We start from the raw sequence: 60,948 nt of genomic DNA, 5'->3' as shown, positions 1-60,948 counted from the left end.
GCTTATAATGGAGTGCTTCATGTAACGCATTGGTGGGAGTTCAAATCCAGCTGCCGTACGTGGGAAGGTCTGACAGCAACGTGCGGATGGTCTTGGGTTTCCCAGGGCCCGGCCCGGTTTCCTCCCACCATAATGCTGGCCGCCAGCATATACTCAATATTCTTGAGTACGGCGTAGAACACCAATCAAATAAATAAATAAATCAAATCAAATCCAGCTTATATCGCGACGGGTGGTTTCTTTCGGGCTTTGTTCGTTTTCATTCACCATACACCTGACCACCGTCATTTCAGTGAAAGAAAGTCCTAAACACGTGGTAAAAAAATGAACATTGTTTTCTCATACCTCATTGCAGGTATTGGTTGCTTTGCTTGGTGTTTCAATGCCGATTTCGATATTATTTTCTTCTTTCAAAATTTCATACTGGAACGTCAATCCCAAATAAGACACCCAGTCAGATTGTAGTGACATGCACAGCGCTGACCAATCACATCAAACGACTCGCGAGGTGGGGGTTAAAACCCGACCTTGGGCAGAGAATTTGTAGATTAATCGGGCTATTGTGGGAAATTTCAAAATAGTTAATTTTCGCTCACGTGCCCGTGTGTGCTGCCTGGACTCTTAGAGTGGTCTCCTCGGGATTGTAGGTTACCATTGCAAGTTTCTCGAGTAAGCTGCTTCCGTCCGTGCCCGTGAGTCCGTGGTCGCCCCTGCATTTTTTGTTCAGGTTGACCATATGTTCGACTGTCCGATAGCTTGTGCATTAGCTGATTCCCGCCCATATGTACCCACTCTGAGTTATGGTGTTTAGCTTTATTGAACATGTCAGCCAGTGTATCATAGTTAGTATAGGCATTGTGAGCCAAGTCTTTCATGTGTATTTGTGTGTTTGAGCACTGTATGCCTGGATATATATTTATATTCGTATTATGTTTTAATGTTCTTGATTGTGATTTGTATAACTTTTGTGTAACAAATGAATGCGGCAATAACTCAACTCTGATGACTCTGACTTCGTGTTGTAACTGTGGGGCCTTGCTGGCAATGCTCGCCCGCGTGGCTGTTTGTGTAGGCGTTCCTTGAACAACACTTGTATACCACCAATATGGTTTACATATCTGTAAGTCTCTCGTCGAAAAGTTCGTCAGTAACTTGCCAAGTACCGGTGGTTTGCACAGAGCACTCCGGTTTTCTCTATCCATATTACAGACCGCCATCCTATAAGAATGGGGTTAAACAACAATCAAATACTTAAATAAATAGCATCCCATACTAAGCACGAAGCTAAAAAAAAAGTATCATAAATGATCTTAGGTATATATCGGGATTGAACCCCGGCTCTTCGGGTCACGAGACGACCGCTCTATCCCACAAGTCCGTCCCACGCTGTGCTTCATGTATATACACCAAGTTATTCTGAGCGAAAAGCATGTCTCCACAGATATGGATCTGTCACTTGCAGTCGACTCTCGATCTAATTTCTCGTCATCCTGCAAACCTCCGATTTTATCCTTTGTACATTTGATAGTTAAGTAAACTGGCATGTAATCCAGACACTACCACATGATTTGAGACATGAGTATTACCCTGTCCATTGGGGTGAACATAACGTTTAATGACGCTGGGGTGTTTCCTGGCTGTTCGTCACATCAGGCCGCTCTAATACCACATGGTACACACAATTACCGGCGGAATGGGCGAGACGAATCACCAAATGATCACCCCTTGTCATTCTTCATGTCTCTTTCATTATTTGGAATCCGCGTTAAATGACTAGTTGCGAAAATTAATTGACTATTTAGTCTATCACAGATTAAAATTAGTTTCGCTGTTTGCTGTTCAGTAACGCCATTAATGGATCCCGTGCCAGTGGATTTTCCACAAGACTATAGCCTCACTGAAATCTATTTCTCAGACAAAGGCAATTTCATATATAGCTTATTATGTACAAAACTGTAACACATGACTGAAACCTGTATGATGTCGTAATTGTACGAGCACGAGTTTTTGTCATCTTCTGCAGAAAATATAGCTGTTTGCTGCAATGATTGGCTGTCTGTAAATGAATGTTTTTCTTGTTCATAAGTCAGCATATTTCACACATATCTCACACATGAAAGGCTATATTGTAATCAGCTTTTATTTCGCCCCGAAATAGGTAATCATTTATACATGTAAATTCAAGACATTCACGTATGCATTCATTCAAAGGCTGTGTAACTTCATGGGAGAGAGAGCAGGCCTCTGATTCAACCATTAACTCTGTTTGCATCAACTGGGTTACGTGTAAATATGTACATCACACCAGTATGTGATTAATGCAAAAAGTGTCTGCAATAGTCCAATAAACCAATACTTGGCTAACAGAACGTGATTGAATAAATAGATTGATTTACATTTCTATAGGATATCCCTGATAGGCCCAGTTAACGGAACCGTTCCTATCTTGCCCATTGTCTCACTATAAAGGTCACACTTTATAGTCAAAAGGGCTTGCAGTGGCATCCAGGGAACCCTGGTGTGTGTGTGTGTGTGCTTGGGGTTTAACGTCGTACTCAACAATTTTTCAGTCATATGACGACGAAGGAATCCTTAGGGTGCATGTACGTGCAATGTGCCTCCTTGTAGCAGGACGGATTTCCACCGTATCTAGTGCTGCTTCACTGCCCCGCCCGAGCCATAATACTGATACGGGTAGTTTCCCTATCCCTTTCATGCTGAGCGCCAAGCGAGTCTTAGGTGTGACTCGATCAAGAATTGATCCTGGATCTACCGGTCCCGAAGCGGACGCTCTACCAACTGTGATATCCGGGCCGGTCTCTTCTTTGAGAGTACACTACGTAATTAGCCCACAACTGGTCATCGTAAATGCAGGAATTAACAATACACTACACAGCGTGGACCCGAATTACATTAGCTGGGAAAATGTTCTCTTTCCCAGAAAATATATCCATGCATTGTAAAATTGTTTGTACTCAGTACATTCACCTTATCAAAGGAGTACATAAACCACCTGGAAAGAATATCGGAGCAGGTCAATGCGGTGTATATACACTGAGATCGATTTCTAACCTGCCATACTATATCCCTCAGGTGAATTATCCATAGCCTGATATTACCATAAAGAAGACTGTCCCTACACAGCCTGCTTCATGAATGCAAGTAACAATGTCCAAAATAAACTGTCGAATCGATTGCTTGCATAGTTGCTTAATGTATAGCCGTGTTAAGAATTTGGCTTTCCGATTGGTTTTTGATTCATTGTTTCTCAACAGCAGCATTTATTAAAGCTATTCTCCAAGGCCCAGAGAATCGGTGATCTAATCAAACAAAATAGCTGAATTTCCATTAAGAACAGATCCTGAAAGATTGTCGAAATGTTACCTCAAAAAACAACATCACCCCCTAAATGGGCAATCATTTACGTGAAATGGCTCATTGTCAAGACCATAAAAATGTTTATGATTTAGTTCTGTGCTTGAAGTGGCCTATTAAACTGGAGGTATGAGGACGCCTTAAATGGCAACATTTACCATCTAGAGATTGTCAGGCGCGCTGTCAGTTTATTCCCGCGCTGTCACCCTTATCCAGCATCATATTAAATCTACCGTTACCTTCTTACCCAGTGGACTTTAAGACATCGTGTCTTTTAGATATCGATTACGAAAATGGGACAGGGCTACGTGTCAAAATTGGTCTGATAAAAGAAGCGCAAAATCGCAGTTGCTGCAACATTTCGACATCGTGCATAGCTAATAGAAGCCCTGTAAATCACCCGTCGAAAAGTTTGTCATTAACTTGCTAAATATCTCTTGTTTACCCCATGCTCTCCAGTTTTCTCCGCTCATAATACAAACTGCCATGGTATAAGAATGGGGTTAAACAACAAATAAGTAATAAATATCATTCCATACTGAGCACCAAGCCCAAAAAAATTTCATACAGGATCTTAGGTATGACACGGGCTTGAACCCCGGTTCTTCGGGACACGAGACGGGCATTCTATTCCGCAAGTTGGTGGCAATGTGATTCATGCATGTACACCGAGTTAAACTGAGCGAAAAGCAAGTCTCCAGAAATATGGATCTGTTACCTGCAATGGACACACGATCTAATCTCTCGTCATCCTGCAAGTCTCCGATTTTATCCTATACCGGTATACTCTTGAAGGTTAAGTAAATTTGCATGTAATCCAGTATTACTTCAAGACACAATCAAATAATGATTGAGATATTTTAACCGAGGCAGAGGACGTTTCACAACCTTATTAAAGCATTGGTTTAACACCCGAATGATACAGATCGCCTTGTGGTTTGATAGACAAGCTCAGAGCATTGAATACAACACGCAGATATAAAACCCACAGTACTGACAGCCATCTTGAACAGCATTGTCATATCGACTGTGCCAATTTTGGACACACAAAATATTCACATGATAATCATTCCAACTTGGGTGATTAACTTTAAAAGAAAAAGTGTCGACGTTTTTCCATAAATAAATTAAAGCTTCAAAGTATTGATTTTCGCTTCTGTTGCTTCTATCCAATCTATAAGACATACGTAGCTCATCTGCCGAAAGCATTTTCTGCCATAAATATTGAATGCTATACATTCTGGCGCAGTGTTTTAAGGAAACCTTTGAGGAGACGACAGATATGTATACCTGGCTACTCTTGTGTGTTATGTGACACAAACTGGCGCCAATTGAGACGGGAGCGCTTGTACAGTGGGGTCATATTTATGGCTAGGAGGATTTGGCATACGTCCAACTGGGACATTAATGTCGTATACAGAGAGGATGGAGGGTGGGGGAGAAGCTAGGAGATGCTGAAGAAACTGGCCTCGCTGAAGATGAGCTTAGTTTACAGTGTTCTGCTCCACAATACGCCTGTCATCTCCGTCTGCATGTTGACCTTACAGTGCGCCATCTTCAATAACAGAGCTGTCAGTTCAAGTGATTGTAGGCAGGCAGAGAAACATTGTATAGGACCGGGTGCTCGAGGGATTTCAAATGACCATTTGGTGTAGATCTACAGTGCTGTATTTGTACTTCCGCCTTCCACATCAGTATAGCTCTTTGTGCGAAGCCCCGGTAGACAAAAAGGACCGTGGTATGGAGCAAGTGTTTCAATCTCTGGGCTTATTTATTTATGATTTTAATATTGGCTTACTTGGAGTTCATACTTGTCGCTTTCAATATTATTTCAACCCTATGATAACAGTTTCTCCATACAGTTGAGCGGTCCTTGCAACTGACACATTTGCAATGCTGCCTCACTGCATCATCATGCATGACGAAGACACGGAACATCTAACCCAATCACAGCATTCCAACAGGCCGAATCAAAGGTTTTGCTGATCAACCAATAGGCCTCGCGTATGGCAAAAACACATGTCAATGCTGCCTCACTGTATCATCATGCATGTCGAAGACACCGAACATCTGACCCAATCACAGCATTCCAACAGGCCGAATCAAAGGTTTTGCTGATTAACCAATAGGCCTCGCGTATGGCAAAAGCACATGTCACTTCGAATAAACAGAGAAAATAGATTTTGATGTCTCCTAAAGATGGCGAATAAACCTTGTTGAAATGTTGAAACGTCATCGAAGCGACTTCTCAGTCTATTTGAAGTCTATATATGCTTTTGAATAATAGTATAGACCGAAGATAAATATGGCCCATATTTTCTTACGTCCAACGAGGCTGAATTACAGCCTTGGATATTTTGATGGGTCGCTTTCAACAATGAATTACAGAATAGGTATAATCTTACCCAAGCGACTATGAATCGTTCCAGTGAAATTTAGTACCGCGGTACAGTAGGCTACCTTTCGAACATGTAGTTGTGACAAATAAATCACAAAAGACGAAGCACATTAACTCATTATAATCAAATTATACTACATGTAGTTACATGAATCATGATAGGAATCTCCCTGTGGTCTACATCATATAGATGTAGGCCTATAACAGCAAAATTGTACGTGGGAAGGTCTGTCAGCAACCTGCAGATGGTCGTGGGTTTCCCCCTGGTTCTGCCCGGTTTCCTCTCACCATAATGCTGGCCACCGTCGTATAAGTGAAATATTCTTGAGTACGGCGTAAAACACCAATCAAATAAATAAATAAATAACAGCAAAATTTACAAGATCTGTCTAAATGGTTTCCTTCATCCACAAAATACTCCCAGAGTCCTTATATAAATGAAACTTTTCTCACTTGATAGAAAATATTGTTTCCTTGCTTCTATACAAATACAAGTCACGGAGGTCACATTTTTTCAGCAGGCGCCATAAGTCAAAATAGGCCTTTAGGGTTGCAATACAATTAATATGCGCATGGATAGTAACACAGCTACGTAAGTGGAACACAGCAACAGCAATGGAACATATTTAGCTATGTCTGTTCAACAGCTAGATAGTGGAGCCTTTTTTAGGCCTAAAAATTTTTTGTACAGGCTTTGCAAATTAACAAAGTTTTTCATATATAAGATGCAAAAAGAGATCGAAGCTTTTGGTTCCTTTTCTTTTTATATATTTTTAAAGTGTTCTCTTTTTGTTTCTTTTATAGTACAGATTTGACAATAGCTACAAATCATTATGGCTGTTGTTATAGCCATGACAGCGAAATAATGTAAACTCTTCCCACGAATGCGTACGTCTTCTGATCCAAGGGATGTAGACCACGCCTGTGCAGAAGTGGCATTGCAACTCTGGGAGTTATCTCCCTTCGAACGCCTTTCTCGTTCAACCGGATCCGTAACCCACGCTGAACAAGTTACACGTTGGTGGCGGAAAGAAGGTGTAAGAAATAGGCCTACTCTGCAGTCATGGTTAACCTTGAAGGTCTCCCCAATCCTGATAAGATCTTCGATTCATGGTATCCCATTTTGATTGGCATCGTGATTGGAGTACTCTATGGCTTTCGGTAAGAACAAAAATTCGAAATGTGAGCAGAGAGCCTTCTTCACTTCACTCTTCTTGACGCCTGCCATACATTGCGTTGTTTCAGCTAGAGCATGCTTACTTTCTTTGAATGTGACATTTGTTTTGTATTTCGGCTATGACAACAAACTGTTTGACTATTGGTGATATTTTATCTTAAATCTTTTATGATTCTGTTTGATCAGATTTGTATGATGTTCTTAGTTACCTCCCCCTGATTCAGTGCGCGTGCATTCATTTAGATTTCAGCTAAGATACTTAAATCTAGTACATATACTAAAGAATAATTTAAGGGATTTATGTTTCCTCAGTTTTAGTTATGGATAGGATGTTTTTTTTTTGTTTTTTTTTTGACAGTCTGATTATGTTACAGTCAAAATCTCGATAAAATCACGCCATAGAATGTTCACTTCTTGTGGTTCATACATGTAGTTTAATGTCAATTCTTTAGCTTGGTTCATGCATCATTATTAAAATTACTATGAATTGAGACACGTATCATGTTATTTCTTTCTTCAGAGCTTATTTCAGGGGTGCTCAGTGTTATAGTGCTACTAAGCTGACAGGAAAGACAGCTATTGTCACAGGTGCCAGCTCAGGAATTGGTGAACAGATTGCTCTGGACTTCGCTCAGAGAGGTAGGTACAGAATGTCTGATGAAAGAGGCAGCTATAAATAGAATAACTCACATAGTCGTCATCGGGCTCGGGCCATGGTTTTGTGGTTAAAGATGCTTGTGTTCCACCAAATTGGTGCACATCCATGATCTATCAGTACGCCCATGTGGGAAAGCTTGTCAGTAACTTGCCAAAGGTCGGTGGTTTTCCTTAGGCACTCAGGATGTCCTCACAATACAGCCTTCATATAAGTGAATAATTTTTTAGTATGGCAACATGATTAAACAACATTCAAATAAATATATAAACATTGTCCCTGTTTGGTGGGTGAAAACAGGGACAATGTGTAAATAAATAACCAGTCTTGATGGCCAACAGGAGAAATCGAAAATCACAGATTAAACTCTCCATCTCACACAGTCTTCAGTGTACCAATCTGAAACTGTGTATGATGAGACCATCAAATATTAAGAATGCCATATGCAAACGACATACATGTATATCCTGCATTTTTTCTACCTCTGGTATTTATGAATGACATTTTTATCCAATAGCCATGTTGTAGCATTTTCTAAAGTATACATACATTTGCTTGTTAAATGACTTCAGCGTGAATGTGACATGTTTGACCATATTGTATCTGTAAATCACGTGTGGAAAATTTTGTCTGTAACCTGCCAAAGGCCAGTTACTGCCAAAGGTCATAGATTTGCACCAGGCACTCTAGTTTCATCCACTCATATTCATGACTGCCATCATATAAGTGAAAAAGTCTTGAGTATGGCATTAAGCAACATTGAAACAGATAAATTAATAACTGGTGAAATAAATACAGGGAAATACAATCTCGCTGTATGTACTTGTTATACCTGTTATTTTTCTACTGTATCACAGGAGCCAGGGTTATCCTTGCGTGTAAAAATGAAGAAGCTGCAAAAGAAACTGTGGAATATATCAAACGCAAGTCAAAAAAGAAGCATGATGTCGTTGTACTGCCCCTTGATCTGTCATCATTTAAGAGTATTAGAAAGTTTGTGGAAACTTTCAAAACAAGTAAGAAATACCTAGTTGCTGACTAGCTGACAGTATGTAAGAGTGACTGTTGATTTACTTGGACATACATGTAGAATTGAGTAAATGGATTTATAGTATTTTATCATGACAGAAGAACTTTATACGTGATTACATTTCATTGCATTTGACACACCATAGCTGTAACACTGCCTAATAATAAAATTATTAATGTTGGATGTAATGTCTTTATCTTCATAAATACATATGTCTATTATAATAATGTGTAACTGCAATGTATTTGAAAAAACACTGACAAATGTTAAATCAATGAAATCCTATATTTTGCAGTGTATTTTGTTGTCTTACTTTCAGTGGAAAACAAGCTGCATATTCTAGTAAACAATGCTGGTACAATGATGGGACCCCAGAAAGAAACGGAGGATAAATTTGAAGAGCAATTTCAAGTGAACTATTTGGGTATGTAGCTTCATGGACAAGTATGCCAGTTTCTCTGCAAAAAGTAAAGCTGACCAAAAATAAATATGCCACAAAGGATTGCAAAATAGCTTGACTTTAATTTTAAGAAATGGCCTCAGATCTTATTGTAACCCAATGTAATTTAAAGCATATATGATGCAAGAGTAGTTAATTGAAGGTTGCCATGAGCAGTAGTACGTACATGAAAGCACTAATAGCTGTATTCAGAAATGCCTCTGTTCAAAAGAAGCCAAATATCATATGTTGTTATTTATACTAAATATGTTAATTGCTTGTACTCCCAAATTTAAGCATCAGTGTCTTTCAGTAACACAAGTTCAAACAGTGTAATACATCATGAAAAATGTCTTGTCTACAGGCCATTTTTTGCTGACCAACCTGCTATTGGATGTGATGAAATCCTCAGGCTCGGGCAGAATCATCAATGTGACTGCATCAGCGTACAAGCTGGGAGAAATTAACTTTGACGATATTAATGGAGAGAAAGAAGCAGAATTCAACTCCGGGAAGCAGTTCTCTCAGTGTAAACTAGCCGTCATCTTGTTCAGCCAGGAATTGGCTCGTAGATTAGAAGGTGACTTTTTTATGTAAATGTCATCAAGAGAATATGATATGCACACATGGCCAAATCTTTGCCGCTGCATTCATACGAAATAGATTAAATGCTCTTGGTTTCTATCACTTCTGTAGGTTTCCTTGAAGCTTTTTTTTTTTTTGGTTGACTTTAGTTATGTCTGCAGACTCTCAGGCCTTAAATTCTTTGATTCATCACCCTTTTTTTTTTTTTTGTTCTTTTGGTTTTTCACTTTGGTGTTGAACATTGCTTGTAATACATGATTTTGGTCATTTCATGACACTGTCTCCTTATAGCAAGCTATATTCACTGTTTACAGTGTTATAGTGCTGTATCACTGAAAAGCCACACAGAAGATATTAGAGTTCTAGTTGTTAATTGGATGTTATGTGTATATTGTAGAATTAAACATTTTCTATAATCTGGAATATGTTTTGTTTTTGTTCAGGTGCAACTCCCAAAGTCTACAGCCTTACATCAAAAGTTTATATATATATTACATGCATAAACCTCATGAAAGTGAAATATTCTTGGACACATAATAAAAACAATAGATAAAGCTAATTTCTATATGATCTTTTACAGGTACAGGCATCAATGTCTACTGTGCAAACCCAGGTATCACCAATACCAATATCCACAGACACTTCGTCTTCAAGACAAACGCCTTCGTCAGTCTTAGCTTCTCTCCGTTTACCTGGTTCCTGATGAAGTCCGCCTATGATGGAGCACAGACTGCGATACACTGTGCTGTGGCCGATGAAGTCAAAGACAGCACTGGCAAATACTACAGGTATTTTATTCGTGTCCTCACTGCTGCTGTGCTACAATTACTGAAATATTTGTCTAATCTGTGTCAAAAATAACGGGTTAAAAAACTTATGTCTGTTACCATTTCTCTGTTGTCAACATAGGTATGTCTGCTGTTTAGCATTAGGATGCCTGTATACATATAGCAGAATTACTTGAGTCATGCTGCAATGTGTTGGATAGCTGAATTAATGGAATCAGGACGTAATTGTAGTGCCAAACATGTAAATAGCACAATAATTTGAGTCAGAATGTAACTGTAGTTCCTTGCATGTTTAGTAGTGGATTTATACTAGAGTCAGAATGTAATTGTAGTGCCAGACATGTAAAGTAGCAGAATTACTGGAGTCAGGATGTAACTGTAGTGTCAAGCATGTACATGTAAAGTAGCAGAACTACTGGAGTCTGGATGTAATTGTAGTGCCAAGCATGTACATGTAAAGTAGCAGAACTACTGGAGTCTGGATGTAATTGTAGTGCCAAGCATGTATATGTAAAGTAGCAGAACTACTGGAGTCTGGATGTAACTGTAGTGCCAAGCATGTAAAGTAGCAGAACTACATGGAGCCTGGATGTAATTGTAGTGCCAAACATGTAAATAGCAGAACTACTTGAGTCAGGATGTAATGGTAGTGCCAGCATGTAAAGTTACAGGACTGCTGGAGTCAGGATGTAACTGTGGTGCAATCAGGCTGTATACATACACAATCATGCATGGTCGGCAGAAGCACGGCAAAAAGACTGCGCATGTAACTGTACAGTCAAGCTGGAGTCAAGCTCTAGCTGTAAAGGTAGCAGAACTACTGGAGTGATTGAATTTACAGTTTTGCATGTTTAATAGGTAGCAGTACCTCTGGAGTCCCAGTTCAGTTACATGTGATAACTGTCAGTAGCCTATATGTTTGGGGACAAACCATCTGAATACTTGTTGGAATGATTTCATTGATGATTTGCTGGGATTGTGCTCTTGTTGTTTGCAGTGAATGCAACGAGGCTGTCCTAGAATCTCAGGCTATAGATGATGATCTGGCAAAAAAGCTGTGGCAAGAAAGTGTAAAATGGACACGCCTGGAGAGGGACGCAACTGCGGTGAAAAGCTTAAACAGCGGGGATAGCTGAGAAGTTATCATTCAGACATGACTGTGGTGACAGGATGTGGCACATGCAGTGTGAAACAAAGGAGTGTGTCAGTATGTTGAAGGCAGAATCAGACAAGAGAGACATCAGTGAAGTGCGAGAAGACAAACTGTGGTGATGCAAGAAGAACTTGAGTTCCAGCTGATTTATTGCGTGTTCTGAAAACAAGGATGTCACCCAAAAACAGCAGAAAGGCAAATTTTTTGCTTGAACTCAAACTTTAACCACTTCATAGGCTTCTGGAAATATTGTTCCATTTCTAATAATCCATTTCAATACACTACATCTACATGATGTGGGGCACTCTCGACTGAATTTGGTTACTCATTTGATATATTTCTGGAACCACAGTTTATAATGTGGATCTTGCTAGATTTCCCTGATGAAGATTACAGATGGATTTACAGGCTAATCTCTGGCCAACCCCACCTCTGGCCAGTCCCATACTGAGGATGTGGTGATGTTTTAGCTGTTCTGTTGCAATTGGACAATTGTGCATCTTGCACAAAATCAGAGCTTAACAACTAATTTTGTACGGTATCTTTCTTTACATTTATTTATGTGCCACAGGGGTAATGTATCATACTCAGCTTTAGCTATCAGCTTGTCTGAATTATATTACATTTATCACTTGTCATTTGCAGAATTTGTGGCATTATAGACAAAACAGCCACACATCTTGATCATGTCATGAAGTCTAGCCAGACATTTTCTTTCCATAAGTTCTCACTGGCTTGAATGTTAACCAAGATAGGAATATGTTTGCTGGCCTTCTACAAAGGGAGGCAACTCCAGAGACGCGCTATCTTTCATGTTGATTTGTACGGATGGATTTGCCATCCCTTTGTTTCGGTCCATTCTAGCAGACCTGCAGAGATTCTGCCAGATACAGATAATGAATGTCATGGTTTAAATATGAGTGTCAATTTAAGGTATGTTTTCACCCAGATTTTGTCTGGTGTCATTCATCCAGATACATACATGTATGTACAGGTAATTCAACTGGCACCTGAGAGAATACACGAGTTCACCAGTTCTGTGTTTGGAACGTAAATAAAACCATTTGCTACTGTGTTTGACCATTCAGAAAGCAGAGTTTGGATGCATGGGCATTGGTTTAGCAAATATTAGCTCTTTTTGTCATAATGAGAGTTTATTCACATTCTATAGGGTGACCAACTAAACTATATATCAGAACACTGTAAACTGTGTTGTATGTAATGTATTCCATTGGCATATATACATGTGAAAGCTTGACTTGAATTCCTGGCAATTCATTATGTTTAGACTGATGGAGATGGAGGTGAATACCAGGAAATGGTAGGATGCCTGGAGGTAAAATAATGAATGTGGAGGTGAATTTAGGCTAGTAAGCCTTGGTCATGTTGAACAGTGAGATGGCCAGTTCATATCCAGTTTTGTCTGGGTTAATCTTCAGCATGACATCAAACAATTTATTGGGTAGCCATGAAGGTGTTAAGATTTTCTGGCAGTCCATATAAAACACTTATCAAAATACATTATTGTAATTTTTAATATCATATTTGAAGATTTTTAATGACTTTGATACCAGTTTTCATTGTGAATCTATGCAATACTGTTACATATTTTAGTTACATCAAATATGATACATTTTCCTCCTGTTTGTCAGAGTGTTGAATGAGTAGGAAATGTACTTATTCAGACTCTTGGGGATTCTATAGTTGCTTTTGTTTGTTTATTTTTTTTAAGGAATAATATCAGGATTTTCTTTATATTCACAAGTAGTTTTTCACATTTGTTCAACCCTTTTTTTTTTTTTTAAACTACTGAGGTGGATACTTTGATCTTTGACCCTGACCTTGTTTCATACTACTCAGATCTAAATCAATATACATAATAAGTCAAATATTGTATAGAGAATTTTGATTACCACTTGTAAATAGTGTTTTTGTGAAAATAATAACCAAATTATGTTTTGCGTATCATTGGTTGTCTTGCATTCTTTACGCTGTTCATTAAACAACATTTACTGTGTGGAACCCGGCTGCTTTGCGTTATCAATGTACATTATAAATATACTCAGCGCAAAAATTAGTAAATGTATGGCATTCCTTTATGGTTTTAGAACTGGGGAGAATGATCTTCTTCAAGGATACATGTATGGGGTATCCTGTAAATTATTGAAGGCGTACATGTAGGACTACCTGAGCACAAAATATTATGTGTGCACATATATATGATACAGTTATGTATGTAAATTCAGTGTAAGAACTCTCAAGATGAATGGTTTCTCTTTTCTCAGTTGTATCTTTCATATTAAACTGAATTTAATAAAAGCCTGCAGGGAGGTTGTCTTCCTGCAGATTAAAGATTCGCATAGGAAGTCTTTTGTATTTTTTTTTTTTTTACATATATGTTAAGCGAAAAATATAAGAATTTATGATAGTGCTTTCTTAACAAAACAACGAAATGGAATTTTTGCACATCTGTGAAGTCCCGATATGAACGCCACAGTAATGCCAAAAGAAAGTGCCGCTCGGTTAAGAAATTTATGACTGGACAACAGTTTAAATACAACCTTGTGGCAACGGTTTTTTTTTTGGTTTTTTTGATGTATGCACAAAGTTGTTCAAAGAAAGGAATTCTGGGAAATATGATGTCTTGCATTATGAGATCTATTGTGATATAGTTATCTCCTCTTCCTTTTTGGCCAGTTCTCATAATAAAACTTTATTATGATTATCCTTTTACTTGCACTTCCACTACTGCTAATTCTTGTAGAGGTGTATTGTACATTGTTTGATTGTTGTTTGATGCCATAATCATATGACAGCTGTGAGTTTTATGGATGAAGAAAACCATAGTGCACAGGATAAACAATTGACATTTGACAAGTTACTGACAAGCTATCCCATGTCTGAATTACCAGCATAACATGTTAGACTGTGCTAACTACCACACCAACACCATCCACTCCACCAGCTTCTGCAACATAAACAGTGGGCAGGTAAGAGGAGGGGCATCCTTAAATTTTCCTGTTCAACGTTGGAAATAAACCCATTCTTTCTGCGCCTAAGAAACTGAAAGATATATCTAAGCGTGCTAACTACCTGGCCATAACCCGCTCCAGTTTTTGAACTACTAAAATAAACCTGTTGTTCAAACCACATCAGACGGTGCTGACATCCTCAATCATGCCATCACCTTAACCTAAATGAATACCTCTGCTATGTCACTCTCATACCAGGTAATATTTGTACTTGTATAAAGCATCCATTTACTATTACTGGACGGAGTATCCTGTCTGTGTCTTTGTCATAACACCCAGTAAGGCAGTAAATGCTGATCTGCCAGTTGTAAGAAAAAAGCAGTCCCAGGTTCGAATCCTGCTGTGGTTTTCAGACAGAGGCTTGTCAGGTACCTCGTGAAGGGTGGTTGTTTAGGCACCACAGGTTCCTCTACCCATATAAACCTGAGAATTCCTGATTAGAGCAATACAGGGTTGAGTACATCAATCCAATACATGGCATGAAAGTTGGAATTCCCAGATGTATTGCTGTAAGCTGATGTTTGGATCACCTGCATTTCCTAAATGTGTGAGTGAAAGCAGTTCTCCAATGATGTTTTTGATAGTTTTATATGTTGTATATGTACATGATCATAGCTATTCACAATCTATATATGCACCTGGCTATGTCTGTGGGCAGAGATGTCATGAGGACGTTTAAGCATGCTGACCTTCCTGTTACGGCGGAAACTGTGTTATAACTGAATAAATACAGACAATGGCTTTTCACCAACAACGAAAACACCACTACTGTGTCACAAAGCATGGACAATGGCAATCTTTTCTTTATTATTAATGGTAAAATACAGCATAAATAATTATGTGTGAAAGTGTGGGTGTCACGTGAGTCTAGTCCATTTCTCGCTGATTGCCCAAAGTCTAGCTGCCACAGCTGGATCAGTTGCTTCAGGGGCCACTTCCTTCTCCTTACAGTCACTGTAATGCAAAACCACAACATATTTAGTTAAGAATTGCTGTAATTCTTTCTTCTCTTAACGGTCACTATAATGTAGCACCACAACATGTTTAGTCAAGCATGACTGTGATTCTTCCTTATCCTTACATTCACTATAATGCAGAACCATAACATGTTTAGTCAAGCATGACTGTAATTTTTCCTTATCCTTACGGTCACTATAATGCAGAACCATAACATGTTTAGTCAAGCATGACTGTAATTTTTCCTTATCCTTACACTCACTATAATGCAGAACCATAACATGTTTAGTCAAGCATGACTGTAATTTTTCCTTATCCTTACGGTCACTATAATGCAGAACCATAACATGTTTAGTCAAGCATGACTGTAATTTTTCCTTATCCTTACAGTCACTATAATGCAGAACCACAATACATGTATGTCTAGTTAGTTAGTTAGTTAGTTAGTTAGTTAGTATGATACAGTCGGTGTAAACAGAGCCAAAACATGTTTAGTTATGTATCAATGCAATTCTTCCTTATCCTTTCATCCACAGGTCAATTAATGAAGAAGTACAGTAGAGTAATGTACTTCACTTAAAGTTAGGTATTTTTCAGTGATCACATTTTCTTTGATTATAATTGATCCATCCATCTTACAAGCTTTTTTGTGAAGTTGGATAAATTTCTCATCAGAAAACTTTGGGTGTTGGCATAAAAGATATCATTTCAAAGTCTTTATGTGTCACTGTACATAAGAAACTTTATGTGAAGTGAGGTGAAGTTTCTTCCACTAGCACCATCAATGCCATAAAAAATACATCACATGAACAGCTAAACTGATCATAACGAACCCACCTTAAGTGCAGAGGAACAGCTAAACTCATTATAACAACCCCACCATAAGTGCAGAGGAACAGATAAACTGATTATAACAAACCCAACTGAAGTGCAGACGAACAGCTAAACTGATTATAACAAACCCACCTGAAGTGCAGACGAACAGCTAAACTGATTATAACAACCCCACCTGAAGTGCAGAGGAACAGCTAAACTGATTATAACAAACCCACCTGAAGTGCAGAGGAACAGCTAAACTCATTATAACAACCCCACCTGAAGTGCAGAGGAACAGCTAAACTGATTATTACAACCCCACCTGAAGTGCAGACGAACAGCTAAACTCATTATAACAAACCCACCTGAAGTGCAGAGGAACAGCTAAACTGATCATAACAAACCCACCTGAAGTGCAGAGGAACAGATAAACTGATTATAACAAACCCACCTGAAGTGCAGAGGAACAGCTAAACTCATTATAACAACCCCACCTAAAGTGCAGACAAACAGCTAAACTGATCATAACAACCCCACCTGAAGTGCAGACAAACAGCTAAACTGATTATAACGAACCCACCTGAAGTGCAGAGGAACAGATAAACTGATTATAACAAACCCACCTGAAGTACAGACGAACAGCTAAACTGATTAGAACAACCCCACCTAAAGTGCAGACGAACAGCTAAACTGATTATAACAACCCCACCTGAAGTGCAGAGGAACAGCTAATCTCATTATAACGAACCCACTTGAAGTGCAGACGAATAGCTAAACTGATTATTACAATATTATCGTTAATAAGGATTACACTTTCTGAATATATAGCACAGATTCTAGTGCTGAAATTTGGCTGAGACCACTGCGGGTTTCGAGCCAGCGACCTCAGAGTCAGGCACCTAACCGCCAGCAATACATGTCAACCGTCTAGACCACTCGACCAACAGGCCTTCCATAATACTGTTACTTAATCCCACTTTCTAAATGACATCTATACCTATCTGATATATTCACCTAAGGGAGTGACGTCGTTTATGATCATCAGAGGGGTAATGCATGTTCGCTGTAAAGTCTACCGGTCAACTACCTTCCATTTTTTTGTGGAAGGCCTGTTGGTCGAGTGGTCTAGACGGTTGACATGTATTGCTGGCGGTTAGGTGCCTGACTCTGAGGTCGCTGGCTCGAAACCCACAGTGGTCTCAGCCAAATTTCAGCACTAGAATCTGTGCTATATTCAGAAAGTGTAATCCTTATTAACGATAATACTGTTGATTATTACAACCCCACCTGAAGTGCGGACGAATAGCTAAACTGATTATAACGAACCCACCTGCAATGCAGACGAATAGCTAAACTGATTATAACGAACCCACCTAAAGTACAGATGAATAGCTAAACTGATTATAACGAACCCACCTGAAGTACAGATGAATAGCTAAACTGATTATAACGAACCCACCTGAAGTACAGATGAATAGATAAACTCATTATATTGAACCCACCTGAAGTACAGATGAATAGCTAAACTCATTATATTGAGCCCACCTGAAGTACAGATGAATAGCTAAACTCATTATAACGAACCCACCTGAAGTACAGATGAATAGCTAAACTCATTATAACGAACCCACCTGAAGTACAGATGAATAGCTAAACTGATTATAACGAACCCACCTGAAGTGCAGACGAACAGCTAAACTGATTATAACAACCCCACCTGAAGTGCAGAGGAACAGCTAATCTGATTATAACAATCCCACCTGAAGTGCAGACGAACAGCTAATCTGATTATAACAACCCCACCTGAAGTGCAGAGGAACAGCTAAACTGATTATTACAACCCCACCTGAAGTGCGGACGAATAGCTAAACTGATTATAACGAACCCACCTAAAGTACAGATGAATAGCTAAACTGATTATAACGAACCCACCTGAAGTACAGATGAATAGCTAAACTGATTATAACAACACCTACCTGAAGTACTTTCCAGAGACATTTTCTAGACTTGGGTCCAAGGCACAGAACAAAGTGGTCTGTGCTCCCTGTTTGGGGGTCTTCATCAGTAGCCAGCTGGGTGGGCCTAGGAAGATCCACGAAAGGTAGGACTTACTTATGCTCATATGACGGCCCAACTCTGTCTTCACTATCCCAGGGTGAACCGCATTTACTGTTACCTTAGTACCTGAAGACCACAAAAATATATTTCACACAGTTCTTAGTGAGAAGTTATTTACCTTAGTACACAGACTAAAGGTTTCTAAAAAAAACAAAGTAAAGTTTATGTCAGTAGTGATAGAGAGATCTCACAAAAAGGAGAAGATAACCAAAAGCGAACCTGTTTGTGTATTATACAAGCATAAACATTTTCCTCAATTGTCATTCAGCTGTTTTGAGTTTCCCAGTGTCCCTGCCATTTCTTTTTATTACTCTAAGCATTAGAGAGCTATCCAGCCTCAATATTGCTTATTAAAGCATAAATGCCTTTTTGCTTTTGACACTGTAAACATCATTCTTTATATTTTATACATGACAATATGTAGGCAGATCAACATTGTTCCAACTGTTAATTTTTTCCCTTTTAAGGAAGTTGTACCCAACCACAGTTTCTTATTCACACAATACATGTTTTCAACTCAACATCTGTTCAAAAGCTGGCACTAATTTAATATTTATATATATATTTTTATATACATATTTTCACATATTTTATGTACAATGAGTCCTACCTTCCAAGCGTTTGGCTAGTTCCTTGGTGAAGAGTAGGTTAGCTAGTTTACTCTGATTGTAAGCCTCAGAAGGGTTGTATGACTTGGCACTGTTGAGATCCTCAAAGTTAATCCTGCCTCGGTTATGAGCTATGCTGGATACATTAATGATCCTGCTTGGGGCTGACTTCTTCAGCTTGTCCAGCAGCAACATTGTTAACAAAAAATGTCCTTAAAAAACAGGAGAAAAAGCAGAAAAAACTGTAATTCTTTACCAATAAATACTCCCAAATCACTTAAATCCTTTTCAAAACAAGTTATAATGTGCTCATATATTTTCTCCAATTTATCAATTTATTTATTTATTTAATTTATTGGTAATTTATGCCGTACTCAAGAATATTTCACTTATACGGTGGCGGCCAGCATTATGGTGGGTGTAAACTGGACAGAGTCTGGGGAAACCCACAACCATCCGCAGGTTGCAGCAGACCTTCCCACTGCCGGAGAGGAAGCCAGCATGAGCTGGACTTGAACTCACAGCAACCGCATTGGCGAGAGATTCCTGGGTCATTACGCTGCGCTAGCCTGCTAACCAACTAAGCCACGGAGGCCCCCCAATTTATCAATGTGTCAGGCATGAATACATGAACTGTAGTGCATGCTTACAAGTCAAATATGAAGAATGACAACTTCAAAAAGAAAAGTGGAACATACTAAAAAGTGTGAGAGAGAAGGAATTGCCATAATTCTGATACACCAAATTCTAAGTGGTAACAGATTTAATGAACTTCTAACATTGTTCTAGTTGGTGGAATAATCAGAAATACAGACACTAAGATGACTTTTGTTAGTGATCTTCATGAGATCTTTCTTCTATATTCATGCCAAGCTAGATGAGTTGCATTGAAATTCACAAGTATAAGCATCCAGCATGTAAACATTTTACAAGATAAAAGATAGTAACCAGCACACAGTTCTTTTATAGGAATGTTTTCAGATGCTACCTTATTTCTTCTAATATTTTTTAATAACCTGGTCTCCTCATTTTAGCCAATATATATCTAACTGTAGCAGGATTACCAGTATTGAGTTTTTTTCTTCTTGTTAGATCATCTAATAAACAACATACTCAGACTTTTACTTTTCCAAAAGACTGGTAGATGTAATAAGAAATGTAATAAATGTAATAAAAGAAATGTAATATTCTAATTTCAACACTACTACTATCTGTCCCAAAAATAGAAGAATTGGGGGTGACAGCCCCTCATCACCACACAAGTTGTGTCAGCATCTGTATTTCAGATTACAGATGGCAGTGTTTGATTACCCAAGTGATTGACACCCAGCTGCATTTCAAATCCGTCTTCTGTCAGTAGTTTAGGGCATCTCATTACTCCAGCATTATTTACCAGTATGTCAACATGAGGCTCCTCTACAAAATTCAGATTGTAACCATGTCACACCCATACCATATCCATATCTAAGGAAAGTAAATCATGTACATTTAACAGTTGTTGAGAGATAACATTAAAGGGGAATTGATCCACCAATAAAGGGGTGATAACTCTTACAGTAAAGCAGGCATTTTCTTCTGAACACAGGGCCACTGAGGTCAAGTGAACCAATGAATTCTGCCAGATCTCAACATAAGTCAGAAATGGCTTTGAGAAATCAGACCAAGCATCTCAGGCAACTTTTATGCTTACTTTCATTCGTTATTTTGGCAAACGTTCTGATGGATGCAAGCGAGGCTAGATTCAGGTGTCTACACTGAATGTTCCTATTGGCTGTCTCCAGCACGATCTCCGCACGAGCCTTCTCACACTTCTCCAGGTCCCGACAAGCCATAATCACACGGCCACCTGGGAGTTAATACATGTACACAGAAAAACAAAGAGCCATTAACATGACATTATTACATTTTATCATATGTTTAGTTATGTTATTTACAGATGAGTAATACAGACCTGAGGCAGGGGTTTTATTTGTTTGTTTGTTTGCTGCAGATTTAATGTTGTTTTTCAACATGATTTCAGTTACTTGATGACAGTCAGTTTTTGGGACAAGTATTAAAATTAAGAGAGCCTACATTTTCTTTTTTAATTTATTTCTTTGCTTTGTCTCACTGAATGAATGCATGAATGAGTGATTATGGCTGAATATGTCTAAATTAAGATGCTGCCTCACTGAAAAATCACATCAAAGACATCAAACCCAAAACCACACCCAGCCCCTTGGCCAAGCAATACTGAACAGCCAGTGAGGTAGCCATCAGGTTGCCAGTTCAAAGTCTAACTTTTGTCAACATCAAAGAAAGGTATGCAGTTCATCAGGTGAAGCATCTTTCCCATCACACTGTGATATAGGGGAAATCTTAAGGAGATTTTATCCTTTGAATATAATCATACTGTACCAGTATATAGAATTATCACATCCACAAAAAATAATGATGACAACTGCCTAGTAGCAAAATGTATTTGGCAGAATGTTACCTCTCCTTGCTAACTCTCTGCATGTTTCTTTTCCTATTCCTGTGTTAGCACCAGTGACAATAGCTGTTTTCCCCACAATCCGCTCTGTAGATTTGTACATTTGACCACCCATGTAATCTCTACAACAATAAGCATTAGGTCAGCCACAGAAGGATGTGTGTGACTAGCATAACTAGTGATTACTCCCCCATGTAATAAATCCATGTTATCGGCTTTACCAAAACATATTCATATTGTAATATTCATATTTTCTTACTTTTTCATTTATTTATTATTCAGATGTTTTGTTTTTGCTTTAGTATGAATGCATGTAATTAAAACTGCAGGCTTTATAATGCTATAATCGCTTAAAAATTAGAAAATTGAATTCTGTTCTGATTTTATGTCAGAAAATAGGGTACAGTTTGAGAGGTGGGGTGTTTCCAAACTCGACCCATATGTCAGAAAGATTGGTACAGGGAGAGGTGTAGTCTGTCCCAGACTCTGCTCAGATATCCAGTTGCCTACATTGGTGAGGTGGGAGTTACTAAAAATATAAGTCATTTATAAGACATGTTCAAGTAAATTAAGGAAACACTTGTTGCACAGATATGACAAAAACTAAAACTGAAGATGATCACCCTTAACATATTTAACACTGGTTCATGTATTCCTTTTGAGTAGCCTTTACATAGAGATTTAAATAAACTTACTTCACGAGGACACACCCACCCACCAGGACACCAGCTATGCTGCAGGGCACAGCATATTTGGGCATCCGATAGCCCATTCTTTCTTATAGCTCACACGTCTGGCTGTCCGGCTGAATGCACCTGAAACAGACTAAGCTTGATTGCATGGTGATACTGAAATTGTGTATGGTTGGCCTATAGAAACACAATCATAAATTATATTTCATTCACAAATTTATTTTTTGCTACATGACCTGACCCATGTTATAATAATCTGCCTTGTAGGACGGAATAGTGTATGGATCGAACAACCAGTACATGTTAAGGTTTTAATTATTCATTCATATATTTATCTATTTATTTATTTATTTATTTAAACTGATCTTTGGCAATCGATCAACTTTTAAAAGTCTGACAGACTGCATTCACAAGCAGACTGGTTGCATGACCTACGATACTTTTAACAGTCATATTGTTCCACAAGGATGCATGACGATGTCTTCTGCAAACCCCCTCCCCACATACCTCCACCCACCTTCAACACCCAGAAAACATGTAGTTCCGGACATTTCCCCAGGTTTTTAAATTGTTTGTGTAAACAGCATGACAAAGCATTTGGCTTACAGTTCATGTAATGCAAAATCCCACTTCTCAGACTAAAAGTGAATCTTTTCAGAATGACAAGACTCACTCGTCAGAGTTCCAAGCGTGATTTCGCCTTACATGAATTTCATGCCTACTTTTGGCAGCCATGCTGGAGTACTATGGATATACGCATACCAGCCTATGTTCTGTTAGCGTGACGATGTCACGAACAACAATCCACGTATATACCGGTATCTGTTAAATTTTAGGCAACTTTAATTGCTTTACCCTGTTTCCTGGAAGGTGATACTTTAAAGTTTTCCACAGGTCAGAATTTTGATTTCATGATATATTTACTATAATTAAAAGAGTAACAAATGGACCTAATCAGCGAATGCACAATATTTTGTTGCACTGGTATTTGGATAAATATGATTGCTAGAGATCCTCATTGTCGGGCAGCAGGATAGAGTCCTCCAAGTCGCCAAGCAAAGCTTTGCATGAAAACGACAACTCTGATTCACTACGGAAAACAGCGCTAGTTGCGTTAAAATACAATATATGTATGCACGTTGTACAGTTTATCTGTGTTAATTAATATTATTTTCAAGAATATTTTACATAGATCTGGTGCGGTTTTGGGGTGTTTATTTGGACAACCCCAGAGCAATTTACTTGGAAATTTGTTTCCGAACATATGGAGGGCTGCAATTTGTAGTGATCGCAAGGTGCGTGTTGTCGCGAGTAAACGAAGTCACCGTGTTCTTTTCAGTAAAATTTAGGAATTCTTGTTTTCGCAGGAAAGTGGTGAATTTGTTGGGAGATTCAACAATCTCAGTGTATTCTACGATGGTAACATAAGCATATCTGACCATGAGATAACTTAATTTTGATGACAAGGCTAGAATGTATTGGGATAAATTTTAACGTTGCAACAACAACAACGAGAACTTCACAACAGCGAATGTGACGTACATTACATCAGCATGGCATCGGGCGATGCGCCGAACCTACCTCGTGGGTTGATTGGCAGGCGCGGCACTCCAACAGGAAAAAGCGCTAGGTTTGTATATGCCAACCTTGCGACTTGCCATTCAAAGTATTGGTATTTTGTTGTTACTACTTAGAACAGACAGTTGTAAAGTAAAGACTAGGTTTGTCCTTTTGTTAGAGCCCCTGTTAGAGCATATACATGAGTTCGACCCCGACTTACTACGAGATTTACTGATATGTAAACGGCAAATTTTTTCCACTTAGAAATAAAAACAGATATATGACAAAAAGATACAATTTTTTTTTTTTGGTGATAATGTAAATCAGTATCATAACAGTAAAGGTGTAATACCGATATGATAAAACAATGGAAGTTTGAAAATTGATGTTTATCAGATGTATTGTAACAAGATAAGTACTCACTACTGTCACATTTACGTTTAACAGATTACCCTCGTTAAGAGGTCCCAGGGATCTAACTCTTGGTGGTGTTCCAAAGAAATCTTTCACTCCAAGCATTCCTGTCCGAAAAGATAGAAGCAAGGCTCAGTAAGTTTCCCAGCTGATGTTTGTTATTTTTGTTGGATGCCTATGTATTACTGATCCTAGGTTCGATTTATGAATTACAAAAACTTACGAACATTGACCTAGATTAGTATTAAAGGCAAATGCCTGGTATTCTGTTATAAAGTAGATATGTACAGGAAATAACGCACAGTGTTCAAATTGATTTCTATTGTAAATGGCAAAGCCTTAAGACCAGTTTGCGGGTTACAATAAATTACCAAACAAGCATCAACCAAAACCAGTGCACATCTTTCATGTGTCCATTTAGAGGTAAATTTATCGAATTACCCTGCATGGTAGCACACACATGCCTTCTATGGCATGAATGTTGGTGTACATGTATGTTAAAATATTGAATTTTAAACAAAATGACTATATGTTTACTTAATGGTATAGAACTGAAGAAGCGTCCTCAAGTGGCACACCAGGAAGCAGTAGTAGACGGGGTCGCAATGGACGCCCAGAGAGGGGCAGAGGTGGGCGTGGTAGGGGAAGAGGACGGGGCAGAGATGAGAACATTCTACAATCACATTCCATTTTTGAACAAGGGCCGACAGAGAGGCGTATTCGTCACAGTAAGAACTGTTTCCTGTAATTTTCATCATGCTGTAGATTTACTAGGTATTGGACCACAATATTTGTCAAAATTGGAGATACTTTTAGATTCTGTTACAGATTTTTAGAGTCATTGCAGAATGCTTGCAGATTAATTTGTATTCAGGAAATATGAAGGAGATAAATGTTTTCAATCCACGTTAACAGACTATGGTTCTGGATTTTTACCCAAAAAAAAAAAACAATACAAAGCTTATCATCATCAGCGTCAGAAAGTTTGCAACCTCATTGCTTGTTTCCAGCTTCATCATTCTCGGAAGATTATGGAGATCGAAGGTCACGAGGAGCAGGTACTTCTCGCAGCACCATCAAGAAGGAGAAATCTGAGGACACAAAGAGAGTTCTTGATAACCTCCTCAGAGATGATGTAAGTAGTTTATGTTCTATTTCTCATCCAGTATTAAAATTTACCACTGAAACTCTCATCTTAATTGCAGAATAATAATTTTAAAAAGATATTGGCTTCTTTTGTAATGTACACAAGTCATTGTTGTGTTCGTAGTAAACATTGTTCATGGTTTCTTTAGTTTATAGATGATTCTGTGGGTGGAGAAGATTCTGGCTTAACTCCAATATACCTTCCACTGTCACATGTCTCCATTAAAGAGGAAATTAGGAAAGATAAACTGAAACCCAAACTTGAAATAAAAGGTATGTTAATGACATGAAATAAACAGAAACTGAATGGGTTTTTTTTTCCCAGAACATTCCAATAATGCTCCGTGGCTACTATTAATTTTGAAAATTTAAATGATTAAAGAATGAAGATCATGATTTAAGAATGAAGAAAAATATCTTTGTGTTTAATTCTCATGTTCAGGAATATATGTACTGTTGAACAAGCTAACGACAGCCATTTTCTCTAAAAGTCAAGGGATGTACATGTAGTTGGCTCATATACAGTTGCTCTTGCGACTGCCATGGCTTAATTGTCTGACCAGTGAGACCACATTTATAGAGTTCAGTTAGTGCTCGTACATTCAAAGCTTTAGGTCAGTAGGTTTGTCAGGTTCCTGTAGAAGGTCAGTGGTTTATCTAAGGCACTCCAGTTTCCTCCGCCCATAAAGCTGGCAAACCTTTTGTAGGTGAAAATACTAGTTATTTTATGTAAAAATGTATAAATAAATAAACAGTAGAAGAAAATGTGTTAAAGTACAATGGCACTGTATTACTAGGGTTGATTTCAACTTTCATTTTCTAGCTGGCCAAAGTGGAGTAGACCTCACAGGTTTGTCTGGGGTTGTTATCATGGGTTTCTGGCTATGTAAATGTTGCAAATGTCACACAGCCAGTGTTATGTGTTTAATTTGCTTGCTATGCTCACTAATGGTATGAGGACAGTAGAATAGAAAATCATATGAAACTACATGTAGTTTCACAATCCCTTGTTCTAGGGTCATATATCTGTGTTACACATTATTATATGTTGCTTTTGTGTATGTGTGTGTGTGTGTTCTATCAGATATCCTGTTTAGTTATTGGCAAACAAGTGCCTGGCAATTCACACCTCAATCTGTTCACATTATAGACAAGTACCTGTCTGTTTACAGCATGATTTGTTGGCAGACAAGTGCCTTTCTGTTTACAGTCTTATTTGTTGGCAGACAAGTGCCTGTCTGTTCATGACATGATTTGTTGGCAGACAAGTGCCTGTCTGTTTACAGCATGATTTGTTGGCAGACAAGTGCCTGTCTGTTCACTTTATGATTTCTTGGCAGACAAGTGCCTCTCTGTTCACAGCATGATTTCTTGGCAGACAAGTGCCTGTCTGTTCACAGCATGATTTTGTGGCAGACAAGTGCCTGTCTGTTCATGACATGATTTCTTGGCAGACAAGTGCCTGTCTGTTTACAGCATGATTTGTTGGAAGACAAGTGCCTGACTGTTCACTTTATGATTTCTTGGCAGACAAGTGCCTCTCTGTTCACAGCATGATTTCTTGGCAGACAAGTGCCTGTCTATTCACAGCTTGATTTCTTTTTTGTCTGTTCACAGCTTGATTTCTTGTCTATTCACAGTATGACTTCTTCTCAGACTGCTATGTGTTTGTTCTGGGTTATGAATATTGTTTATTATGATCAGCACAAGTTATTACTTCATCACCATTCCAGATTCATATACATGCACAATTATAGAAACACCTGGAGGTTCCCACTAGTACTCCTGTTTGGCATAAACCCTTCAGGGGGCTTCCATGGCTGAGGTGGCTAGTGTGCCAGTGCAATGCAATGACCCCAGGAGCCTCTCACCCATGCAGTCGCTGTTGAGATCAAGTCCAGCCAATGCTGACTTCCTCTCCAGCTGTACGTGGGAAGCAACCTGCAGATGGTTGTGGGTTTCCTCCTACCATACTGCTGACTGCCATCGTTTAAGTAAAATATTCTTGAGTACAGCATAAAACACTAATCAAATAAGTAAACCAGGCAGCAGGGCCTGAACTTCGCAGCTTGGCATTGACCTATCAGGCTTATTGTTACTTGTATTGAAGGGAAGCAAGGAATAGAAGAAAAAAAACCTTTTTTGTGCATACAGATTCGTTTCTTTCTTGTACATCTGTGATATAAAATATACTTACAATCATTTTGTTTCTCCTTTTAAATTGCTTTGTAACATGTAATTATGCACTATTATCTACATGTGCATGTTTTGTCTTATACTTTGATCTTTCCAGTGGAGCCAGATGTTGACATGCCAGATGCGACGGCTGATCCATCAATCGGTCTCCCTTCTGCCTTGATCCCTGGGGAGAATATGTCTGACTCTATTGTGACAGTTGTAAAAAAGGAAAGGAAGCCTAACCTGACCTGTAAACAGATATTTACAGAGGTGGCAAAGTCAGGTGAGGGAACAAATATGCTAATGCTCATATGGATTTTTATTGGTTTAAAAATAATCCCATGACATTCATGCAATACATCATTCAGCTGTAATTTCATTTGTACTTATTTGGGAGAAATTATTTCTTTTCGCAATGTTACCTCCTTTTTTGGTAATGGGATGTGGCCCTGTGTCAAGGTGCAGGATTCCAAAACTGCTGGCACACAAGGAACTTTACTCGCAAGTCTATCATTGTTTCTGGGGCCTTTTGGTTCCCCCGCGCTCTGCCCGTTTTCCTCCCATCATAATGCTGCGCGTCATCACATAAGTGAAATATTCTTGAGTACGATGTAAAACACCAATCAAATAAATAAATAAATCTATCAGTATGGCGTAGAAGTCTTGGGAAAGTAGACTGTACTTTGTGAAAATGTGGATGGTTTACCCACAGCACACTGGTTTCTTCCCCCCCACAAAACCCAGAGCACTCCGGTTTCCTGCTTCCACAAAACCAGCCACTATCATAGAAGTGCAAAATTAATGGCATTAAATGACAGTCCAGTAGATAATTAAAATATCATTTGCTGCAACCGTTCATTATGTTCAAATTAAGTTCTTAAATGTCAGCAAATCATGAAGTTGTATCTGGTAGACGGTTCCATTTCTGTACTGTACTGAATATGTTTGTGAATATATATCACTTATGTTTTATTTTAACTATTCTTGATTTTACTTATGTTTTTTAGAGAAAGGAGAGTTGCTGTTTTTTCAACTCCCTGATGTACTTCCTGGTGAGCCACCATCAAGCGTGGATGATACAAAAGCTCCCTCTGGTGGTAAAAAACAAGAGAGATCAGGAGTAAGAACTGGTGCAGCCCAGAGCCAGTCTACATCACAGAAGGAGGAAGAGGTAGGACTTTTCACAAATACATGTGCTTGTGTTATTATGTAACATTTTGTTATAAAAGTTTGACTTTGACCTAGTCTGAATAGCAAAAATAAGAAAACTATAAACAGTCAAACTAAAATGAAGATTTTCATGTGGATATAAAAAGGGGTGTTTGTTACTTGCATTATTAAGCTGTCTGTATTGATCAATTTTTTTTCAGAAGTCTGACAAAACTAAAAATTCTTGTAAACTCAAGAACTTCTCGGAAGGGCATATAGGGAAAATCCAGATAAGGAAATCTGGAAAAACCCAACTGATTTTGGGAAACATAGTTTTAGATGTCTTACCTGGAACTACATGCTCCTTTCTTCAGGTAAGCTGAGGCAAAAGTACTCGTATTGTCTGAAATATTTTAACATGAAAACATGTTAACTTCTTTCAAATAATGTAGACCCAACAGTGTTGGAACAAACAGGTTTCTGTTGTTTAAGAGTGCTTTGGTTGTCTGTCCTTCCATGGGATTGTTCACTTAAATCTGACAAATTGGCTATAGGACTTGATTTGAAATTTGATATCATAGCATATTTTAAAGTAATATCACATACCTTTGTTTTATGTGAAAGAAAACGTAAAGATGAAGTAAGCATGAGTGGAAAGACCACTGAAAACTATATCCAAAATATCTTTACTTGGTGTTTTAGATTTTTTGGACTGGATAAAAAAGTCAAATTTTTCATTTCTGAAGTAGATTCTATGGACTGCTTATCGATTACGTCACTGAACCTTTTTTCTTTTTACCAAACACTGTTTTACATGGGAATACCTCACTCATGTACATTGATGTGCATTGAACATGTAACTTCATGTGTATACCTTTACACGAATTTCTGCCAAACAACATAACAAAATCAGTTTCACATCCTTGTTGTCCAGCATTGCAAATATAGTCCATTAAGCCCGCCATAGAATTTGTTTATTTGACTATTTATATAATTAATTAAAAAAAGGGGGAAAAAAGCTAAAAGTAGTTTCTGTATAGTTTTGGTAGTCTTTTAGCTGATGCTCTCTTAAGTTTTTGGGGTTTTTTTCACTTTCATAATAAAACTGAGATTGTGCTGGTCAATTTTGATCTGAAGCTATCTTTGTAAGTTGTTTTTGTCGCCTTCTTTTGATTGCAGGAAGCCGTGTCTGTGAAACTAGGCCAAGAAGGTGGTGGTCACATGACCGTTTTAGGCCAGGTAGACCACAAAGTGACCTGTGTACCAGACTTTGAGAAGCTGTTGAAATCGTCTTGATACAGAATAAAGTGATCATACTTTATTTTTTGTTCCAAACTTTCTGAACTGTAAAGGACTCTAAATGGCCAAGCCAGCCTTAGGTATCTCACCCCCCACCCCCACCCCCCGTGCCTCCGCAATGATTTACAACTCCATAACATACGAATTCACTGCTCTTCAATCATTACGCATACGATAAACAATAATAGTTGTGACCATAATAATTTTGGCCGACGTTGATTTAATGGCAAAATCTTAGCAGTTTATAATTAGAGAGTAATATCTTTGTATGACAGTGTCGTTCATTGTACTTTATTTCGGTTTAGAGGTTGGTATTCGAACTACTCACATGACTTGAACTTTATGCAGTTTTACGAACTACTCGGGCGAGTTACTGGTATTCTCTGAATGCCTTGTTCATGATTTACTTTAAGGCCATACTGCATTGTGTATTAAAAAATTGTGTTGGTTAAATACTATAAAATTCATAATTAAATATCAAGAGATCGCTGTGAATTCATGCAGACTTCTTCTCCGGCCGCATTGTGAAGGTCTTTCAGCAGTCTGCGGATGATCGTGGCTTTCCCCGAGTCTCTGCCCTGTTTCTTCTCATCATAATGCTGGCCGTGGTCTTATAAGTGAAATATTGTTGTGGTACGGCGTAGAACACCAATCAAGTAAACAAATAAAATATCATAATAGATATCAGTGGATGTCCCCCCTCATCGTGGAATGAATGCTTTCGATGAAATTGAGAGGAAATGAGATAAATCTACAATTACACGTTAACATTATACAGTATAGTTTGCTATGTCGGATTTGTATTACAGGCCAGGTTGATTAAACAAGTTGTGCAAAGGTGATCGTACCATTTGCCAGAGATTAAAATGATTTGTAAAATGATCATATGCTCGTCTAGTTCAACAGATTTAAATGAATTAATATTTAGTTGGTTTTCGTGGATTTAAAGGATTGCTTTCTTTAGTCTGTATGATCATGATGTAAAATTGCCAGAATGCAAATTGTTTCTGTCATGGATATATAAAATCAGCTATTCCTTGTTTTGTACACCCCTAACACCAGTGTATATGAAAGTTATGCGGGGATGAGTCAGTTGTAATAAAATTAAAATCATCAGAATGAAAGTAAATTCTGTGTGCGTGTGCGTGCGTGCGTGCAATGTAGAAACTGGAAGTAAATATGGAGGGAGTGTCCAGAATCTCTTTTGCACTCTGCTTGTCTAATTGCGCTCAACCGGGAGTGTTGAACAACATTGCCGGGTTGGATATGTGAACCGGTGCAATCAAAGCCCAACTGAGATACATATTGTATTGTCGACAACTTACATATTAGTTTGAATACCTTACCATTTCACTCATTCCCCTAGAACATTGTGGGCCAATTCCACAAAGCCATTTCTAACAAAGTGGAATTTTAAAATGTTATTTTGGGGCTATATAAATTAACGACCTGATAAATGTGATCGGACAACAAATGTGTACAAATTTCATTTCCCAGTACCGAGCACTAAGCGTTGTGAGGAGGTTTTGACTTCTGATTGAAGCCATAAAAGGCTTTGTGCAATCGGTTAAGGCGTTGGTGTTTATGGTTAATTGTAATTAACATCATTGTTTTTTTCCCTTTTTTAACTATTTCTGCTTGGTGCCACGATGCGTGTAATTTGCTACAATTTATGCATTTACATGAACAGTTAGAATAAAACCCTAACTGAGGTAAATTGACAAGAGGCCGCACTTCACCATTTGCCAGCTATCACACTGTCGTTGCTTCTCTGGCTTTCTCCTTGTGCTGTACATCTTAGTTATATATACATGAGTCGCCAGAACGAGCATAAAGTACAAACTCAATCCTGGCCTTGGACAAGAAATTTGTCGTTTTTTTCCGCTCTTTTGTCGCCGACGCTCGTGTGGCCGTCTCTGCACTGAAGTTCGTTGAAGGTTCTTGCACCATGCATTATATGAGGTACATGTATGGACAGCTCCGCGTCACATGTATTGTACAGTAGTGTATAGCTCTCCTACTGATGGCACAGTGTTGATGGATGGAGTGCTTAAGCGGGTAGAATCCAGCCGGTTATATAGACACGGAGCCTTAGCTGAACCAGCTATACATGACCCTTTTTTTATCGTGCATTTGTCTGTCGTACACTCAAAAAATTAACCTGTTAATTTTGACAAAGTCTGTTTGGGTGAGGTTAGAATGTATTCTGCTATTGCAGCAGATTGTTCTATTAACTACAACACACATTTTCTATTAATTTAACATACAGATTCTATTAGACTAACAGGATATTATGGTGAATATGACACTGTATTATGCTATAATAACAGAACAAACTCTAGCATCATGAAGACAACAAACTTTCTGTTAAAATTTACATTAATATTTGAGGGTAGCATTACTGTGCTTCTCGTCTAATGCTAATTAAGCCCTCGACCAACATCAGCTGAGGATTGGTATAAGTATGTAGGCCCCAATATCCTTGATGTGCGTGGCAAATGTCTCCATTCGCTAGTTCGTAATAGTTCGACGGGCGATGCATAATTACGTGGGTATATAATTATTTATGATATATTACATTTCTCGATATATTACATGTATAATGGCAACAGTGGAATGACGAAGCTGTGTGTCAGTAAGACCAGCGGGTGCACTATTCATACATAACCAGGATATACCTGAAACATTTGCTGACATGACGTTATGCCATAATCATTCATTCGATACTAAAACAAAGTGCACGTGGCTTTTGCTATGGTGGCTGATAGCGGCTATCTAGGCTGCGACCTTTAACACAATCGCAACCTTCATGTCCCGCAGAACAACCGCAACACGCAAAGATCGGGGTCGCTTTTTGTTAAAAGTGCGTCCTGGGCGACCCTCGTGCTCCCGCGGAATACGTGGAACCGCGCCCACTACAAAAAGACAGTGGTACAAAGGGTCAGTCAGGTTTTTATTGGTGGAAGAAACCAACGCAAACCGTCTCCCTTCGCAGGCAGAAGGTGTGAGAGCTGGATTCGAACTCGCGACCTCAGTGGTTAAGTGCCTGATAGTCGAAGCCAGCCAATGCTTTTACCGTCTGAGTGATAGTATTATAACAATACAAGTCACAATGCAAATATATTTGCACAGATCAACGTATTCCAAACAAAGTACAATTCATAACTGGTTACAGGTCAAGTTTTATATGTCGAATGGATCCATATAACGATTATTTCCTCTTCATTGCTGCTGGAGCACGTTTTTGGCATAAACCACTGTTCATGAATTAAGTCACGTGTTATAATCCACCTCTCGCGAGTTAGGCCGCGTCCTTATGTCTGGAGATTTGTGACTTACTTCATGAAGGACGGCGGTGTCCTTTAGCCATCAACTGTTCTGTGGAGTATTTATTACGTGGGGAAAGAAAACAGCCATATCTGCATCGTTGTATAATTCTTGTGGGGCATGTAGGCCTAATTTCTAAGAATTTATCAGTACAGCAGTACATATTTATATATACGTTAAGCATTCACAAACGGCTCTAATACTTTATATGTGAAGACCTATTATTTACAATGTGAATACAGTCTTGTTTACTAGTGTATATTTAGTTATACATGGAAGGAAGATAATACGCATGTGTAATAGTCATGCTTAGTGAAACCGTCGATACGCCTGCACGTGATATAACGGAGCCTGAAACATACATATAGTTTTGTCGCTACATGAGAAGGCCCTTACTGTGTAGGCCTGCATAGTACCATATGCATAAATGTATGACGCGACCCGTATGTTTCAATCCACAAGCCATGCAGGACTGTACCAGGAAACCTTCCCATCCGCCCTGCAAGCTATAACACGGCTTGCCAAAAGATATATAGATCTCTCGCTGGATACCAGCCTTCCTGACATTTTTCACACCAGCCGTCATGGATTCGACACCCTGAGCTAATAACCATGCACAACAAATATCTATGGGTGTTGTTTGCTATAGTGTTTGGATACATTCTCATAGGAGCGGCTATATTTCGAGGTCTCGAAGCTGAGAAGGAAACTGAAATGAAAAACTTTTTGGAAGACGAAATGAACAAATTTATGGGTGAGTTATTGTATTTTTGGAGTATTTTACAAAATGTTAAAACGTAGTGGTTGGAATCCGTTTCCGATAGCATATATATGTCATTCGTGCTATAGCAGCTGCACAATCATCACGTGTATAGGCCCACTTACACTTTCGTTATTCTTTCACGAACCCACCCAATGACTATTTGTCGTAATAGCACTGAAAAAATTGTTAATTACGCAATCATACATATACATTACTTATTTGTGGGACTGAAGTTTATTGCTGTATCACTCTGTTTCCAAACGCTATAATTATTGGTGGTTTGTCAGCCCAAAATGTCGCTACTCATCACTCGTGAAAACTTCGGGTAGATTTTATTGCCGTTTGTTCCAAAACCTTTATGAGACATTGTACGCGTGCTTGTCACATGGAAATATCACTGCTCAATGTCTCCAATAAATTTTTGACGGGTGTTATTGGTGTTTCATTCCAAAACTCATTATGGTAAAACATTCTGTGTGGCTTGTCAGTCCAAAATGTCACACCTCATGTCTACAGGAAATATTTAGGCCTATGTTATTGTAAATTTTTTTCCAAAATGTTGATGGCGAAACATTCTGGGTGTGCTTCTCAGCCCAAAATGTCACACCTCATGTCTACAGAAAACTTTGGGTGAACGTTTTTACCATTTCTTCCCAAACCTCTGTTGGGAGACATTCTGGATGTGTGTGTCAGTCTAAATGTCAGCACTCATGTCTACACGAAAAGTTTATGGTGAGAAATTCTGGATTTGCTTTCCTCTTGAAAATGTAACTACTCTATGCCCACACCGAAAGTTTATGGTGAGGCGTTCTGCGTGTGTTTGTCACCAAATGTAACTACTCTATGTCTACACGACAAGATTATGATGAGACATTCTGGGTGTGTTTGTCACCAAATGTAACTACTCTATTCCACAACGAAAGATTATGATGAGACATTCTGGGTGTGTTTGTCACCAAATGTAACTACTCTATTCCACAACGAAAGATTGTGATGAGACATTCTGGGTGTATTTGTCTCCAAATGTAACTACTCTATGTGTACACGAAGATAGTACGGTGAGACATTCTGGGTGTGTTTGTCACCAAATGTAACTACTCTATGCCACAAAGAAAGATTATTATGAGGCATTCTGGGTGTGTTGTCACCAAATGTAACTACTCTATGCCACAAGAAAAGATTGTGATGAGACATTCTGGGTGTGTTTGTCACCAAATGTAACTACTCTATGTCTACACGACAAGATTATGATGAGACATTCTGGGTGTGTTTGTCACCAAATGTAACTACTCTATTCCACAACGAAAGATTATGATGAGACATTCTGGGTGTGTTTGTCACCAAATGTAACTACTCTATTCCACAAGGAAAGATTGTGATGAGACATTCTGGGTGTGTTTGTCTCCAAATGTAACTACTCTATGCCACAAGAAAAGATTGTGATGAGACATTCTGGGTGTGTTTGTCACCAAATGTAACTACTCTATTCCACAAGGAAAGATTGTGATGAGACATTCTGGGTGTGTTTGTCTCCAAATGTAACTACTCTATGTGTACACGAAGAGAGTACGGTGAGACATTCTGGGTGTGTTTGTCACCAAATGTAACTACTCTATGCCACAAAGAAAGATTATTATGAGGCATTCTGGGTGTGTTGTCACCAAATGTAACTACTCTATGCCACAAGAAAAGATTGTGATGAGACATTCTGGGTGTGTTTGTCACCAAATGTAACTACTCTATGCCGCAAGAAAAGATTGTGATGAGACATTCTGGGTGTGTTTGTCACCAAATGTAACTACTCTATGCCACAAGAAAAGATTGTGATGAGACATTCTGGGTGTGTTGTCACCAAATGTAACTACTCTATGCCACAAGAAAAGATTGTGATGAGACATTCTGGGTGTGTTTGTCACCAAATGTAACTACTCTATTCCACAACGAAAGATTGTGATGAGACATTCTGGGTGTGTTTGTCACCAAATGTAACTACTCTATGCCACAAGGAAAGATTGTGATGAGACATTCTGGGTGTGTTTGTCACCAAATATAACTACTCTATATCTACATGAAAAGATGATGGTGAGACATTCTGGAAATGTTTTGTCACCAAATGTAACTACTCTGTGTACACGAAAAGGTTATGATGAGACATTCTATATAGGATATACGTCAAGACTTTCCTTATATTGACTTTTATATGTGATTGTATGACGTTAATACGGTAAAATATGTATATATGAAAACTGATAGGAATTTTGCCCCTGGCCTGGCCACAAGTTTGTCCAAGCTGTCATGCATATACGTGTAAAAGTCTTGAGCACGACGATGAACACTTAAAAAATAAATAGATCAAGGTTCGAGGATAAAATGTCGCTATATCTGTTTATTTATTTGATTGGTGTTTAATGCCGTACTCCAGAATATTTCAATATTATGGTGGGAGGAAACCGGACAGCGCCCGGAGGAAACCCACGCCCATCCGCAGGTTGCTGGCAGAACTTCCCACGTACGTCTGGAGAGGAAGTCAGCATGAGCTGAACTTGAACCTACCGCGACTACATTGGTACAGAGGTTCCTGGGTCATTGCACCATGCTGGCAGTCTAACCTCCTCGGCCACGAACGCCCAGCGAGTTGCTTTAGTAATTTTATGTTTGATGAGAGAGGTATATTGTCGATATTATGATTTCATTATGAATTCAATAACCTCCATGAACACTGGCTCAATGCTGCTTTAAAAAAAGCTTTATTTCTGCAATTGAGTGCTATGAAAAACCATTTCCATCCATAAATATCTTTTGTTTTCCTTTTCTGTACTTGAACTTGTATGTTATAATACATAAGCACGGTGGCGTATATGTTTGTGTCCATGTATTTGTTTACGTTTACAATCGCCGTCATAAGACTGAAAATTGTTAAGTACGACGTAAGAGGCCCAAGCATACATACACATACACAAACGTTTACCCAAATATTTGCGTATACCGTTCATTCTACAGTGTGTAAATATTCTATATTTGTTACAAGCAAAATGGCACAAACTTTATGATGCTGTTTTGTGATGAGGTAGAAACATTTCGTTATATTGCCTTGGCAATGCCGGATGTTCGTATGAACTTCTTTTTGTGGCAAATACATCGGCTATATAAGTAAAACATCTTTCATATGGAAGCTTGCATACCGGTATAAATCTGGATTCTGCAGGTGGACTATTAGTGCCACAGGCTTTACCCCTTTATATAACCATTATTATCTCTTCCCATCATGCTTTGCCGACTGGCTTATGTGTGTACATATACCGCGTAATAAAATTGTATATCTTTACAGACACATTTGCTGGCAGTTCGGTCTACATGCATTTTCCTGACTCTTTCCCCCAACTGTAAATTTGCAGCCAATTGCGTTGTTAATTTAGCCAGGTGCTATCGTAATTTATAGTAAAGTATTGGATATACATCTGAAGACAATATACAACGATTGTACACGGCCTTGGGATTTACCCGGGTCCTGTAGTTCCATGTTCAAACTGCAACAACATATGTATATACCCCTCCCTCGTGCGAATGCCAAACACCAGCTAGATTACTCGGGTTTCCTATACTCTGAAAGCGTCAATTCATTGCAAAGTAAACCGACAGGTGTTGCTCAAAATAACTCTCACTGTGTGATGTTTAAGGCGATAATTGACGACTATACCTTCCCAACCGACGGAATCATGTAATGTTTAAACATCCTGATCCTTTCATCATGTAAATCTGATATCTTTGGTGCACTGCACAAAACATCAATCAAACAAAAAAATACATGTACATGTAAACCGTGTTGAAATGCTTTATTCATTTCAATAGGGTTTTATATGTCGTAGGCCTACACAAAAATATTTCACTCATATGCTGGTTGCGACAGGAGAGGAAGCCAGCATCAATTGGTCTTGATCTCACAGCAATCGCGTCGGTGAGAGAGGCTCCCGGGTCATTGCGTTGCGCTAGCACGCCCACCACAAGCCACGGAGATTCCCCTGAATGTTTGGCCTGAGGCACGTACAACGAAGATCAAACCGTGCGTTTGGGAGTTCATATCCGTGAGAACGCTGGTTCGAGTCCCAGTCTCCTACTCGATAATAATGATGGCAGTTTTCGCCGTATTCGGCCGCACGTGGGAAGTTCTGCCAATAACCGGCGGACGATTGTGGGTTTCCCCTGGGGTCTGACGCATGTATAAGTGAAATATGTTTGAGTACGGCGTAAAACACCAATCAAATAAATAAATAAATAAATTTCGCAGCAAATTTTCGCAGACATCCCGGCAAAAGCCGAAGTTATTTTGCACGCAGGCGTCTGGTTAAGTGATTTGCCCAAGTTAAAGGTTTGACGGGCCCCAGTGGTTCAGCTCGCTTCGGGGACGGTAGATCCAGGGCTAATCCTGGGTCGGGTCACACCTAAACCATCTTAAAAGAGGAAGTTGTAGCTTCCTCGCTTGACGTTCAGCATTAAGGGGATAGTATGATGACTCGGGTGGCGCGGCCTACTTGCCTTCGGTAAGTCGTCTCATTGAAGCAGCACTAGATAAAAGAGCGGTGGATATCCGTCCTGCAACAAGGAGGCATATTGCAAGTACATGCACTCTAAGGATTCTTTCGTCGTCATATGACTGAAAAATCGCACGACGTTAAACCCTAAGTACTCACTCACTCACTTAAAAGTTTCACCGCTCGACCAGCAGATCAACCAGCGGACACACAGACAAATAGACGAACACAGTTTCCACCTGAACCCGTGTGAAGAAAAAATGAAGAATTCACGTATGTCGTACACTATAATATAGGCCCACAAGGGTATTTATGCGGATTGTCTTATTTTGTTTTGTTTTTGTGTATATGTTTAATGTCACAAAAGCAAACGGGACAAATGCGGTGGGAGCAAATAATGCACGTGCTTAAAGTTCCTGCTAATTCCTTGACACGTGCCAGTGTATGTATGTATGTACATGTGTGTATGTATGCTTGGGGTATTTAATTGTTCAGTCATCTGACGAAGAGGGGGCATTATGTGTGCGTACATATACTATATATTCTTGTGGGAGCCGTGCAGCCAAAGTGCTGTCGCCACTGAAGTATCATGCCGAAGACTCCGGACATAACACCCCACCCAGACACATTATACTGACACCAACACAGTAGGTTAGCGCGCTAGCGCAGCGAAATGACCCAGGAGTCTTTCACCAATGCGGTCGCTGTCAGTTCAAGTCCAGCTCATGCTGGCTTCCTCTCCTGCCGTAAGTGAGAAGGTCTGACAGCAAACTGCGGATGGTCGTGGGTTTCCCCAGGGCTGTGCCTGGTTTCCTCCCAGCATAATGCTGGCCGCCGTCGTATAAGTGAAATATTCTTGAGTATGGCGTAAAACACAACTCAAATAAACCTGTTCAACCAGTCATGTTTCCTTGCTCTAACCTCTCAGTGCTGAGAGGTTAGAGCAAGGAAACAAAACATCTCAAATAAACCTGTTCAACCAGTCATGTTTCCTTGCTCTAACCTCTCAGTGCTGAGCGCTAAGCGAGGCAGCAACAAGTACCATTCTTTGGTATGATCCGCTGGTTCCGTGGTCTAATTAAAGAACTTCTGTAGGGCAAACGACAACTGTTGGCAAATGAGGTCGCGTGTTCGAATCCAGCTCTCGCTCAGCTTCGAATTCGGTTCCGTATCAAAAGGTTTGTATGGTATATCTCTTAGGCTTCCTCCACCCATTGAGGAGATATGGAGACATTATGTACCTCCCTGCGTGAAACGTATTCCAGACATGATTTGACAGTGTCAAATTCCCTTTATCTTTTTCAGATGACAATCCACTGGTAAATGAATCCGCTTTACATGGATTACTGGAGCACGCTTCAAGTCACTGTGACATAATGATCAGAATGCTGCACAATGACAGTTCCGTGTGGGATTACACAGGTTCCATGTCTTTTGTCGTCACTGTCCTCACAACCATAGGTATGTCTACATGTCATAAATAATTTCTCATAGCTATATGTTATCTCTATATAATACGGGACCCCCTTGGCTCAGTCGGTTAGCGCGCTAGCGCAGCGTAATGACCCAGGAGTCTCTCACCAATGCGGTCGCTGTGAGTTCAAGTCCAGCTCATGCTGCCTTCCTCTCCGGCCGTAAGTGGGAAGGTCTGGCAGCAACCTGCGGATTGTCGTGGGTTTCCCCCGGGCTGTGCCCGGTTTCCACCCAGCATAATGCTGGCCGTCGTCGTATAAGTGAAATATTCTTGAGTACGGCGTAAAACACCAATCAAATCAAATCAAATCTCTATATAATACATGTCCCTAAGTTCCATTATTTATTGCAATTCCTACAATGTTTTAATCTCCTCCAGAGGATAGGCAAAAGCACCCCTTACTCTATATACATGATATTTATTTATTTATTTATTTATTTATTTATTTGGTATTGAAATCCCGATATATTTATTTGTTCTTTTAATGTGTACTCAAGAATATTTCACTTATATGACAACGGCCAGCATTACGGTGAAGAAAGCTGGGCAGAACCACTTGGAAACCCGCGACCATCCACATCAGGTCCCTGTCAGACCTTCCCGCGTACGACTCTATAGTCATATATGTAAAATTGACAAGAGATTCTTTAAAGATACAAATTATAAAGCGCTTATGATTTTGCATGGGTTATATAATATGATTTGCAATTGTTTCAAACACGGCACAATTATGTATTGTACTACTGACAAACTCCACCGATGTGATGTGTTCGATTCATGTGGGTTATCTGTCGTCTTGAATTTTCTGTTTCGGTGACAGTTTATCGAAAATCTTGCAGATCTAGTTGCCGTTCCGTGTACTGAAACTTTCTGCTTTTCCTGAATTGGTGGCCTCCTTGGTTTAGTGGTTTGCGTGTCATCGCAGCACAATGCATAACCCAGGAGCCTCTCACCAATAACATTGCTGTGATTCGTAGTCCAGCTCACGCTGTCTTGGTCTCCAGTCGTACGCAGCAACCTGCTGGGGTTTTCACCGGGTTCTGCCGGGTTTCCTCCCACCATAATGGTAGTCGCCGTCGTTTAAGTGAAATATTTTTGGGAAGGGCGTAAAACTCCAATCTAAAAAGTTAAAATACATAAATATTTCTGAGTTGTACTTTATGATTTCTCTTTGTAAATTGATCAGTAATATAATATGAACTTACTGTGGTCGAGTTACCTGTCACTATGTACCATGAGGCCCCAATTGTAGTTATCGGAGTTACCTGCACCTAAAGTTATTTATTTATTTATTTTATTGTTGTTCAACGCCACCTTCCAGAATTTTTCACCTATACGATGGCGGTTTTTGTTATTAGTGGATCGATTGCCTAAATTAACCCACCGACTTAACCTTTCCTATGTGTGACTTACAGATATGCACGAACTTTAGATTAAGTACACGGCCACACGAAAATTGCCGACCACTTATTATTACTAGGGACACTGGAGCCTCTCAAATAAGGTCATTGTGAGTTCAAGCCCAGCTCCGGCTGGCTTCCTCTGCGGATGGTCTTCGGTTCCCTCTTACTCTGCCCGCTTCCCTCCCACCATTGGCCGCCATCGTATAAGTGAAATACTCTAAACTACATATCAAAGAAATAGATAAACATATCGAGATTTCAACTATATTGGGCAGTGGTTAATATGTAAGTGACTGGGCGACGCCAAAAACATAATTTATGCAAATAACCCATGACAGTAGAACTATTATCCATGTATGTATATAGGGAAACAACGAATTCCAATTAAGGCCAACTAAACGGATCCGAACACATTGTCCGAGCACCGTCGAATGGTCATCGTTAGTAAATTAAATATTGTCACCAAGTCCACCAAGGGAGAGACGGGAAAGTTCCCTGCTCAAGACTGTGAAAGAATCCACTCTAGGGCCCGACTAACTCTGTTAAAACATAAGCACATTAACAACGAGTCACTGGTAACTTACATGACAACCACAACAATGGCTGCCATGCATAGTAACGTACGTATATCTCGCGTTGCAATCGTACATGTGTAGTTCCATCCCATAGGGAAAACATCGCTAATGACCCTTCGAGAAATCGGCCTCTGGGGCACGTTTGTAACGTAGTGTAACGTTACAGGCGTCCATACAATTTGTGAGACGGTACCCGTGGTTCATGAATTGCACAGGCGCTGGTACATGCATATATGTGTACACAGCACACTTTACAAACACATAGTACATAAGTCCCTGTTGGTAAATCCGATCAATTAATCTCTGTCGCCATAGCTGCATGTACACTCAAAAAATTAATCTGTTCATTTTAACAGGATGTCTGTTGTCTGAGTGATGCTAGAACGTATTCTGTTATTATGACATAATATTCTGTCATATTCTGTTAGTTTAACAGAATCCTTATGTTAAATTAATAGAGTATGTGTATTATATCTAACAGAATAACCTGCTTGTCATAGCACAATACATTCTAAGATCACTCAGACAGCAGATTTTCTGTTAAAATTAACAGATTAATATTTTGAGAGAGGTAACAAAGAGTCTTTACTCCGGGATAGCAAGGGAATGGTCCGAGGAGGTCAGATCTGCATTCAGATGAACCGACCGCATGGCTTGGTTGTATCATGTTCACAACTTACATCATGTTTGTATTACAGGATTTCTTCTTTATATATGACATACAGTGACAAACCTGTCTACACGGAAACTGAAATTCATCAAACGCTTATTTCATTGACTGATTGATTGATTGGTAGGTTGATTGCACATATAGACCAAACCGCATGATTAGGTTGGATCAAGTCAGAAAACAACCTGTAAAAATATCTGCGGCTTTTGTTTGTCACTGACGTGAAGGGAATGTTGGTGCTGAAACCCCAATGTGCTGAACCACAGAAAGGGCCACAGGTATACATGAAAACTGAAATTCATTGTCACTGTTCAAATGAGTGCTAGATTTCAACGCATACATGATGAAGCCCAATACAACATAAGAAAGTCTGAGGTTTTCGTTTGACATGAATATGCCTACATGTTTAATCTTATCCGCGCGTTTCACTCGGTAATGTTTAATGGAGTGAATGTGTACTTGAACTTTGTCTTCACACAGATCACTGAGGCTGTTAATTTTTTTGTAAGGAGTGCGACCTTTATATATTTTATTTATATATTTGATTAGTGTTTTAGCCGTACTCAAGAATATTGCACATATGACGGTAGCCAGCATTATGGTGGGAGGCAACCGGGCAGAGCCCGGCAGAAACCCACGACCATCCGCAGATTGCGGATATACCTTCCCAAGTATGGCCTGAGAGGAAACAGAGTGCGACATTTAACCTGAATGTACACTAGGTGGGCGTTCAATCCAGGCCAGTATAATTTGTAGATTCTCCAATTCTCAGTACGTAGGGGCAATAAGCGAATGGAGTATAAATTTGTTTATAGGCCTAGTATTGTGGGTTTTTTTGTAATCCGGGGTCCTGCGTGGCTCAGTCGGTTAGCGCGCTAGCTGCGAGTTCAAGTCCAGTTCATGCAGGCATCCTCTCCGGCCGTTCGTGGGAAGGTTTTCCGTACTGTACGATTCTTTTGTAACATTTTCCTCGATACTGCATTGTAGGATGCGGATGGGACTGAGCGCTCTTCACGCAGACTTATTTACCAATGGCCTTTCAGATGACCAGTCTTGTCATAAATGTAATTACAATGTGAAAATTCTCATCATTTTCTTATTGAATGTCCCGCATATGCCACTCAAAGGAAGCACATGTTCGACAGGTTTACTAAAACGATTTCTCCAAATGCTCACTTATCTATTTTCCTTCCGCATTGCTCAAAACATATCTCAAATATTTTACTTTTTGGATCAAATGACCTATCTCTTGAAGACAATAAAACCATATTCTGTTCTGTGCACAAATTCATTCAAGATACTCGAAGATTTATCCATCGTACTCACCAAGTAGTTCAAACAAGCTCCTTTTAAGGTACAAAGTGCTAAGACTGAAACCCATTCTTAAATCTGTTATATAATCGGTACTTAATGAAGTATATGAGTGTGTGCAGTATTGGATGCCTATGTGTATTGTAAATATTTTATTCTTCACTATCAAGTTTTGATTATATAAATGTATGATGTATATAAGTTTGAGGAGAGCCCCTAGTGACCCATGGGTTGTGGGATATCCTCAGTAAACAAATAAAGAATTAAATTAAAATTAAAAGGTCTGTCAGTAACCTGCGGATGGTCGTGGGTTTCCCCCGGGCTCTGCTCGTTTTCCTCCCACCACAATGCTGGCCGCCGTCGTATAAGTGAAATATTCTTAAGTACGGCGTAAAACACCAATCAAGTAAATAAATAATTTTTTTGTAATTAACCGTGCTAATGTATTTCAGTACTGTCAATATTAACACTGATATGCCGTCGTAGGTTAATTATTTTTACAGTTATATCAATAAATATTTCAATTCCACCTTTATCAGTACAATATATACCAATCAATTCCACAATCGGAGTAAATGATCAATTTACTTAAATTTTGTATGTTATTATTGTAGGCTACGGTCATCTCGCTCCGGCATCCCACTTTGGTAAAATCGTTTGTGTTTTCTACGCTCTGGTGGGTATCCCGCTCACACTGTTGTTGTTGAATGAGGTCTCTTCAAAGTTACACCGAGTTTCGCTAAGAATAAGTGAAGTGAACTTCTGTCGTAGTCATCCCCGGGCTAACGGCTTCGTCGGCTGCGCCCTGATCTTGTCCCTGGGGGTCTTTATCATGCTCATCATACCTGCAGCGGTCATCAAGGCACTGGAGGGATGGACTTTCGTCGAAGGAATCTACTATTGTTTTATAACACTGAGTACTATTGGATTTGGAGATTACATAGCAGGTAATTAATGCTTTTTCTAGCTTTGAGTAAACAGCTCTCTGAGTCGGTCATTCTGTCTGTCTGTCTGTCGGGGGAAATTTTGAGATCCTATATCTCTTATGTAGGTTGATACATCCACCTTAGGTATCATTACCAAGGTTAAGGATGGAAGCTGAAATCAACTGGAAATAAAATGAGCTGAAGACTATAATTAGTCTGGGAGACTAATTAGTCTCCGCGATAGGTATCATTGCCGAGGTTAAGGATGAAAGCTGAAATCAACAGGAAATAAAATGAGCTGAAGACTATAATTAGTCTCCACGATAGGCATCATTGCCGAGGTTAAGGATAAAAGTTGAAATGAACTGGAGATAAAATGAGCTGAAGACTATAATTAAGGCCTTTGGAACACTGAGGGCAGACATTGTCATATAATAAAAGGCTTACAGCATAGATAGTAAAACTAGAGCAGCGACGAGAGTCTGATAATTGGCAAATGATCGCACGTTACGCGTGAAATACGGCCTCTTGTCAGTTTATCTTACTTAGGGTTTTATTCTAACTGTTCATTAAAATACTTAAATAGTACCAAATTACACACCTTCTAGCACCATGGCTTGAGCAGAATTATCTTTAAAAATGCAGTGATGTTAACTGCAATGTATTAGACGTCACTGATCTAGAATGACTCAAAATGCTGTGTTGCGATCACATTCAACATACAATAACATCAAAACAATACAATGGGACCAGGCCTCGGGAATTTTTTGTCAGAAAAACACTTCAAAACCAGCGTTGTGTATACGTGAACACATCTATGCCGGTATATTCGCTTTGATCGCCCAAAGCCATATTACACAGCTAAGGATACAATGGGTATAGAATCATATTTTAAAGCATGCAACAAAACAAAATTATTACCTGATATACAGACGGCCCTTCAACCACTAACCCTAACAATGTACATGTATATGGACTCTCCACTCCTTTCTCTGTATCATGAACGTGAATGTATATGTTTTGGCTATGAAGTCGTGTGTAAAATGTACATATGTTGTGCTGTGTATAGTACTGTTCAAGTATATAGAAGAGGAGAGTGATTAATAGATCAATGGCGCACATACTGGCCCTATGTACTGGGATGAATAGTCTATGAAATGTAGTGAGATGAATAGTCTGTGAAATGTAGTGAGATGAATAGCCTATGAAATGTAGTGAGATGAATAGCCTATGAAATGTAGTGAGATGAATAGTCACTCATAATTGTTCTACCGAAGACATCGGCGTGTAACAAAGTAGACTCGAGCAGTCCGTTAGTACAGCGGTTAATTTTAATTTATATACTAGCGACACTGTCCCTGGTCGTGACACTTTGATATCCTGGCCTCTACTTGAGTATTGTATATGCTGGCCTCTGTGTATTTTATATACTGTCCTCTGGTTGCGTATTTTATATACTAGCCTCTGTCTGCGTATTTTAAATACTGGCCTCTGCCTGCGTATTTTATATACTGGCCTCTGGCGGCGTATTTTATGCATTGACACTATATTGCCCTTTCTCTGGAGGAATTAAACAGTCAGTTAACCCTGTAATTATGTTCATGTCCAGAATCTTTCATTCACGAATTCTGTCCACGTCTTGGAAATGGACAAGACTGCATATAACGATTGTTGTTACGATGTCGCGAAAGTACATGCGGGAATTCTGCAGGCCGTTCCACGTGCCAGTTTTCGTGATAAATTTTATCGCCTTCACAGAGGAGAGTGCTTGCTCCCGACATCATACTGTTAAATGGGTTCACAGCTCCACGACCGTCACAGCCGCAGTCAGCTCTAATCTGGGATTTGTGCGGCCATGCTCTGTAATCAATAATCTCTACCTAATGTAAAACCTAGTAGCTTTTTCCAGTCCTTGCCTGATGTATTAAGTAAATAATAGACTTTTCTCGGGCTACCAAAAATGTGAATTTCTTGTATCTGAATGTTTTTTCCGAATGATTTATCGGCAAAGGTTCAGAGATCTTCGACGACTTTCAAATATTACTTCGAGAGTTCCCACGGCATGCCCTTGGAATCGGTTCGTCCCACTCTGTAATATATGTAATTTAATTATTTGTTTATTTATTTATTTACTTGGTTGGTACTTTAGGCCGCACCAACTTACACGACGGTGGCCAGCATTATCATGATGGGAGGAAACCGGGCAAAGGTAATAAGTGAAATTACAGCTTTCCGGAATACCTTGCCTTGAATAGTTACAGATGGTATGAAGCTGTTGAAGCTAACGTTGAAAGCATACTTCTCCTTATGTAAGGTGGAAGGCCTTTCTTATACATGTTGGGAGAGGATACCTTCTTTGGGAAGGAATGTGTAATCCATCGGATTCCATTTAAGCCATGGCCAAATCCTTTCTAGAGATTTGGGCGATAAAGCATTCAGATTTGACCTCGGTGTTGTCCCAAGCTGTTTTGTACGGTTGAAGTTTACCAGCTTCCCGAGCGCTTATGTATTCTCTTAACAAGATTTGCAACCTTTTAAAGGGAAAGGAAGTTAAACCATCATTTATAGGTTGAAATATCTTTCCACGAACTCTTTGAAGCCTGTTCGGATCCCAACCCCACCATTCCAGATTGGCTCTCGTCTCATCCCATAAGTGTCCAAAAGGCTAAGGGACACATTCTATCAGTTCTTTGTTGGGATCATTGTTTTCATACCACCACAAATCTCAAAAGTTCCTGCGGTCCTCTATGATTGAGAAGCTTTAAAATATTTGTCCAATGTCTGGAATGGCAACCATACACTTGTTCCTTTCGAAAGCGAAGTAGAATCCCACTAAGGCTGTTCGTCATATTTGGTCCGATGAGTCTTATATATTATTCAGCCCAACGCCATCATATTTCGCTGAAGAGTTAAAATTCTTTTGATCTTGTCTAGCTTTTAAAGATGATAATATTTCTTACAGACAGTAAAAAGTTGGCCAGGTAGAGAAAATGGCAGCAGAGTCGATCCTGTTGTTGTATAGGTACAGAATAACGTCTCCGGAGTTAAACTACCGGTACCCCACACAATCAGGATGGCATATTTCGAAAACAGTACCAAATAAATATAAAGTTTGGTATATGGTATTTGTTGTTGTTTTCTATCTTTCTATTTTATTAATTGACTTAATGTTCAAGATATCTACCTATATACAAACGTTAGGGCCAAGAACCCAAAACATTGATTATATGCAGTTTCACATTAAACTTAATCGTATTGGCTATTTTTATTCGTACTTTTGTCAGATTAATCAATAATACCCAACCATGCATTAATGAACAAATCATTTACAGCCGTATAAGCGAAAAAAATCTTGATTATGGCGTTAGACAACAATCAAATGAATAAATAAAATCATATTTCTTCTTTATATATATAAATATGGAATATTTTAACAGGAAATGAACTGTATTGCATGACATTAAGACTGGGTATGTAATGATGGTTGATTTTATGTACTGTTAACATTTACTTACCACGTAATTGCGTCATACACAAGTAGTGTAACTCCGAAAAAAGACTTCATTGTGACTCAATATTTCGGTATTTTATTTAGCCATCATCATCTCCTGATATAATATTAAATATTTTAACATTGGCCAAAATACTGAGTCACAATGAAGTTATTTCGGCATATCATTTAGCCATCATCATCTCCTGATGATTGCTAAATAAAATGCCGAAATATTGAGTCACAATGAAGTCTTTTTTCGGCGTTACACTACTTATGTATTGCGTTAAACTCATCAGTGGCATTACAGGATTGCGTAGTTATGTGGTTAGTTCAAATCTGACTCAAGTAAAGTCCAACCATGCATTAACGAACAAATCACTTATCGTCTTTACTTTTTAACGCGTGCACGTTAGTATTAGTTCTACAAAATCCCATACTGGCTCGCATCAGCCGACAACGGCAACAACATGTATGGCTTCAGGGCGAAGTCGTGTGAATTCTGGCTGGCTTAGAGCCAATTAACCCGCATCGGGGCGCCATTCTGCACTGCTCGAACATCATGTATTAGCCAACATACCTCAACCAATAAGCCAATCGGAAGTCACTTATACGTCACCGTTTAAAAGTACTCTGATTGCAGGATGTGGAACATATAGTAATACACAACAGAATAACAGAATACACAATGACATTCGCCAAGTATATTGTCCAGTGGATGACGTTTTGCATATTGAACACTGCATGGGACTCACATCTACTGGCACAAAAATAAGACTCCCATAGACGTTATGTAAATTCGCAGCGAATGCAACATTGACAAGGATAGCGCCCAGTGTATGATATCATAAAATGAGCAATTGGTCTAGCTGGCTGTACCAGCTTCAGGGAATTTAGCGAACATAACAGGACCTTCTCATTGATAACAGCCCCTATGCTTCAGGTTTTGAGAAGATATTTTCGTAATAAATCTGACTTTGCTGAGAGATTATAAAGTAAAATCTCAATATTTTTCTTCAAGCAGTGAGTCCCCGGGCGGTTATCTGGCCAGCTCACCCTAGCAAGTTACTGCTGGCTCCTGCACAATATGTACGTATTATCATATGGGCAGCTGTTCTCAGTTCCCTGCTGATATATGTGGGGTTCAAAGTGCATCCGTTTGACACTTGAACTAAACATAAAATTCAGTTTATTGCAGCGATATCTGTCTATCCAATATAAGAAGCCACAGTGACAATCGAGAGCTAATAGGTTTCTTGACGTGACAGTCAATTATCTCGTAACGCTTTCAGCGCTAGTGATTGGCCAAGTTCCTAAGGGGTTCTACAGCATGACTATTCGGAATGAATTGTCCGTCAGTATCATACCCCCCAGTGCTGAACTTCATCTTCTCGGCATTTCAAAACAGTATAGAATTTTTTAAATAGTTTTCTGTGATATAATTTTTTCTATGTATATATAGTGTCAGACTTTATGTTCACTTTAAACAGCTACAGGCGTCGCATGCTGACTGTTATATACAGTTCTGTGCCCAGACAACATTGCTCTGACGCCAACTACATGTGCGGTAAATGTGTTAATTAGAAAAACATGTAAATGGCACACTCGGATGCGCTCCGTTGTCACCGGAAACATTTCATATACTTATTTATTGATTCTGTGTGGAGCATCAAACCAAAAATGTTTGTGTTACACTCCAGTCAGGAAAATATCTCGGTGTTTACCCACTAAGGTATTTGTGGCATTTCATCCGTTTTACGCAACAAGCTTTATTATAGTCCAGACGCTGGACCCGATTGATAGGGGAGTTAACAAGGGTGTAGGTACTTGACTAGCTTTATTACTACGATGTGTAGGAGACTACTGCTTATACCTCGTTTCCATGTTACATCGAGGTATTGCTAGCCTTGCAGTCTCTCTTTTTCTACAACGCTTGCATACATAAAAATCAATACCCATATATATATATATATATATATGTATCAATATATATATAATATATGTATCAGCGTTGTAGAAAAAGAGAGACTTCAAGGGGAATACAGAAAAATCGCAATGTCCATTTCATTTGATAAGCGTTCTTTATGTGGGGAAGCAATAAAATCTTATAGACTCGCCGTCTCAATTAGCGAAGAATATATCGATCATGGATCTCGCTTTGGGATGACATAGATCTATTTAATATAGTATTAAATACATATTACTGCAGTGTACAGCGTATGTGGGAAGGTCTGCCAGCAAACTACGGATGGTCTTGGATTTCCTAGGTCTCTGTCCGGTTTCCTCCCACCATAATGCTGGCCGTTCGATATGGTCGTTGATAAATGCATTTTTTATAGTATGAGCATGTATGAAGTGCACCGTAGCTAGTTATTTGTGTTAGGTCATCGTTCACATGTTTTGGTATCGTCATTACACCAGACATGTATGTTGAGTGAACAAAGAAAGAATTAAGACCACGGGCGAACAGAAAGAAAACATTTCCACGTCGCTTCTTTCCCAATACCTCACCTCTCTCTGTATCATATAAGATATTGGCGTTTATCAGCCCCGATAGCACGGTTGGTAAAGCGTCCTCTTGGGATGGGGGGGGGGCGGTAGATCCAAGGTCAATCCTGGGTCGAGGCCCACCTTCCACCTTCAAAGACGAAGTTGTAACTTCCTCACTTGGCGTTCAGCATGAAGGGGATAGTGCAACGACTGGTTGACCCATATCAATATGATGGCTTGGGCGGGACAGCTTACTTGCCTTCGGTAAGGCGTCTCAGTGAAACAGCTCTAGAAAAAGAGCGGTGGAAAACCGCCCTGCAACAAGGAGGCACATTACATGCACTTTAAGGATTCCTTCGTCGTTATATGACTGAAAAATTGTTAAGTACAAACGTTAAACCCCAAGCATTCACTCACTCCAAATTTGGTGTATGGGATATAACCTATGACAGCAAAATGCGGTTTAATATAACCGCCCTTTATTACATCGAACACACGAAGGGAGCCTAGAGACTAGTGCAGCTCTGACTCGAGTACAGTCATTTGGTTCAAAGGGTATCTCGTGCACTTAATAATAAATTATACAATATTATACATACATATTGAAAGTGACCCATGCGCATATTTAAAAAAAAGTACCTCTATAAAAGCCAAAAAAATGCAAAATGCACATGTCTCATAACAGTGTGCTTAATCTTCTTGTAGGTATTCATACACCGGGTATGAACGGCGCCTGGTGGGCGCACATTTACAAAGTCGGATTGTTCGTCTGGGTGTTATTCGGCCTGGCCTACCTTACACTGGTCATTAAAAATATAATGCACATTTTCTCAGAGAGCATCTATCCTGTTGAGACTCGCAACCGACAAGCCATCCAGGTATTTTTCCCATATTGCTGATTTCAAGGCCTTAGGCCTTGCTAGGTGCAGTTCGAATCCGCCCCTGGGACAGTGAATTTCTAGACGTCCCCGCTCTCCCCTTTCGTGGGTGAGATAAGCGGGTCGACGACGCTCGTATGACATTCCAACGTTTGCATCAATATGGTGTGCATATCTGTTCGTCACATGTAGGAAAGCTTGTCAGTAACTTGCCAAAGGTCGGTGGTTTTCCCGGGCGCTCCGGTTTCCTTCACTCATGAAACCGACTGCCATCGTATAAGAGAAAAATTCTGCATTATGGCGTTAAAGAACAATGAAATGAATTTAAAAAATCATATTTCTTTACCCTGTTATTTTTTCTTTCACTGTATATGGTGAGTATGGAATATTTTAACAGATGTGAACTTCATTGCATGACATTTAGACTGGATATAATGATGGTTGGTTTTATGTAGTATCAACATGTATATGTCACGTAGTTATGTTGTCCGTTCAAATATGACTCCCGGGACTAGTTGTTCAAACTGGTTTAAGATTTAATACCAGGTTTAACTTTAAGCCAAGTGTTCAATTTTGTACTGAGCTTAAAAAATTGTTTAACATTACATTAAATATGAACTAAAACTCCTAATGATATACTCTGACTTTGGAGAACTGCATTGGTTGCCGAGTTTGGTTAAAAATTTAAATATAAGATATGACATAATTCTAGTATTAGCTAATACACTGTCAAACGACTGGGCCCTGTTTATTTGCTCGCTACATTCTGCTGCTTTGCTATCCCACTGATGTTTTTGAAAATCTTCGTGTACTAGAAGTTAAGTCACGATCGTTAGTACATATAGACTCAGGCGTCGATCATCTGATCTGTGATGTTAAACTCTTCTATATAGACCACCGTATATATGCCACGACTATTTCAGTCTATTTTTTTCCCTGCAGGAAGAAATCGAAAACTTGCAGAAGATGATAGAGGCAAGCAAAGTGCGTTTATCGGAATGCCTTGACGACACTTATGAGAGTGAAAAGACGAAGTCTGAGGAGAAAGAGTCAACATTTTCAAAGAACCTCATCCGTCGGCTGTTTTCTAACAGAAAAGTAAACAATGAAAGCAGGGACGAAGAGATGTCTTCCTTTGAACGATGCCAGAAATCTTCATCAATGGTGACGAAATGATAAGAAGGTTCAGGGTTGATGAAGGGTACAATATATGCTGGCTCTTTTTATATCAAAGAATATTTTGGGCAATTAGTCTGTGTGGTAGACAATCGAAAGGCCTATTCTTTCGCGGGGCACGGTGACAAAATTTTTTGTTAATGCGATTTGTCGAATCGAATCATCAAATTCGACAAGTTGAATGAAAATAGAATATTTCACACGACGCGTCCACTTATCCATTTCGACAGGTTGATACGACAAACGTGAACGCGGCTTTAAATCAGAAATATTTGTCAAAAACTGATCTGATGCATGTAGAGTTTGAGTACTGTCAGTGAGCTCTTTTTGGAGATCTAATGGATGTTAAGGTTTGTGTACAAATCTAGAGTGTCGAATCGATTTGTCTAATTTGTCGGAAATTTTTCAGTACATTTTCTTGGATCCTTAGCAATACACCCTGAAGGTACGTTTGTCCGTATGCTAGGGGTTTTACCTCTGCATCATACTTAACAATTTTTCAGTCACGTGGATACGCGGAGTCATTAGGTGTGTGTACATATACCGTGTCTTCTTGTGGCAGGGCGCGTCCATGCCGCCAAAGTGTGGCCGCCACTGAAGTATTACGCCGAAGACACCAGACATGACACCCCACCCAGTCACATTATACTGACACGGGGCCAACCAGTCATTTTTCCTTGCTCTAACCCCTCCGTTCTGAGCGCCAAGCGATGGAGCAAGAAGTTCCATTTTTAAAGCCTATGGTATGACTCGACTCGGGATCCGGCAGACACCAGATCGTTCGAATGAACGGCTGACCAGAAAATTGAAGGACAGACATACACATTCCATCAATTATAGTTAGATTCTTGCGTGATAAAACGAATCAAGTTGATCAAAGCTGACTTGATGCTTAGGCATTCAGCGAAATTCAATGGCTTACTTGGATCTCTAGGATTTACCCCGATCCATGCGCTGTTTTTTTTTTATGTCAATGCTCGTTATAGTGCCAAGCTTGCGCGCATGCTCAATAATTTTACAGTTACATGCATTCGATTTAAGGGTGGAGACGCCTAGCTCATGTCAGCTTTACTACCTTTATATAAATTGAAACAATTTTCAAATATTAGTCCACTGAAAAATTAACCAGGAAATTTTTTACATGGTTAATGTTGCCTGCTCAATTTTATTCTCACGTACCACGATTCCGGTTTGCAAATCACTGTGATATGTGTCAGCCAGTTTTCTCAGGTGTTCTACGGTATATGTATTTATTTATTTATTTATTTGATTGGTGTTTTACGCCGTACTCAAGAATATTTCACCTATACGACGGCGGCCATCATTATGGTTGGTGGAAACCGGGCAGAGCCTGGCGGAGACCCACGACCAGCGGTATATGTACGGTATATTGTTACCAATACTGTTTTCAATTAAACATATATATTACTGTAACAACTCCAAAATTTTAAAACAAAATATATATCTGACAAGAACAGTGAGGAGTAATTTCAAAACAGTATGTTGACTCACTGAACAGCATCGATAAGTGTATCGACCAACGTCGACATTTATTCTCTGCCTTGCAGAGAAAAACATATTCAGCCTCACAAAGGAATTAAGACATGGGCATGTCACGGGAAGCTATCTTCAGTCTTGACGGCAGCACTATGACGACCAACTATAATAGTTGTGAATATCTCGATATTTCGTACTGAATAGCCCTGAAAAAATTGAGCTTTTATGCAGATGTCTGAAAAGCAGTGCACATTATTACCATTTTATATTAATATTTTTGAAGAGGTATGAGGCGTCTCTGAAATAGATTATACGTCTGTTATTTCTTTAAGGCGATCAGTTGTATAACTCGAATTTACAAAATACATGTATATATGTATATGTACATGTATATATCTTAATTATTTACATGACTTACGTTTGACAAATCATTATCAGGAAAGTTACATACACATCATAGAAACCGCATGACGCTTATTAAAGGTTAATCTTGGTTTTTGTACAATAGAAATGCATTATCTATTTCATGTTCATAAATATTTAAACAGATTTTGCCTCAGTGATAGCTTGTTGTCAAAGACTTTGACTACGCAAGGGCACGTGATAATGTCGAATTCAGTAAGATCAGCGGAAACGTTTTGATTGCTTTTCCTGATATTTTCCTTTGTATTCGTGCACTGAATTAATATGCAAGAGATTTTCTGTATGGGATAATTGCTATTTACTGCACATATAACTGCTTTTTCGGTAGTTTTCCAATAAAATTCATAAGCAATCATTTTGTCATGTCTGGGTCAATATAAAAACTACAGCATAGTAAAACCAGAGCAGTGCCCGCAGCGTAATAGTTAGCAAATGGTCAAACGTTTTACCGCTGAAATCCGACCTCAGTCAGGATTTTATTCCCACTGTTCATGTATATGCTTAACACTAGTAAAGTACAAGCCCTCACTCACCAGCAGGAGTAGGTTAAAAAAAGAAGCCTGACGATTAAATCATTCGTATATAGGTCACGTTGCATAAATCATGTTGTCACCAAGAGCTCATTTGATTAATGAAACCGCTTCGTTGGCCCTAATGTGTTATACAGCGTCCTGTCTTGAAGTCGGGAGACCCGGGATCAAACCCGGACCAGGTCATACCAAGACTTTAAAATGGTACTTGTTGCTGCCATCGCATGGTTAAATTGACGGAAGTATTTTTTACCATGGCTGGGTTAACGGGCTTAAGATGTTCTCAGGATTTGATTGACGGACGTACCCTGCGATGAATTTTGAGGTGTGTTCAATTGCTCAATTGGGTTGACGGATGTATATGCCCCCATGCTTAGTTGGGTTTACTGGTTTATATGCCCCCCTAAGTTCCGCTGGGTTGCCCGTTTTACACCCCCTTGATCATTTAGGTTGGACGGGTGTACCTGCCCCCATGATCAATTGGGTTTACTGGTTTATATGCCCTTTGCTCAGTTGGATTGACGGGTTTATATCCCCATGTTGTGCTGGGTTGACGGACTTATATGCCCCCATCCTCTTTTGGGTCGATGGGTTTCATATGCCCCCCATGCTCAACTGGGTTGACGGCGTTATATGCCCTCATGCTCAATTTGATTGACGGATTTACATGCCCTCATACACAGCTGAGTTGACGGGTTTATTCCCCCCCCCCCCCCCGCCAAGGCTCAACTGGAGTTGGCGGGGCATGGGGTAATTGCCAGGTGTATATAGGACCATGCATCGTTGACCGGTTTATTTTTGGGGGGTAATGCTGAATTTTAATCTTGACGATGTGCTAAATAACTTCATGGGTATTACACGAATAATTTTTGATAAATACGTTTGCCTGCATTGGGTCTTACTGGTGTTATTTTTTCTGCACTAAATACGATGTGCATCCATGTATATCAATTTGACTTGTCAACACTACAGTGTATTTATATTCATGTGAGCTACACTAATTGTTCTCTCTTTATTTTGAGCAATTCCTCTTCGTTTTTACCACGATATGAGGACAGATAAATATTTGTACTTTTCGTCGGGATAAGTGTATATTTTCACTGCGTGTATTAAAGCATTATTTTTCTCTACACTGTATAATGCGTTAATTAGTTGATTATGCCCTGAGCAAGTGTGTAACATTTTGCACGTGGTACTGTGTCCGCCTTTTTAGAAAACTTGGAATGGATGGTAAACAATGTTGTTTGGTTTATACTATAGTGATTACGAAGAGATCTAGGAGTTAAGTAAAGCAAAACTGGTTTAGCTTAATCCATAATCTGCTGATCCCATATGGTTGGTGATGTAGGCGGCTTATTCTAGGGCGCGTGGTTGCGGCTTTATATCAGTGGGTTTGTCAAATATAATGGCAAAGGTCGGTGGTTTACTCCAGGCACTCAGGTTTCCTCAACCAATAAACCTGAAATAACTCCGTCATTCACATAAAGTGAAATAATCTTTATCATGACGTTAAACGCCAACCAAATAAATAAATATTGTTTGACTCCCCCTTATACTTGCAAGGCGTGGGAAGGTTTGTCTGCAACCAGCGGATTGTCGTGGGTTTCCGCCCGGCTCTGGCCAGTTTCCTCCCACCATAATGCTGGCCGCCCGTCGTACAAGTGAGTACGGCGTAAAAGACCTATCAAATAAATAAATAAATATACTTGTAACGTTACATTTAGATCAGGTTTCGTTATAAACAACGCTGACATCAGCATTCAAGAATATTTCTCTTATATAACAGCCGTTAGGTTTTTGGGTTGAGGAAACCGCGCAGAACCTAGCCGGGAAAAACCATGCAGTACATCCCAACAAATCTCATTCAGACATCAGTCCAGCGGATTTGAACTCCTCTTTACGTCTGTATGTATTTATGAAGTGATAGCTGTAAGATCATACACCGACATTTGGGGACATTGTGAATTTTAAATAAAATACAATGCATGGACATGCTAGCAACAAAATTGAAAAGATGTCGTTATATCTGTGGTGACAATTAAAAGCCCATTAATACATATATAGGTCTAATTGCTTTGCGCGCATGGGTCTATACAGCCTATACACGTAGTCCTATATTAACCCTCTGAACGCTGCGTAAAAATTTTTACCTATTTAATTTAATCTTTCACGCAATGTAGACAAGAACGAAAAAGAAAAAAATTAAATTTCCGTTTTCTAACACAAAATGTCCTGTGACGGCAGCACTTTGGCGGCATGGACTCGCCCTGCTATACAGGAAGACACAGTATATGCCACACACACACACACATCTAATGATTCCTCGTCGTCACGTGACTGAAATATTGTTAAAATACGACGTAAAACGCAAAGCGTACATACACACAAAAAACGTTCAACCCATGTGTCGTTTTGAGGTACTCAAGTCGCTCAGAGAGAAAGAGGTGAAAAACAGGCGTGCTATTGACAAAGTTAAATGCATATAATTTTGCTGCATGAATACGATAGTGATTCTTCTGTATATAGGATATAGTGTTAACACAATTACAAGCACTGCGTGATAAACGTGCATGGAGAGAAAAAAACACTCCTAAAATGATCCTTTGTGTGAGTAAATGAAGTCATTAATATATGTATGTTGGTTTTTATTTGTTCTTGTTTTATATGACTAACATATGTTTATATAATGCAAGAAAATCCGGTAGGTATACATGTAGAGATTAGTCTACATAAGTGTATATAGCTAACATCGCATTCCTATTCGGCACCATAAATTTATTCTTGTATGCATCACAAAAGGCTGTCATGCATCCACCACGAGTATGAAGGGATCCATCCAATTTTGTTTCTGGTGTCCATGCGACGGTGGAATTTTATTTGTTTTGGCTTTCTCCTAACACCGATTCCGGTATGTGAAAAGCCATTATTTCATAAGTGCACATGACCTGTATGTATACATCATGAGAACACATGTATAAAGTTATGATTATGAATTTAAAGAACCGATCTGGAACGAGTGGAAGGTTGGGTTACTAGTATTTGTCTCGGAAATCAAGTTAGTCACAAAAAAATCTACGCCCTACAAAAATCGGCTGTTTATTAAAAACCATATTTCCATATGTGAATAAATATTATTTTCAATGTGTTTAGCTGAAGAAAAAGATTTGGAAACAAGAAACATAAATCATATGACCTGTATGTACACAGACATGAATATAACGTTATGCTTACCGATTTAAAGAACCGGACTGACACCTGTAAAGACAAGGTATGAACAGTGCACAAAGTTTAAGTTTATACTGTATTTCACTTTGCCAAGTCAAATCATGGGGTAAAACGTACTGGACGGACTATGAGTGTGGCCGGATTGTTGTAGGCCCATACCGTTCTCTGGTCTCGTCAATGGATCAAGATACAGATACAAAGAAATTTCCATCTCGCATGATAGATAGATAGATATATTTATTTATTTATTTATTTGACTGGTGTTTTACGCCGTACTCAAGAAAATTTCACTGGTGAGAGGCTCGTGCATGGGGCATTGCGCCGAGCTGGCGTGCTAGCTCTCTCGACCACGGAGGCCTACGTGATACATATATGTCTATAAATGTGTCTGACTACAAACAGGTTGAACAATGACCTTCGTTGCACGCAACCAATAGAACACATACCGTTTAATTATTTTGTTAAGTTGTATCAGAGCAGACTGTGTATGCATTTATTATTACTCCAAAGACTAGAGGCTTGCGTTTTGTAAATATTTATGGTATTGTACAGTATTTCGGGGAATACTTTTCTCCCATTGCAATCCGCATGAAGAGGACTGCAGAGGATTGTTCTACTCTCACGCAGCTACAAATATGATTCAATTTCCGCTTGTGAAACTGCCAAAACGACAAGAGTCGGTGCTGCTGATCAGTTATACATGAGTACAGTCAGAAATATCATCGATGTCGATTAACTGTCGAAACAAACATTTACAGACGTAGGCCCCTATACACCGTCTCTGTGGTGACCTATATTATAGTGCTGTGCAATTTCATTTGAATTCTGTGCGTGTTTTCTATACGTATACATGGTAGTAGAAAGACCACTTGTAAAACAGCTTATTGTTTTACGGACTTTCGTTTTGCTTCACATTTTGGGTTTTTGGCCGTTTTCCAAGTTATAGTCTCGTTCTTTCACCCTTTTTTTAAATGTTGGGAAGGTGAGAAAAGTTACTTTTGTCTTTTCGTCCTTTTTGTTAAATTGTGATATAAAATGCAAGTGGTCGCATTGGGCTACCATACACAGTGTAATGATGCGTCAGAGTGAATCTCCAGCCGCCAGGCAACACGCCAACCGCACGTCAGATAAGACCTGAATCTGAGATCTGTTTCGTTCTTCCAAGCTCAGCTTTCAGAAATACAGATCTGTGCTCTTCCACTTACTAACCTGTAACTCGGTCTTTTCGGGTGTGCTGCCCCAAGTATGTCAAAACCATACCGGTAGACTACAAAAAGCCTAAAAAAAAGTTTCCTTTGATCCTGTGGTGATTTTGACATCATATTACCTATTTTTTCTTTAATAAGCTAAGCTGGGAACATGTTCAACGGACCTCAGAGATAGCTCATACCTAAACAGTACAAACGGACGAGACTTCCAACTATGTATGTGTGTGCTTGGGGTTTAACGTCGTACTCAACAATTTTTCAGTCATATGACGACGAAGGAATCCTTAGGGTGCATGTACGTGTAATGTGCCTCCTTGTTGCAGGACGGATTTCCACCGCTCTTTTATTTAGTGCTGCTTCACTGAGACGACTTACCGAAGACAAGTAAGCTGCCTCGCACGAGCCATTATACTGATACGGGTCAACCAGCCGTTGGACTATCCACTTCATGCTGAAGGCCAAGTGAGGAAGTTACAACTTCCTCTTTTAAAGTCTTAGGTGTGACTCGATCAAGGATTGATCCTGGATCTACCGGTCCCGAAGCGGACGCTCTACCAACTGTGAACTATATATGTGTGCTTGGGGTTTCACGTCGTACTTAACAATTTTTCAGTCATATCACGACGAGGATGTACTTGTTATGCATGTGTACATGTAATGTGTTTATGTACACATCACACAGTCACATTATACTGACACCATAACAAGTCCTTTTTCCTTGCTCTAACCTATCAGTGCTGAGCGCCAAGCAAAGGCAGTAAGTCTTTGGTATGACCAAAGGTCTCCCGACTTCGAGGCAAACAATCAAACCATTAGGCCACCGAGGCTTGGCCATTGTATAAGTGAAATATTTTTGAGTATGGGGATGAATAACAAAGAAAACAGTCGTGGTCTACCGCATAATTATTGCATAAATTTGCTGTTTTCCCCAAGCTTTGTTGTCTTAGTGGTTGATGAGAAGGATACAGATCCTTTTCTTTATGAAGGTTTATTTCACCAGTCTTTTATCCA

The 60,948-nt window shown here is 39.2% G+C and overlaps 4 protein-coding genes across 7 annotated transcripts; 3 read left to right on the top strand and 1 right to left on the bottom strand.

Moving 5' to 3' along the window:
- Positions 1-6,789: 6,789 nt before the first annotated feature.
- LOC135467979 (retinol dehydrogenase 13-like) lies at positions 6,790-13,959 on the top strand. Its single transcript, XM_064745950.1, has 7 exons — positions 6,790-6,934; positions 7,471-7,589; positions 8,463-8,621; positions 8,955-9,059; positions 9,439-9,654; positions 10,240-10,447; positions 11,445-13,959. The coding sequence occupies exons 1-7, from the start codon at positions 6,837-6,839 to the stop codon at positions 11,581-11,583; spliced, it is 1,044 nt and encodes a 347-aa protein (XP_064602020.1). The 5' UTR covers positions 6,790-6,836; the 3' UTR covers positions 11,584-13,959.
- Positions 13,960-15,461: 1,502 nt separating this feature from the next.
- On the bottom strand, positions 15,462-23,338 carry LOC135466629 (retinol dehydrogenase 13-like). Of its 2 annotated transcripts, XM_064744220.1 has the most exons (8): positions 23,152-23,338; positions 22,300-22,419; positions 21,608-21,726; positions 20,822-20,977; positions 20,443-20,547; positions 19,134-19,343; positions 18,382-18,589; positions 15,462-15,586 (listed from the first exon to the last, which is right to left on the bottom strand). In XM_064744220.1, exons 2-8 carry the CDS (start codon positions 22,374-22,376, stop codon positions 15,490-15,492), a joined length of 972 nt encoding a protein of 323 aa, XP_064600290.1. In that variant the 5' UTR covers positions 22,377-22,419; positions 23,152-23,338; the 3' UTR covers positions 15,462-15,489. The 2 variants fall into 2 exon arrangements, with proteins under 2 accessions (XP_064600290.1, XP_064600291.1); XM_064744221.1 differs by lacking the exon at positions 20,443-20,547.
- Positions 23,339-23,617: 279 nt separating this feature from the next.
- Positions 23,618-30,064, top strand: LOC135468282 (DNA-directed RNA polymerase III subunit RPC4-like). Of its 3 annotated transcripts, none has more exons than XM_064746444.1 (10): positions 23,618-23,926; positions 24,304-24,405; positions 24,820-24,998; positions 25,281-25,405; positions 25,566-25,689; positions 26,240-26,266; positions 27,710-27,877; positions 28,602-28,765; positions 28,968-29,117; positions 29,923-30,064. In XM_064746444.1, exons 1-10 carry the CDS (start codon positions 23,850-23,852, stop codon positions 30,037-30,039), a joined length of 1,233 nt encoding a protein of 410 aa, XP_064602514.1. In that variant the 5' UTR covers positions 23,618-23,849; the 3' UTR covers positions 30,040-30,064. The 3 variants fall into 3 exon arrangements, with proteins under 3 accessions (XP_064602514.1, XP_064602513.1, XP_064602515.1); XM_064746443.1 differs by having other exon boundaries at positions 28,965-29,117; XM_064746445.1 differs by lacking the exon at positions 26,240-26,266 and having other exon boundaries at positions 28,965-29,117.
- Positions 30,065-33,932: 3,868 nt separating this feature from the next.
- LOC135468775 (potassium channel subfamily K member 16-like) lies at positions 33,933-55,561 on the top strand. The gene is made up of 5 exons (XM_064747195.1): positions 33,933-34,123; positions 39,967-40,122; positions 44,709-45,041; positions 51,706-51,878; positions 52,821-55,561. Exons 1-5 carry the CDS (start codon positions 33,982-33,984, stop codon positions 53,052-53,054), a joined length of 1,038 nt encoding a protein of 345 aa, XP_064603265.1. The 5' UTR covers positions 33,933-33,981; the 3' UTR covers positions 53,055-55,561.
- Positions 55,562-60,948: the final 5,387 nt, after the last annotated feature.

This window comes from Liolophura sinensis, chromosome 6, assembly GCF_032854445.1.
Source record: "Liolophura sinensis isolate JHLJ2023 chromosome 6, CUHK_Ljap_v2, whole genome shotgun sequence".
NCBI classification, from domain to species: Eukaryota; Metazoa; Mollusca; class Polyplacophora; order Chitonida; family Chitonidae; genus Liolophura; species Liolophura sinensis.
This window is presented reverse-complemented; position numbering and strand designations above follow the sequence as displayed.

Coding starts and splice junctions, on each gene's coding strand:
- LOC135467979 (XM_064745950.1), top strand. CDS start 6,837: ATGGTTAACCTTGAAGGTCTCCCCAATCCTGATAAGATCTTCGATTCA. Junction 6,935..7,470: donor GGAGTACTCTATGGCTTTCG/GTAAGAACAAAA, acceptor TTCTTTCTTCAG/AGCTTATTTCAGGGGTGCTC. Junction 9,060..9,438: donor ATTTCAAGTGAACTATTTGG/GTATGTAGCTTC, acceptor TCTTGTCTACAG/GCCATTTTTTGCTGACCAAC.
- LOC135466629 (XM_064744220.1), bottom strand. CDS start 22,376: ATGGGCTATCGGATGCCCAAATATGCTGTGCCCTGCAGCATAGCTGGT. Junction 20,548..20,821: donor TGCCAAAATAACGAATGAAA/GTAAGCATAAAA, acceptor TGAATTTTGTAG/AGGAGCCTCATGTTGACATA. Junction 18,590..19,133: donor ACTAGCCAAACGCTTGGAAG/GTAGGACTCATT, acceptor TGTGGTCTTCAG/GTACTAAGGTAACAGTAAAT.
- LOC135468282 (XM_064746443.1), top strand. CDS start 23,850: ATGGCATCGGGCGATGCGCCGAACCTACCTCGTGGGTTGATTGGCAGG. Junction 25,690..26,239: donor ACCCAAACTTGAAATAAAAG/GTATGTTAATGA, acceptor TTCATTTTCTAG/CTGGCCAAAGTGGAGTAGAC. Junction 27,878..28,601: donor TACAGAGGTGGCAAAGTCAG/GTGAGGGAACAA, acceptor TATGTTTTTTAG/AGAAAGGAGAGTTGCTGTTT.
- LOC135468775 (XM_064747195.1), top strand. CDS start 33,982: ATGCACAACAAATATCTATGGGTGTTGTTTGCTATAGTGTTTGGATAC. Junction 34,124..39,966: donor CGAAATGAACAAATTTATGG/GTGAGTTATTGT, acceptor TATCTTTTTCAG/ATGACAATCCACTGGTAAAT. Junction 51,879..52,820: donor GCAACCGACAAGCCATCCAG/GTATTTTTCCCA, acceptor TTTTCCCTGCAG/GAAGAAATCGAAAACTTGCA.